Here is a 72,089-nt window from a genome sequence, read left to right as displayed (position 1 = left end):
ATCACTTTTTTTGTGTGGAAACGTGAGCAGACACCACTCTCCGAAGCTCGTAGGAGCTAGTGGGAAAGCATAACCTCTCAAAATGCCTAGTTATTCCTCTTAATGCCAGGAGAAGCCTAGACCTGAGACTTACACAGCTCTAAGGTGTCTAAAGGTAAAAGCCACAATACCACCCCAAAGGCTCGGGTTTGACTGGTGACAATATGCTCACATCCTTGTGACTGACAATTTCCAAAGAAAGATGAAAGCTACATGAAACCTTGAATTTAGTTTCAGTTCTACTCTTGTCTGCTGAGAAGATGGTGGAAGGGCGCATGTAGATGGAAATGCATGGCCCAAGGAACAGAAGTGCAACAGTGATATGGGAGGTGCAGGCAGAGAGTGCTTTGAGACGCCCTTTGGAAGAGCGTGTCCTCAAAGAGACCAAAATAATGACGTAGGACACAACAAGAACAAGCAAAGAGCCTGAGGAAATCAGACCACTATTGGCAACCACGATGCAACCAACCACGTAGGTGTCAGTGCAGGCCAGCTTCAGCAAAGCGTGTACATCACAGAAGTAGTGGTCAATCTCGTTGGGCCCACAAAACAATAGCTGAGCGGTCAGCAGGGTCTGCACCAGGGAGTGCACACAGCCTCCCACCCACGAAGCTGCCACCAGCCGGCCACACACATGCTTGTTCATAATGCTTGTGTAATGAAGCAGCTTGCATATAGCAGTGTAACGATCATACGCCATTGCTATGAGGATGAACATCTCCGTGCAGGCAAAGAGATGGACCCCAAAGAGCTGTGCTATGCAGCCCACAAAAGAGATGGTCTTCTTTTCAGCAAGAAGGTCATAAATGAGTTTGGGAACTGTGACAGTAGAGTAACTGATATCTACAAAGGACAAGTAGCTCAGGAAGAAGTACATGGGAGAGTCCAGCTGTTGACTGTTCCGTTTAGTGCTGATGATAAGCAGGTTTCCAAGAATGACAGTGGCATAGAAGACTAAGAAGAATGTGAAGCATACTTTTGCTAATGTATCATCTTGTGTGAGTCCCTGGAGAACAAACTCCGTCACATTGTTTTTGTTCTTCACATACATCACGTAGGCAGGACCTGAAGCACAGAATAAAGCCACCTGTGATGGCATTAGAAACACAGTGTTATCAGTACACATCCATGTCGATCACTGGTATGTTCAATATCAATGTATTCCCTTTTATGCCTTTTGGGGAAAGTTTCCTTTCAAAGTCAATGCTTCTCTCAAGGAGTGACAGTTGATATCTAACTCAGAATGTATTACTGAAGTGTGTAATAGCGAGCTCCACTTATTTGCTTGAGGGAGTTGGTGGAAATATCCTCCAGATTCATATTTCTGATCTTTGCCCCTTTTAAAAAGGAAGACTAGTCACTAGGTTACCTAAACATCCACTTTTGTTGTGTTGATTTGGAAACGAAAAACTGACTGAGAAGGATAGTGCATGTTACCATTTGAGTCTCAACACGTTAGACATCCCCTAAGGAATTCTGCTCAAGCAGTGAACGTACCTTCTTTTTCAACCCTCTGGAGGAATTCAACAGAACTAGTCCTTACTAGTGCTCTCTGACTCTGGTAGAATGTCCATGCATTTCTGTGCAGCCATCAATATTCACATCATGACACAAGGCAGCTGGCTAATTAACATCACTTCAACTCTCAGTGTAGATCCTTCTGGAGGAGGTAAAGTGGACACCTACCTCATGTCTGTTTAGCAGAGATGTGCCTTTAGGCACAAACTGTCTTTAAGGCGCCCTAAGTGAAATCAGACCATGTTCAAGGCATGCCAGGAAACCTGAAGCAGGAGAGTCATTGTCCTATATGTGCTGTACTGGGCTACATCTTGTGTGGATTGGTTCCAGTTATTGCTCATGAGTTTCTGGGTTGCGACCTCAGCCTCCAAAAGAGCAGGCTTGTATTTCCTCAGACCACCTTTCGTACAGTACATGGGTGAATACTGGAGATAATCTGCATTAACGATGTGTCAGTAAGGTTTTTGTACACCTCAGCCAAGTTCTGGACTAGGCATGGAAACCCCCATAAACACACCTGTGATGCCCCTGGGGTAATAAATACACCGCTGCTGAATCTCCTTTACTCACCAACACCCTTGTATTCACCTTTGCTGCACTCTAGTGTAGTACGCAAGTATCACTAGTGTTCAGTTTCTACATTGAAAAGACAGACAGCAAGAACTGCATAACAATGTCCACAATACTGGCAAGTCCTTTGGGATCTTAATCCTGTTCCACAATCACAGGTCAATCAGTTCTTTCTCACGAGATCTCTGCCTCTTCCACCCTCCAACTTCAGCAGCAGAGGAAATATTCTTTCGTGTCTCCAGCCCTATCTCCATGCCACTCTGTGGGCAGAGGGAAAGCAGTATGGGGAGGCCCAAAGCGTGTGTGTTAAGAGCATTGTTGCCACGATGTGTACAGCTAGAGGGGACAAGTTAAGACTGAGTACATAGGAAGTGCTGCAGCTACTTATTGACTCCTTGACTCTGTAACACCAGAAACTTCCTTTTGACAGATATTTCTGGAAATGGCATATAACTGAAAAATAAGCAAAGAAGACACCAATTAAAACAAAGGGTAAAAAAAATTGAGTTCTTTCTAATTCATAAAATGTACCTCACAAAAGTCACTCAACAATAATGTCTCTTTTCAAAGGCAGGATTGCCTGCTATTCTGCTCTGATGACCTTCTTGGACCACTTCAGGCAGTTTCATCAAAACCTCTCAGCTCCAAGCTGCTTCTTGTGTGTCACGAGAGCAGTCCACATCTCTGCCAGGGCTGAAAACTACAGGGGATGAAATGGACAGCCTGAATGTCTAGCTCCATTTCTCATTCTGCAAAAACAACTTCCAAGAGCATCTGCAAGAACAACTCTCTCTCTCTCTCTCTCTCTCTCTCTCTCCAGATGGGGAAGTTGCGGCAGAAATATTTCAAGTAAATTGCACAGCAGAAGCACAAGCTTACCAGAAGCAATGAGATCGCAGAGGCATGTGAAGTTTTCTTTGTCAGAAAGAATCAGTGGACGGGGAGCTAAAATATATGTTTTGGACAGCTATTAGAGTAATCTCTACAGGGTGACTCTGGAGCGTGATCACCTAGACCATGTCACATTATGTGGGGGGGTGGTTGCTTTCTTGCTTGCTTTCCAATGCTGTCCAGATAAATGGACTTCATTTAGTACTAGCTATGTGCTTCTTTTGGAAACATTTCTATTTAAAATCAATGTCATGGCTGACCATTTGCAAGAGTTTGTGTTCACATTGCCCTTGCAATCAAACATTTTTTGAGTAAAGATGTCTCCTACACGTGTCAGATATTTTTTCCCTTCCAAGCCAATATTTCACATACGCTTTCTTCTTTCTTATTAACTTGCTCTTACCATTGCACGTTTGCAGCATAAATAGATATCATAACTGTGCTATATGACTGTTGGCACTTAGACATCTGGTCTGTACACGTTTGAAACAAGAAGTAAACGAGGAAATCATTTCAAGACTTTAAAAATGTTTGTGGTCAGGCCTCACTACTTGCCAGGTATTTTTACTCAGGCAATGCAAAATATAGAAGCAGCTGGTTAGTCCTCATATTAAGTCATTATAAGAATCTGGGCCAATGTGCAGAGGAATCAAATGTTGTTGTTGTTGTTGTTGACGCCTTCCATAAACTATGGTCCCGCTGTTGCCTGCTAGCACCCGGCAGCCAGAAGAGAAATCAGAAAAATCATGGCGTTCTTCCCCAAAAGATTGAAAAAAAAAAAAACAGTTTAAAAACTATAAGCCTTAGCTTGAACTGGCCGTGTGCCCTAACCCCTCAGCAGTTTCAGTATGAAGGGGGTCAGTGGGCCCCATCTGTCTTTCTACCTGCCCCACCTAGGGTGAGACAGACCAACCTCTGAAGGCACCTGTCCCTCTCTGTTGACAATGGTGCTCAGCTAGACAACTGTCCTTCATTGCATGAAGAATTTAGACTGCTACAAATAGGTGGGGATGCTCCCACCTTTAGCTGTGTCCACAGAGTGTGAATGCTGGGTGAGGGACATGCTGGCCCAGGCCTGAGGGACACTATCCCTCTAAGCCTTGAGAATCAGGATTTATCCCAGTTCCGTCCTGCTGGCTGCCAACCACATAACCCACCACAGTGAGGAGAAGACACTGAGACGTCCACAGTGTACTGGTGCATGCCTGTGAAACGGGAACCCACTCTGCCACCCCCTGCATAGAGCAGAGGACATTTGGGGAACCAGAGCATTTCTGACATTGTCCCAGGGTTTGGTCCGTAGATGTGCCGCTCTCCTCTGCAGGGAACACCTTCTTATCTTGAATCACACTTAAGCCATGTTAAGGTGCAACACAAGTGCAAGCAAGTGTTTATAGGGAACATGAAGTGAAGGAAGAAAAAAGAAAGTGCTTTAGTTACTTTCAGAGTGCATTACACAGATGTCTTTCTCCCTCACGCAGCTGATCTGCTCTTTTCCTCCTGGCAAGGTAGGAGTCAGGGTCCCGTGGCTCCTTGTGGCTCCTTTGGCCTTGCGGAGAACCTTAGCTGCTGCAACTAACCTCCCTGTGGCAGCTGTGACTGGCTCTGAGATGATTTAATCTTCCATCTTCACATTTCTTCTCTTCCCTCCTGCAGGAGTAGCTGCTCCAGCTATTCCCTTGGAATACATGTTTCTTCCTTTGCCTGGGCCTGTAGATGTGCCCTGTTGGGCTAGGAGTTATCCTGCGTACAGGAATTATTCCCAAACAACTCTTTTTTTTCACTGACACATAAAATTGTGCCCCCCAATGCTTTCTTTGGTGGCGACAATATCCTACAGTGAGCAATTTATCTTTCACTTGGATCTTTGATTCTCTATTAGTCTAAACAGTAAAATGCAAAATCTGAGGCAGAGATGAAGGGCAGAGGGGATGGCTAGGAAGGAGGGCATTAGTGACAGGTGAGCTACTGCAGAAAGGCAGAGAGTTGCTGCACTGGAATGGGAAGGGGAGAAGCTTCTCCTCATATCATCTGCATCAGCAAGTGACCCAGCCAGCATCTAATATCAGCAGTTTAATTGCTAACCCGTGGATTGAGCATATGACAATGCAGTACTCCTAAGAAGGCATTTACTCCAAAGTAAAGGGGAAGGAAGCCTTTGGCACAGTTGCTTCCAGCAGCAGGTGACCAACAGCCTTGCAGACACCTTGGGCCATCGTTTCCTAGCTGAGTAGATTACAGAGTAGATGGAGTTTGTCTGACGGAAAGTTTACACCTGGGAGAGCTCGGACTAATGGGATGCTCTGCCTGGAACACATTTTAATATTTTTGATAGCATTCATTTATTTATTTGCTGGTGTCTCAGCAGTGCTTGGAAGCCCCAGTCCTGGGCCTGTGCTATTCAAAAAGAGAACATAAAGGGAATCCCTGCTAGTCACAGAGTTTACAATGCCATTCCAATCAAAACATGAACTTTCAGTGTCTTCCTAATTACTGCAACAGCTAAAACCAAGCTTTTCTTCAAAAGGGAGCTTTCAGTAAATTTTCCAAAATGGAATTATAGTGAGAGAGACTCGATTTTCTCAGCTCCTGAGAAAATGTTACCACAGTTCTACACCTCACCCTTTTCACTCCAGACTTTTCTATTCCACAGTTTTCTCATGGCACTTTTCATCTCCTCATTTCTCAGCGTGTAGATGAGTGGGTTCAGCAGGGGTGTGATGACAGTGTAAAACACAGCTAACCTCTTCTCCTCCGAGAGGCTGCTGGATGGGCGTACGTAGGTGAATGTGCATGGCCCAAAGAAGAGAATCACCACAGTAATGTGGGACCCACAGGTGGAGAGGGCTTTGTACCGCGCTTCGGACGTTTGCCTTTTCAAGGAAAACAAAATGACAATGTAGGATGTGACCAGGATGAAGAAAGAGACCAAACAAATCATTCCAGTATTGGCAACGACAATGATGCCCGCAACATAGGTGTCGGTACAGGCCAGTTGTAGTAGGGGACGGACATCACAGAGGTAGTGGTCAATTTTGTTGGGGCCACAAAAAGGGAGGCTAACGGTTATGAGGGTCTGCACCAGGGAGTGCACAAAGGCCACCACCCATGAACCCATCACCATCCAGCCACACACACGCCTGGTCATGAGGGTGGTGTAGTGCAGGGGTCTGCATATGGCAAAGTAGCGATCATAGGCCATCACTGTGAGGATGAAGATCTCAGCGCCGCCGGAGATATGTTCCCAAAATAGCTGTGCCATGCAACCCCCAAAGGAAATGGTTTTCTTCTCAACAAGGAAGTCAGCGATCATTTTGGGAGCTGTGGCAGAAGAGAAGCAAAGATCTGCAATGGACAGGTGGCAGAGAAAGAAATACATGGGGGAGTTCAGACTCTGACTGCTAACTACAGTGACAACGATGAGCAGATTTCCTGCCAGAGTAACAATATAGAAGAACAAAAACACCACAAAACATATTTTCTGCACCCCTTGGTTCTTTGAAAGGCCCAGAAGAATGAATTCCTTCACACTGCTTACGTTCTCCATGTTGATCAGTTGGGTGGCAGTATGCAATATACAGCTTATACCCCTGGGAAAATAAAGACAGACACATGATACATCAGCATTTTTTCATTATTTATGATGAATTCTATATCAGAAGTGGATACAAAACAAGAAAGATATAGCATTAGTATTAAGCTTATGAAGTGTTTAGTTTCTGTCATGTTTTTTTTTTTAACGGCTATTTAATTCTCCACAGTACAAAGCTTCTGCCATGGCTTTGGTGGCACGGAGATAGGTGCACTTTGTGATATGTTCCTTAATCCTGGTGCTCCAGGATTTTGAAGGACTGGCTCCATGGCTGGTAGCCTTCCATGCACTAAAGACAAGGCCAGAGTGTTCACCTTGGGCACTACAAGGCAGATAATGCAGTATGTTTGCCCTCAGGGTAGACAAAGTCCCTCACAGCAATCTTTGTAAAATGGGTGTCTTTAAGAATACCTGGAAATATTGCTCAGAATGATGATTTGCTTTATAAGTACACATGATCTTTGAATTCTTGTTTAGAAGGGAAATGTAACCACAGGCAGAGAAAAGAACTCTCTTGTGTATATACATTTTGAAACGTAAATATGAAATGTCACAGGCTGAAAAAGGAGTTCTGGGAAGGTTATCTATCATGGAGGGGAAAAAAATTGCACCTATGACTTAATGGAGTATTTCACATTGTTCTAAATCTCAGCATTGTTTCTATCAGAGGAAGGAAGAATGAAAGACTCTTGTGAGATCTTCTGTCCCAGCACTGTACTGATTTTACCTAGTATGATTTTTGATACACTCTGCGTGATGCTTTCAAGGATTAACTTAGCTTAATGAAGCTAATCTAACTAAACTCCTTCAACAGCCAGTATAAGTCTCTCTACAGGCTGATTCAGAATGACTAAATTAGGGTCCTTTGCAGAACCCTTTTTTCCTCCATTCACTATGAGGAGCTTAAGCAAAATAGCACCACCAGGTTAAAATGAATTTCAGAGAATAATCCCTTTTGGTGCCTGAAAGTAGCTCAGAACTTTTTGTAATGCCATCCACCTGTTTTAGGTTATGGCTGAGCTCCTTGTCCCTAGGCATTTCTACATCCATACAGTTTCTCATTCGAGACAAGGTCACATTCCAGCATAAATATGGAACTTCTTTGGTTCACCCTGTATTCCAGCTACAACCCATTGAGCATTACATGTCACTAATAAATGAGTAGCCTACATCTTTAAAAAGAGTGTAACATCTCTAGCTTGCCTTTATGCACCCAGACCACCAGAGTTCCTTTGGTCAAAGAAGTCTGGGAACCACCAGATGAAACTCTTCACAGAGAGTTTAAGGTCAGCCAAAAGCAGGCACTCTTTTAATAAAAATATCCACTGTGTGGGCTTCCTTCTAGGATCAAAACATTCCCCGTCAGCTGGTGTTAAAATGCACCATTTTAAGTCCTGAAGAATTATATCACAACCAGGTCTTCTCATTTGTCTTGGTGATCTGTGAGCAAATCTGCGGAATGATTCAGTTAAGCCAAGTTATCTACCAACTACTTCCATCTGCAGCATAATCAGAAATTCTCGTGCAGGCACAAAGTGATCAAGCATCCACAGGAAACACTGAAACTGAGAAAAGCCAAGATTACTTTCAAACCCACAAAGTGAAGCCGAGAGAGGAAGTGGGCAAAGTTAGGGACTTTTCCTATGCTTACGGTTGTACTTACACTAGATGAAAGTTTTTCAAGCAGAAGGGTAAAATTTACATGGATGGTTCCTTTTCAGATATTTCTACATGAAAAGCATCAGTAAGAACAACGTGAGGTCAGTTTCTCCCTCGTCTTACCAGGTCATGATCCTTTCTACCCCTCTTCCTTCTACTGAGCAACGACGTAGACTTCTCAACAAAATAAATGACAGGGATGAAATGAGCACACCTTTATGGTTGTGCAGTACCCAGTCCAAAAGAAATAGCTGGGCTCCATCCAAGCCAGAGCATGACTGGAAGCATACCACAGCAATCGCAGGGCCATATTTAGGCAGCTGGAAAGGAGTGACCAAGAGAGAAATGGTCAGGGGAAACTGTATGCCTGAATACCAGCAGATGGCCAACTCCTGAGCTAAAAACAAGGTGTGCATCTACAAAAGGACCGATTCACAATTCAGACAGCTCGACTATGTGTCTTGCTTGATAAGGTCCTTTCCATCACCACCAAACTGCATTTAACAAACTACCCATCTGTCTGATCGCATCTCATCGACTTAAGTCATGTAGGCACCTGTACCTAAGCTAGGCATATTACACCTGACCAGTCTACTTGGAGATGTGATGAATCATGTGCTGCAGGTACCCATTTCTTACTGTTGACTCCAAGAGGATTACTAGAATGACTAATTCAGTAGAGGATTGCCACCAGTTATGGCTTATCTCTTCAAGTGCCTTTGCAGGGATAGACCTGAGGTATATGACATAATGCAATCAGCTGCAAAATAAAATGAATCTCATGTGTACTCTTAACATCTCAAAAAGGGTGAGAAATTGCACCATCTCCTTACTGCATGCATTCTTCCCTAAAATCTCAGGTGGTTATGGGAAACAAAAGAATAATATTGAAGCAATCTAATCTGCGGCTGTAGAACTAGCTCTGTGTATGATTCTAGCCAAAGATAACTAGAGACAGTTGATAACTTCAGTGGAAGTTCCTTTCTGTATTTTCACATTTGTGCAAGAAGAAAGGAAAAGGAAGAGGAAAGCAAAGCAAAGCAAAGCAAAACAAAACAAAGCAAAGCGAGAAGCCAGAGAAGCTGCAAAACTTACCTCACCTGTGTTTAGAGATCTAATATTTTGTGTAAAGGGCTCTACAACTTTATTTCCTCAACTTCTGTCTTCCCTGGTATGAATGTGTTAGAGCACAGCGCCTTTAAAGAACATAGAATGGCTTCTGGAAATCTTCCAAAACTTGCTTAGGAGGTGGCTGTTAGTGTATAATCCAATCCCATCTAATTTATTACTTGCTTTCATGTGTCACAAGTGTATCTTGATGTTTCCTGCCTGTGTGAGAAGTGGTTTAATAGGCTGTGTGGATGATGTGACCTGGGTGTGCTGAATGATGCTTTCATATCCCAGGGCTGAGAAGAAAACCGTTTAAGTACCAACCTTTAACCCTCTCCCAGGAAATCTTCCACCTGAAGGGCTCTTGGGGCTGGAGGAAGGAGGGGTGGAGGCTTCGTGAAGGCAAGGCGTGAAAGAAAGGGGCAAAGGAGGAGAATGAGTTCTGTCTTGACTGAAAAGTTTAAGTAGATATATTTTAAAGAAACAGTTGTCAGTCAGTGCTTTTATAATGATATCACAAAGGCATTTCAGGGTTTCTCCATAAGAAATAACAGTCAAAGGAGTAGCTGAGTATTCAGCTGGACAAGCATATGCATGGACCTATGCAGTTAACGCTTCTCGGAGTTCTTCCTTACTCCAAGCTGATAGTTGTATGGATTTCCCATGTGTAAAGGGCCATTAGGTCCACTGCTCTGGCTTCCTAGCATTGTGAATGCTAAAACTGTCCATTTGTAATCTAGATATTTTCTCTCCTTTTTTAACTTCTGTGTATTCCAAAAAAACATGTAAAAGAGAAATCTTCATTAAAGAAAAAAAGAAAGAAACCTCAAGCTGTAGGAAGAGTCACCATCCTCCAGGGATGGTAAAGAATTCCTATCACAGGAGTCTTTTAAGGACAGGTTGGGCTCATTTCTCTCAGGAGTGGTTACGATGAAGTTTTTATAGGGACAGAAGATGTCCTGGGTGACCTCTTGATGACCCTCCAAGTCCTATCTCACCAGAAATTTCATCACTGGAAATCCAGTGAATAAAGCCTCTTTGCAAGAATTTGCATGTTTTAACAGAGGTCAGTGAATTACCAAGTCAGTCAAAAAAATCCTTCATTTACGAATTGGGAAACTGAGGGAGGACGTCACCTATTTAATGCCGATGGAAGCCAGCGAATTTAACCCTGACTTAGTCACTCTAGGCTCTTCTGCGGAAAAAAATGAATGTCTCTGGAGGCAGATGCATCTGATCTACCTCAGAACTGATTTTAGGATGCGATTAGGTGTGAAATAGACACCTAGCTTTTAAATAAAATAACTGAGGGCGGACAAATCTCACTGTCATGACGGGCCCCATCTTTCTTAACCTGAGCAGCTGCAGTCAAAGGTGAACCTATGAAATGAAACAAACGAAGCAAACAGACATGCTGATTTATATCAGCATATCATCTCAACCAAGGCCCAAGTCAAATTCATCGTTTCTCTCAACTCTACTGTGTATTTGTAGCTTATGCCTCATGGATGTCAGGAAAGACATTGTCTCAGCTACTGTCCTTTGCTTTGTTTTGCTGAAATTTCTGGAAATGCGGAATGGCCTGATAGCAACATAGTTAATGTCTCCATCTCCTCTGCACAGAATGCCAGCGATCTCCACAGTGAAAACAGAAATCCTACAGTTAATGAGAATAAATACTGGTAAAGAAATGTCTTGGTGAAAATAGTCCCCTAACTTAAATGTCCTTTTACTGCTGCCTGGAGCCTTGGGCAGCTTAATGAGGGTTAACAGTAGTCACTGCAGGAAACAAGAGTATTGGGTAAGAAGGTAAACAAAGTCTTACAGTCTTTGGGAAAGGAAGAGGACCAACAGATGACAGAAGCCAGAGATCAGGCCAATAGCATCTGGCCTGCTCACCTAGTATGAGTCAGCCTGCCACTTTCTGTACCCAGTGGCACACATGGCAGCAACTTGGCTAGCATCACATTCATGTCCTTTTGTTTCCCTAGCCAAATGGACTACCAGAGGTGACTTAATGCACAAGTCCAAATGAAGAATTGCTGCTACCTCCTGTTGCAAAATAATTCCCCACAGGGCTGTGCTTAGTGCCAGCAAAGGAGAAAGGTCTTTTCTCCATTTTCATTCCACTTACCTTGGCACCTGGCTCTGGACACCACTATGGCAGCAGGTCATGCTCAGGGGAGCTGTGATTTGGACAAGGAGGGACTGTGCATGGTGAGATGAACGAGGTTTTGCAGCTGGATAGTGAATACTGGCAAGGGGTTTGTTGACAGAGCCATGGTGAATGTGTGTTGTGAATTTGATGATGGGCACGATGGGGACAAGGCACGGTGCAGAGGGAAGTTGTGAAACTTGAAATGGGTGCTACATGGCCAGGGGATGTCTTCATGGAGTTTGTGAAATCAGAAGTGCCTGAGGTGTGGTGAGGGACTGTGCTGAAAGATCGTATGAAGTGGCAGGTAATACTGTGGGTGCTAAGCTGTGTTGAAAGACCTTGTGACATCAGAAGCGGACATCGTGTTTTGAAGGGTAACACTAGGAGAGGTTGCAGAATTGTGGCTGCTGAGGTGTCATAAGGCTGGCTACAGAGTTCAAGGAGACCCTACAGTAGAACAGGTAATGTGAAGTAGTAGGGGACAATGTATGGTGACAGCTTGTGTTGGGAGAGGTTTTGAGGTCAGAAGAGGACACTCGGTAGTGAGGAATGTGCTAGGGGAGGTTCTGCAGTGACAGTGGACCCTTGGGGAATGAGAAGCTGTGTTGAGGGAGGTTGTGAAATCAGCAGCAGGCATTAGGGAAGAGGACTGACCATTTCTCAATCTGTGTGACCCTGAGCAGCAGTAGGCCATCTTCTGCAAGGTCTATGAAACTAGAGCTGCTCATGGATGCATCTGGGAAGCAAAGCATCAGTGCAAGAGTCAAGCTATAACTTTGGACAGACAGTTCTTGTGTTCTTTATATCGCGAGACTGTCTGAAGAAGGGAGAAGTAGTGAAAAAGCATTACTATTGCCTGCCAAACATTGGTAAATTCCCATTTTTGATGGTCCCTGGCTCATCCCTCTGGGACAGCAGCACCAACCCGGTCATTTACTTCCTCTTCAGGAGCAACCGTCACCACCGGCTCCATGGCTCTGCGAAAGTCACCTTCTGACAAGTGTTTCCAGAGAAAGCAACATGCGGAGAAGGAAGCCAAGTGCCCAGAGACACTGCTGCAGAGACTGCTGTATAAATCCCTGCTGGCGAGGAGGTGTGGGAGGGTGGGGCAGCCTGCAGAGGGGACTGAGGGGAGGTGGGCAGCAGTGCTCAGCCCCCAGCGGAGCCAGGGCATCTCCACTGCGGTGGGAGCAGCTCAGCTGGTGACGTGCCCCTTCCGAGCAGGGCTGTGCTGGGGACCAGGGAGCTGGGTGAGAGCGATCCTTGTCTGCACACCATGCCAGTGCCTCTTCTCATTACGTGGTCCCCCCCTTGTGGAAGGGGACATGGTGCACAGAGCATGGCTATGCAGAGCATGCAGAGCGCGGGGAGGAAGAGTGACCCAGGATGTTGGGCATGTCTTTGGGACCCTGAACCTTACAGGGAGTCTCTTCCCTCACTTTGACTTGAGGCCAAGCCTGCAGGACTCCAGGGCATTCTGGCAGCTCCTGGGAGGCCACTCTCAGCAGGGATGAGTTTCATCCTGGCTATTTTGGGCTTGTATAGAAACATCCTTCAGGCCTGAACACCTAGGGGACCGTTCAGCTGGTGCCACGGCTGCTCTGGTCAACACACAGGGGTCCTGGAGTGATGCGTGGTGCTTCTGTGTGTGTAGAAAGAGCACCAATTCCTCACCTACACCCTGAGCCTCTCCATCGCTGTCCCCAGAGGACATCTCAACTCATCACTCCCAGCTTTCGCCCAAGATGGCCATCTCCAGATGAGTTAGTTGCCCTAGGCTGCCTGTACAGGCAGTGGAGAGAAAGGTGCTTGTAAGGAGCTTTTCCCTTCCCTATGTGGCTGCAGCACACAGCTCCTGCTGAGCCATCAGCCACCCTCCTGTGCCTGTGCCAAATCTCTTCCCCACCACCGTCTCGCCCCACACTGGGGATGCCTTGCTCCCCTTACGCAGTGCCATGCAAGGCCTCTCACCCTAGTGCTTCTGAGAAAGCTTTCAGCTCCCAGCCACAGCACCTTATCTCACTGTCTTCCCAGTAGCTGCTGTGAGGGTCACCTCTCTTCCTGGCACTGGCACTTGCCTCTTGCTGCAGGGCTGAAAGGGCATTTCTCTGCCTCTCCATCCAGCTCTCCAGACTTTCTATTTGTTTTTTGTTTTTTTTTTTTTTTTTGGCTCCTGCCCTCAATCCTTCCCTCCTTTGTGTCTCCATTACTCTCTTTCTGGGTTGGCTGGTGCGTGGATCGAATTAACACTAAAACAGTTTGTGAGCAAGTGAAGGGCTGGATTTAAAAGGAATGGATCTAAATCTGATTTTTTGAAATTAAGTTGAAGGCAGAGGAAGAAGGGAAAATGTCTGCACCAGAACATTCAACGAACTAACAGGGGTCTAAACTTTTCTCTTTTGTTCATTTTAATTCTATGGGGTAACAGTATTCCTGAAGCCATTTCACAGAATCACAGAATGGTTGAGGTTGGAAGGGACCTCTGGAGATCATCTAGTCCAACCCCCTGCCCAAGCAGGGTCACCTACAGCAGTTGCCCAAGATCGCGTCCAGGTGGATTTTTGAATATCTCCAGAGAAGGAGACTCCACAACCTCTCTGGGCAACCTGTTCCAGTGCTCTGTCACCCTCACAGCGAAGAAGTTTTTCCTCATGTTCAGATGGAAGTGTCTGTGTTTCAGTTTGTGCCCGTTGCCTCGCGTCATGTTGCTGGGCACCACTGAAAAGAGTCTGGCTCCACCTTCTTGATACCCTCCCTTCAGATACTTGTACATGTTAATAAGATCTCCTCTCAGCCTTCTCTTCTCCAAGCTAAACAGGCCCAGCTCTCTCAGCCTTTCCTCATAAGAGAGATGCTCCAATCCCCTAATCATCTTTGTAGCCCTTCGCTGCACTTGCTCCAGTAGTGCCACATCCCTCTTGTACTGGGGAGCCCAGAACTGGACGCAGTACTCCAGATGTGGCCTCAGCAGGGCTGAGTAGAGGGGGAGAATCACCTCCCTCGACCTGCTGGCAACATTCTTCCTGATGCACCCCAGGATACCATTGGCCTTCTTGGCCACAAGGGCACATTGCTGCCTCAGGCTTAACTTGGTGTCCACCAGCACTCCCAGATCCTTCTCCACAGAGCTGCTTTCCAGCAGGTCAGCCCCCAACCTGTACTGCTGCATGGGGTTATTCCTCCCTAGGTGCAGGACCCTGCACTTGCCTTTGTTGAGCTTCAGGAGGTTCCTCTCCACCCACCTCTCCAGCCTCTCCAGGTCTCTCTGAATGGCAGCACAGCCCTCTGGCGTATCTGCCACTCCTCCCAGTTTTGTATCCTCAGCAAACTTGCTGAGGGTGCACTCTGTCCCTTCATCCAGGTCATTGATGAAGAAGTTGAACAAGACTGGACCCAGTCCTGACCCCTGGGGGACACCGCTAGCTACAGGCCTCCAGCTAGACTCTGCGCCACTGATCACAACCCTCTGAGCTCTGCCATTCAGCCAGTTCTCAATCCACCTCACTGTCCACTCATCTAACCCACACTTCCTGAGCTTGTCTATGAGGATGCTATGGGAGACAGTGTCAAAAGCCTTCCTCAAGTCAAGGGAGACAACATCCACTGCTCTCCCCTCATCTACCCAGCCAGTCATTCCATCACAGAAGGCTATCAGATTGGTTAAGCATGATTTCCCCTTGGTGAAGCCATGCTGACTACTCCTGATCACTTTCTTGTCCTCCACATGCTTGGAGACGGCCTCCAGGATGAGCTGCTCCATCACCTTTCCAGGGATGCAGGTGAGGCTGACTGGCCTGTAGTTGCCTGGGTCCTCCTTCTTGCCCTTTTGGAAGACTGGGGTGACACTGGCTTTCTTCCAGTCTTCAGGCACCTCTCCTGTTCTCCATGACCTTTCAAAGAGGATGGAGAGTGGCTTAGCAATAACATCCGCCAGCTCCCTCAGCACTCGTGGGTGCATCCCATTGGGGCCCATGGATTTGTGGGTGTCAAGTTGGCTTAAATGATCTCTAACGCGGTCCTCCTCCACCAAGGGAAAGTCTTCCTTTCTCCAGACTTTCTCTCTTGCCTCCAGGGTCTGGGGTTCCTGAGGGCTGGCCTGAGCAGTAAAGACTGAAGCAAAGGCGGCATTCAGTAACTCTGCCTTCTCTGCATCCTTCCTCACCAGGGCACCCTCCCCGTTCTGCAAAGGGCCCACATTTTCCCTAGTCTTCCTCTTGCTACTGATGTCTTTGAAGAAGCCCTTCTTGTTGTCCTTGACATCTCTCGCCAGATTTAATTCCAAATGGGCCTTAGCCTTCCTCGTCGCATCCCTGCATACTCTGACAATGTTCCTATATTCCTCCCAAGTGGCCTGTCCCCCTTTCCACTCTCTGTAGACTTCCTCCTTCTGGTTGAGTTTTGCCAGGAGCTCCTTGCTCATCCATGCAGGTCTCCTACCTCCTTTGCTTGACTTCCTACTCATAGGGATGCACCGATCTTGAGCCTGGAGGAAGTGATGTTTGAATATTAACCAGCTCTCTTGAACGCCCCTTCCTTCTAGGGCCCTAACCCATGGCATTCCTCCAAGTAGGTCCCTGAAGGGGCCAAAGTTTGCTCTCCTCAAGTTCAGGGTTGCGATCCTACTCAGTGCCCTGCCTCCTCCTCGCAGCATCCTGAACTCCACCATCTCATGGTCACTGCAGCCAAGGCTGCCCCCGACCTTCACATCTTCCACCAGTCCTTCTTTGTCTGTTAGTACGAGGTCCAGCAGCACACCTCTCCTTGTTGGCTCCTCCACCACCTGTGTCAAGAAGTTGTCACCAATGCTCTGCAGGAACCTCCGGGACTGTTTGTGCCTAGCTGTGCTGTCTTTCCAGCAGATCTCAGGGTAGTTGAAGTCCCCCATGAGAACCAGGGCCTGGGATCGTGAGGCTACTTCCAGCTGTCTGTAGAAGGCCTCATAAGTTTGTAGCTTTTGAAATAAGAGTTTATTTCTGCAACAATACGGCATAAAATATCTCGCACCTTCAGGCAAGGAAGGTAGGCCTATTTCTTCATTTTAGAGATGAAAAAGATCATTTTCAATCTGCAGATAGAATCATAGAGTCATTTAGGTTGGGAAGGATTTCTGGAGGTCATCAAGTCCAACCTCCTCCTCAGAGCAGGTTCAGTCAGATCAGATTGCTCCGGCCCGATCCAGCTGAATTTTAAATGTCAGCACAGATGGAGATTCTACAAATTTGCACCTAATCCAGTGTTTGATCACTCACGTTGGGGCAGGAGAGGGAAATTTCCTCCTTCAGTTTCCCAAGTAGTCCATGGAAGAGAGCAACCTGTTGATAGCAAGCTCATTGAAGCCCTTTTCTGAGAATTAACTGGGCTACTTGCTGTGCTTTAGGGCAGAAAAGGTTGGGTAGGTTGGGGATAAACAACAGCCAGCTATGCAAAGATAACTCAGTGTGTAAAGGCAGTCTGGTCTTTTGTGCATCTAAGCAGGGTAAGCATTTTGCTCACTTAAACTGTGTACCTAACCATTATAGGCTGGTTTTAATCCTGCTGTCTGCTTCTTGAAATGGGCAAGTACTTCTGAAGATATGGCTCAAGGGGGGAATAAACTGGCGTGGTATCCACAGTATTTACTCTTGTCTTTCTGGATGAAACAGGTCAGTAAGAGAATAGTTTTGTACCTATGCAATACCTTGAAGCCTGTGCTAGAAACAGACCTCAGCAAGAACTGAAACCTCCATTCAGTCACCCACATGATAAGAACTCCGCTTTGAGAGCATCAGCCAGGTTACTGGTAACCTCCAATAGATTAACAATAATTTTTCATGTGAGGTGAAGCTGGTAGAACCTTTACAGGGATGACTGATTCCCTTCTTGTTCAGGATTCCTTCCCTTTTAGCATGAGATTTTTTCCCCCTCTAAATGGAAAGTATTTCATTTGGTGACTCTTCCCAGTTTATTCCTGAGCAGAAGATGGCCACTTTTCCTTGACAACAGGGATGCAAGCAAATGAGAAATCCTTTCTCAGCCAAACCTGGAGGATCTTGTGGTATCTCCTCCTCTTTGGGAAGATGCAAAGCTGAGTTTTCCTGCTGCTGTTGCCATTTAGTGCTTGCCGCCATTTCTTTCAAGAGAGGAAACTCTTACTTTCTTCTGCCAGGATGTGGATTTGTTATTTGTATGTTTACAAGTTGCAGTCCCAAAGGTCAGGGTGGTGGAGGTCCATGTAATGAAGGCAGGTCTTAGCAAGTTGGCACAGCTGCAGCCTAACCATTATATTCCTATTTCAGCAAGGCTGAACAGGGGCTGCTTTGCCCTGTTAATGGACTTTGTGGCCCATACTGAGCTCTAACTACCCTGCTACCAATGCCCGGGGAGTTAGCTAGTAGGCAAAAAATGTATTGGTGATTGCAATACAGGAAGAATGATGTCTGAACTAGTGTCAAGACCATGTATCTTCAGGAACAAGCGGGCCATTGCCCTTGGAGTGGGCCATTTGGATGATACTGTACACCCAACCGTGGCCACGAGTGAGGGGAGAAGAGTGCTCCATAGATGTCCTCAAGAAAAGCAGACTTTTTTCCTTAAAAAAGGAGAAAGAGGGCACACGAAAACCATTGTAGTGCCAGACTAGGACTGGTGTTTCACAGTGCTGCTGCTTCCTTTTGAATAAATTATTTTATCTTTCTGCGCTTTCTTATCTCACCTGAAAAATAGGAACAGTACTCCCTTGTATCACAAGTCATTTCAATGCGTAATTAAAGAAGTCTAGTCAGAAGCTATGAGGAAAATGCTCTGTACTTCCTTGTGGCTACTGAGACAATCCATTGTGTGTTGCCAGTTTCCCATTACTTCTAGGTGTTGAACCAGTTTCTTGTCGGGAGATAGCATGAGTGTGCTAGCAACATGCCTGAGAGGAATCACTGTGTGGCCATTGAGTTTATCCTCTCTGGACTAACAGAAAGCCAAGAGGTGAAGGTAACCCGCTTTTTTTAAGCACATTAATAGGGAATCTTGGAAGGATCATGTAGATGAATGTTGATCCCCCGGCTTCACACACTGTGTACCTTTCCCTCAGTAACTTGGCTTCTGTGGATTTCTGTTACTCCTCAGCTATCTCCCCAAGGTTGCTGGTGAACTCTTCAGCAGTGAGGAGAGCCACTTCAGTCAGTGCCTGTGTGGCACAGCTATTCACTTGTCTCCTCATGGCTAGTGCTGTGTGTCTCCTGCTGGCAGTAATGGCATATGACTGCATGTGGCTCTCTGTAACCCTCTCCTTCATGCAACTGTCATGTCCTCAAAAGCCTGTACACAGATGGTAATCATCTTCTATTTCACTCGCTTTGTCCATGCACTTACACAAACTATCTCCACCTTCACATTCTCTTTCTGTGACTTTGGTATTATCGGTCATTATTTCTGTGACATCCCCCTAGGATCCAGCTTTCATGCTCTGACACCTAGAGCAAAGAGATGGTACTTCACATTTTTGGGGTGTTTCGTGGCACCTTCTCATCTCTGGCAATTCTCATCTCCTCCATCTACCTCATCTCCACCACCCTGAGGATCCACTCCTCCAAGGGCAGATGCAAAGCCTTCTCCACCTCTGCTTCCCATCTGAGAGCTCTCTTCTTGTTTTATGGCAGCACCGTTTTTATGTGCGGTAGCCCAACATCCAGCTACTCATTGGACTGAGATAAATGGGCCTCTCTGTTCTCTACAGTGGTGACTCCAGTGCTGAATCTTATCAGCTACAGCCTAAGGAATAAGGAGGTGAAGGATGCTCTGAGGAGAGTTTTAGGTCATATTAGAGAAAATTCAGCAGACTTGTTAGAAAGAGAACTTTGTTTGGGGAGAATTTATCAAAACCTTGGTACAAAGAGTAGGACTTCCAAGGAAGATTTGATCAGCTTCCAAGGGTGAGATTCAGAAAGGTACTTAATTGTTAGAAGTGCTTTTAGGTGGACTTTTAACTGGTTGTATCTGCAACTTCTATCTTGAAAGACTGTGTTCCTCTGCTGCTGAAAGCTGGAGGAATCCTGACTTTTAACTTGCAAGTTCCAAGCACAAACAGGACTCCTGCCTGAGGAGTGCGTGGCACAGAATTGCAGTTCTCTGTTCTACTAGGAACGTTTGCTCATGTAGGAAAACCACCAGTCCGTCAAGATGAGAAAAAGCTTTCAAAGATATTCAAGAGGAGAAAAGAAATGTGATTTGAATTTACGGCCATTTCTGCTACGTCTTCAGTATTTGAAAGGAGTAGCCTCTTCCAGTGCAACACACAGAACCTGAAGTTCTGGAAAGGAAATCTTGGAGAACAGACACCCGTGTTTTTGCCCCCCAAACACTAGGGAAAGTAACTGTCCCTCTTCTGTTAAATCTCCCTCTTCTGTCACTCATTACTACCTCCTTTTTTCCCCTTCTGCCTGGAAACATGAAAAAACTACAGAAATGCAGAAAAGATTGACTTCTAATTTTGCTACCATTGTGAAGTAACAAGAACTTATTCCTGCTTTTCATCTCCACATATCAGCAATCCACTTGAGGCAACTGAGTGAATTGGTGGTTATTTCAAGGACATTGGACATAATCTGAAAGTTAATCAAGCTGCAATGTTCTTTCACTTAAAAGAATGACGGAATAAGATGGTGACTTACCAACTACATGTCTGGCATCAATGTGATTTTGAGAATAAATGACCAATCATTTCTGGGAGATGAGAAAGTTGGGAAAGGTTTTGGAATCCTTTTATCAATTCAACTAAGCTAGCTCTAAGGATAGGTGTTCTAGCGCTAAACGATGTTTCATCCCTTCTGGCTGAGTTTACAAATGCTGTCCCTCAGTTGGCAGAAAGAGTTGAAATCTTTATTGAGCTGAAAGTGACAGAATTAATCTCAGACAGGTGAGAGGTTCCTGCCTCTGCATAAGGTTTACAGTCAAAGGGGGATGGAAAGAGGTCTTGCGGATTCCCTTTGCATTTCACTGCAAGCCTGTTAGGGCTGTTATTTCCCCTGACTTCCTCTCCTTAAAGCTGTGCATAACTCTAGCAAAGATTGTGTCCCTGTGGTCATCTATGGCACCCTAAAGAAGGATTTTACAAGTCTCAGGAAAATGTAGCCCTTTGGTCCTGCTAGTTGTCATCTTTCTGTTGCTGCAGAGGCTGAAGCTCAAGGTTTATCTCTTGTTTCTGATTATTAAGTATCATCAGATATGTGAAGTTCACAGTTTTTACACGTATCAATGTTGCGTTGTCCTTATCTTGAACAGAGAAGTGAGATTTTTAAACCAGATTTCTGAGGTGTCCAAAATTGTCTCTTTCAGTGGACTCCCAGCTCAAAGGAAGGAAATAGCTTGAAAAGAAATCACAGGCATCATTTTATTTTCCTGTGTATGTTTACAGGTCTCTGGGAAGAGCAATGTACACTACTACTCTTCCAGAAAAAGACAGGTAGGTTGTCATCAAAGAGCTTCCCTGCACAGCAATGAGTCATGTCTGCACACCTCTCTCTGCGCTGATGTTTAAGATAGTCAAAGCCATCTAGAGCTAAGCATCAGCAGAACCGGCAGCATGTTTCAATCAAGAATCACAATCTCAAACCTAAATATGCTTTCTGACAAATATCATCAAAAAGAACAGATTTTCCGAAGCCCCACATTCATCTAAGCCCTGCATTCACCTATCCCTTAGTCTCCACCTCGAGAAACCCAGACAAAATTAGGGAATTTAAAAAGTTAAAGAGCTGCTGTCTCTTCAAATCTACAGTTTGCTTTTCGAAGAAAGCCTTCTGATCCACCATCCAGAATCCTGTTCCTCTTCTTCCCTTCCCCAAATCTCAGTTCCAGGAGGAGATCTGGGAAAATCCCTGCCTTGAATCACTTGTCATGACAGCAATGCTAAAGTAAGTCCATTTGTGGTAGAACAGCATTGCCCAGAGTCAGGAGGTCGTAGGGGCATTTGGGGGTTTCCCTGCTGCAAACAGTTGAGGAAAACTCGATGGATCAAGAACAGTACTGTTAAGAATTTTAGGGAAATTTTCAGTGTTCAGCTAGGAATTAGGTTATATTGTGTGGAGTATGGAGAGATATTGGATCCCCGTATTTCCACTGAGATACCTATTCCTTAGATCTTTATAGTGTAAAGCACCAGACGACTGGCCAAAGTATGAAACTTCATCCAGTCTCTAAATAAAGCGGTGAAAAATGTCCCGACAATTGAACTGGATTGTGGCTCCATCATTGACTATGGTATTTAACCGTGCTTGGATTGCTGCTCTGATAGATTATAAAGCTCAGCTATGACATAAGGTCAAGGCCTTGGAAAGGTGTTAGCAGAGCTCCTTTAAATGAAGCGTTCCCAGAGACACCAGGTTGGCACAGACTGATGAAAATCGGAGTGAATGCCTGGCATTGGGGAACGGCCTCTGTGTCCATCAGTGTTCCTGGGAGCCTTGGAAAGTCTAGTACGGTGTATGTCACCCTTCACTGTAAGGCAGACACCTAGTGCAGCATCCTGCTCCTCTCATGCTCCTATTTTACCATGCAATGAATCGCAGTCCCCTCAAAGGTCTCTTGCTGTCTTCAGCAGCTCTCTCAAGTTGAGGCACCTCATGTCAGCACACCAATATATGTGAGATGAAACCTGCTTGTGCTGTGCCATCCTGAAGGATTTGCTTTCTCTTGGAAGTTTAGCACCACCATCACTTTTTTTGTGTGGAAACGTGAGCAGACACCACTCTCTGAAGCTCGTAGGAGCTAGTGGGAAAGCATAACCTCTCAAAATACCTAGTTATTCCTCTTAATGCCAGGAGAAGCCTAGACCTGAGACTTACACAGCTCTAAGGTGTCTAAAGGTAAAAGCCACAATACCACCCCAAAGGCTCGGGTTTGACTGGTGACAATATCCTCACATCCTTGTGACTGACAATTTCCAAAGAAAGATGAAAGCTACATGAAACCTTGAATTTAGTTTCAGTTCTACTCTTGTCTGCTGAGAAGATGGTGGAAGGGCGCATAGAGATGAAAATGCATGGCCCAAGGAACAGAAGTGCAACAGTGATATGGGAGGTGCAGGTAGAGAGTGCTATCAGACGCCCTTTGGAAGAGTGTGTCCTCAAGGAGACCAAAATAATGACATAGGACACAACAAGAACAAGCAAAAGAGCCCGAGGAAATCAGACCACTATTGGCAACCACGATGCAACTAACCACGTAGGTGTCAGTGCAGGCCAGCTTCAGCAAAGCGTGTACATTACAGAAGTAGTGGTCGATCTCATTGGGCCCACAAAACACTAGCTGAGCGGTCAGCAGGGTCTGCACCAGGGAGTGCACACAGCCTCCCACCCACGAAGCTGCCACCAGCCGGCCACACACATGCTTGTTCATAATGCTTGCGTAATGAAGCGGCTGGCATATAGCAGTGTAACGATCATACGCCATTGCTGTGAGGATGAACATCTCCGTGCAGGCAAAGAGATGGACCCCAAAGAGCTGTGCTAGGCAGCCCACAAAAGAGATGGTCTTCTTTTCAGCAAGAAGGTCATAAATGAGTTTGGGAACTGTGACAGTAGAGTAACTGATATCTACAAAGGACAAGTAGCTCAGGAAGAAGCATGCGATGGGAGAGTCCAGCTGTTGACTGTTCCGTATAGTGCTGATGCTAAGCAGGTTTCCAAGAATGATAGTGGCATAGAAGACTAAGAAGAATGTGAAGCATACTTTTGCTAATGTATCATCTTGTGTGAGTCCCTGGAGGACAAACTCCGTCACATTGTTTTTGTTCTTCATATATGTCACGTAGACAGGACCTGAAGCACAGAATAAAGCCACCTGTGATGGCATTAGAAACACAGTGTTATCAGTACACATCCATATCGATCACTGGTATGTTCAATATCAATGTATTCCCTTTTATGCCTTTTGGGGAAAGTTTCCTTTCAAAGTCAATGCTTCTCTCAAGGAGTGACAGTTGATATCTGACTCAGAATGTATTACTGAAGTGTGTAACAGTGAGCTCCATTTATTTGTTTGAGGGAGTTGGTGGAAATATCCTCCAGATTCATATTTCTGATTTTTGCCCTTTTAAAAGGGAAGACTAGCTGCTAGGCTCCCTAAACATTCACTTTTGAAGTGTTGATTTGGAAATGAAAAACTGACTGAGAAGGATAGTGCATGTTTTGATTTGAGTCTCAACATGTTAGTCATGCCCTAAGGAATTCTGCTCAAGCAGTGAATGTACCTTCTTTTTCAACCCTCTGAGGGAATTCAACAGAACTAGTCCTTACTAGTGCTCTCTGACTCTGGTAGAATGTCCATGCATTTCTGTGCAGCCATCAATATTCACATCATGACACAAGGCAGCTGGCTAATTAACATCACTTCAACTCTCAGTGTAGATCCTTCTGGAGGAGGTAAAGTGGACACCTACCTCATGTCTGTTTAGCAGAGATGTGCCTTTAGGCACCAACTGTCTTTAAGGCGCCCTAAGTGAAATCAGACCATGTTCAAGGCATGCCAGGAAACCTGAAGCAGGAGAGTCATTGTCCTATATGTGCTGTACTGGGCTACATCTTGTATTCACCTTTGCTGCACTCTGTGCAGTACGCAAGTATCACTAGTGTTCAGTTTCTACATTGAAAAGATAGACAGCAAGAACTGCATAACAATGTCCACAATACTGGCAAGTCCTCTGGGATCTTAATCCCAAAGTTAAGATTGAGTACATAGGAAGTGCTGCAGCTACCTATTGACTCCTTGACTCTGTAACACCAGAAACTTCCTTTTGACAGATATTTCTGGAAATGGCATATAACTGAAAAATAAGCAAAGAAGACACCAATTAAAACAAAGGGTAAAAAAAATTGAGTTCTTTCTAATTCATAAAATGCACCTCACAATAGTCACTCAACAGTAATGCCTCTTTTCAAAGGCAGGATTTCACAGTCATGCTTGAACAAAACAAAGAAACAAGATCAGAAAACTTGCACAGTTTATATTTGCTAGTCTCCAACAGTTTGCCTGCTATTCTCTGATGACCTTCTAGGACCACTTTAGGCAGTTTCATCAAAACCTCTCAGCTCCAAGCTGCTTCTTATGTGTCACGAGAGCAGTCCACATCTCTGCCAGGGCTGAAAACTACAGGGGATGAAACGGACAGCCTGAATGTCTAGCTCCGTTTCTCATTCTGCAAAAACAACTTCCAAGAGCATCTGCAAGAAAAATCTTTCTCTCCAGATGGGGAAGTTGTGGCAGAAATATTTCAAGTAAATTGCACAGCAGAAGCACAAGCTTACCAGAAGCAATGAGATCGCAGAGGCATGTGAAGTTTTCTTTGTCAGAAAGAATCAGTGGACAGGGAGCTAAAATATATGTTTTGGACAGCTATTAGAGTAATCTCTACAGGGTGACTCTGGAGCGTGATCACCTAGACCATGTCACATTGTGTGGGGGTTTGCTTGCTTTCTTGCTTGCTTTCCAATGCTGTCCAGATAAATGGACTTCATTTAGTATTAGCTATGTGCTTCTTTTGGAAACATTTCTATTTAAAATCAATGTCACGGCTGACCATTTGCAAGAGTTTGTGTTCACATTGCCCTTGCAATCAAACATTTTTTGAGTAAAGATGTCTCTTACACGTGTCAGATATTTTTTCCCTTCCAAGACAATATTTCACATATGCTTTCTTATTTCTTATTAACTTGCTCTTACCATTGCATGTTTGCAGCATAAATAAATATCAGAACTGTGCTATATGACTGTTGGCACTTAGACATCTGGTCTGTACACGTTTGAAACAAGAAGTAAACGAGGAAATTATTTCAAGACTTTAAAAATGTTTGTGGTCAGGCCTCACTACTTGCCAGGTATTTTTACTCAGGCAATGCAAAATATAGAAGCAGCTGTTTAGTCCTCATATTAAGTCATTATAAGAATCTGGGCCAATGTGTAGAGGAATCAAATGTTGTTGTTGACGCCTTCCATAAGCTATGGTCCCGCTGTTGCCTGCTAGCATCCAGCAGCCGGAAGAGAAATCAGAAAAATCATGGCGTTCTTCCCCAAAACATTAAAAAAAAACCCAAACAGTTTTAAAATTATAAGCCTTAGCTTGAACTGGCCGTGTGCCCTAACCCCTCAGCAGTTTCAGTATGAAGGGGGTCAGTGGGCCCCATCTGTCTTTCTACCTGCCCCACCCCGGGTGAGACAGACCAGCCTCTGAAGGCGCCTGTCCCTCTCTGTTGACAAGGGAGCTGAGCTAGACAACTGTCCTTCATTGCATGAAGAATTTAGACTGCTACAAATAGGTGGGGATGGTCCCACCTTTAGCTGTGTCCACAGAGTGTGAATGCTGGGTGAGGGACATGCTGGCCCAGGCCTGAGGGACACTATCCCTCTAAGCCTTGAGAATCAGGATTTATCCCAGTTCCGTCCTGCTGGCTGCCATCCACATAACCCACCACGGTGAGGAGAAGACACTGAGATGTCCGCAGTGTACTGGTGCATGCCTGTGAAATGGGAACCCACTCTGCCACCCCCTGCATAGAGCAGAGGACATTCGGGGAAGCAGAGCATTTGCGACATTGTCCCAGGGTTTGGTCTGTAGATCTGCCGCTCTGCTGTGCAGGGAACACCTTCTTATCTTGAATCACACTTAAGCCATGTTAAGGTGCAACACAAGTGCAAGCCAGTGTTTATAGGGAACATGAAGTGAAGGAAGGAAAAAGAAAGTGCTTTAGTTACTTTCAGAGCGCATTACACAGATGTCTTTCTCCCTCACGCAGCTCATTTGCTCTTTTCCTCCTGGCAAGGTAGGAGTCAGGGTCCCGTGGCTCCTCGTGGCTCCTTTGGCCTTGTGGAGAACCTTAGCTGCTACAACTAACCTCCCTGTGGCAGCTGTGACTGGCTCTGAGATGATTTAATCTTCCATCTTCACATTTCTTCTCTTCCCTCCTGCAGGAGTAGCTGCTCCAGCTATTCCCTTGGAATACATGTTTCTTCCTTTGCCTGGGCCTGTAGATGTGCCCTGTTGGGCTAGGAGTTATCCTGCGTACAGGAATTATTCCCAAACAACTCTTTTTTTTCATTGACACATAAAATTGTGCCCCCCAATGCTTTCTTTGCCCCCAAATGCTTTCTTTGGTGGTGACAATTTCCTACAGTGAGCAATTTATCTTTCACTTGGATCTTTGATTCTCTATTAGTCTAAACAGTAAAATGCAAAATCTGAGGCAGAGATGAAGGGCAGAGGGGATGGCTAGGAAGGAGGGCATTAGTGACAGGTGAACTACTGCAGAAAGGCAGAGAGTTGCTGCACTGGAATGGGAAGGGGAGAAGCTTCTCCTCATATCATCTGCATCAGCAAATGACCCAACCAGCATCTAATATCAGCAGTTTAATTGCTAACCCATGGATTCAGCATATGACAATGCAGTACTCATAAGAAGGCATTTACTCCAAAGTAAAGGGGAAGGAAGCCTTTGGTACAATTGCTTCCAGCAGCAGGGGACCAACAGCCTTGCAGACACCTTGGGCCATCGTTTCCTAGCTGAGTAGATTACAGAGTAGATGGAGTTTGTCTGACGGAAAGTTTACACCTGGGAGAGCTCGGACTAATGGGATGCTCTGCCTGGAACACATTTTAATATTTTTGATAGCATTCATTTATTTATTTGCTGGTGTCTCAGCAGTGCTTGGAAGCCCCAGTCCTGGGCCTGTGCTATTCAAAAAGAGAACATAAAGGGAATCCCTGCTAGTCACAGAGTTTACAATGCCATTCCAATCAAAACATGAGCTTTCAGTGTCTTCCTAATTACTGCAACAGCTAAAACCAAGCTTTTCTTCAAAAGGGAGCTTTCAGTAAATTTTCCAAAATGGAATTATAGTGAGAAAGACTTGATTTTCTCAGCTCCTGAGAAAATGTTACCACAGTTCTACACCTCACCCTTTTCACTCCAAACTTTTCTATTCCACAGTTTTCTCATGGCACTTTTCATCTCCTCATTTCTCAGCGTGTAGATGAGTGGGTTCAGCATGGGCGTGATGATACTGAAAAACACAGCTAACCTCTTGTCCTCCGAGAGACTGCTGGATGGGCGTATGTAGGTGAATGTGCATGGCCCAAAGAAGAGAATCACCACAGTAATGTGGGACCCACAGGTGGAGAGGGCTTTCTTCCGCCCTTCGGACGTTCGGCTTTTCAAGGAAAACAAAATGACAATGTAGGATGTGAGCAGGATGATGAAAGAGACCAAACAAATCATTCCAGTATTGGCAACGACAATGATGCCCACAACATAGGTGTCTGTACAGGCCAGTTGTAGTAGGGGACGGACATCACAGAGGTAGTGGTCAATTTCGTTGGGGCCACAAAAAGGGAGGCTAATGGTTATGAGGGTCTGCACCAGGGAGTGCACAAAGGCCCCCACCCATGAACCCATCACCATCCAGCCACACACACGCCTGGTCATGAGGGTGGTGTAGTGCAGGGGTCTGCATATGGCAAAGTAGCGATCATAGGCCATCACTGTGAGGATGAAGACCTCAGCGCCGCCGGAGATATGTAACCCAAATAGCTGTGCCATGCAACCCCCAAAGGAAATGGTTTTCTTCTCAACAAGGAAGTCAGCAATCATTTTGGGAGCTGTGACAGAAGAGAAGCAAGTATCTGCAATGGACAGGTGGCAGAGAAAGAAATACATGGGGGAGTTCAGACTCTGACTGCTAACTACAGTGACAACAATGAGCAGATTTCCTGCCAGAGTAACAATATAGAAGAACAAAAACACCACAAAACATATTTTCTGCACCCCTTGGTTCTTTGAAAGGCCCAGAAGAATGAATTCCTTCACACTGCTTGCATTCTCCATGTTGATCAGTTGGGTGCCAATATGCAATATACAGCTTACACACCTGGGAAAACAAAGACAGACACATGATTCATCAGCATTTTTTCATTATTAATGATGAGTTCTATATCAGAAGTGGATACAAACCAAGAAAGATATAGCATTAGTATTAAGCTTATGAAGTGTTTAGTTTCTGTCATGTATTTTTTCACAGCTATTTAATTCTCCACGGTACAAAGCTTCTGCCATGGCTTTGGTGGCACGGAGATAGGTGCACTCTGTGATATGATCCTTAATCCTGGTCCTCCAGGATTTTGAAGGACTGGCTCCATGGCCGATAGCCTTCCATGCACTAAGGACAAGGCCAGAGCGTTCACCTTGGGCACTACAAGGCAGATAATGCAGTATGTTTGCCCTCAGGGGAGACAAAGTCCCTGACAGCAATCTTTGTAAAATGGGTGTCTTTAAGAATACCTGGAAATATTGCTCAGAATGATGATTTGCTTTATAAGTACACATGATCTTTGAATTCTTGTTTAGAAGGGAAATGTACTCACAGGCAGGGAAAAGCACTCTCTTGTGTATATACATTTTGAAACGTAAATATGAAATGTCACAGGCTGAAAAAGGAGTTCTGGGAAGGTTATCTATCATGGAGGGGAAAAAAATTGCACATATGACTTAATGTAGTATTTCACATTGTTCTAAATCTCAGCATTGTTTCTATCAGAGGAAGGAAGAATGAAAGACTCTTGTGAGATCTTCTGTCCCAGCGTTGTACTGATTTTACCTAGTATGATTTTTGATACACTCTGCGTGATGCTTTCAAGGGTTAACTTAGCTTAATGAAGCTAATCTAACTAAACTCCTTCAACAGCCAGTATAAGTCTCTCTGTAGGCTGATTCAGAATGACTGAATTAGGGTCCTTTGCAGAACCCTTTTTTTCTCCATTCACGATGAGGAGCTTAAGCAAATTAGCACCACCAGGTTAGAATGACCTTTAGAGAATAATCCCTTTTGGTGCCAGAAAGTAGCGCAGAGCTTTTTGCAATGCCATCCACCTTTTTCAGGTTATGGCTGAGCTCCTTGTCCCTAGGCATTTCTACATCCATACAGTTTCTCATTCGAGACAAGGTCACATTCCAGCATAAACATGGGACTTCTTTGGTTCACCCTGTATTCCAGCTACAACCCATAGAGCATTACATGTCACTAATAAATGAGTAGCCCACATCTTTAGAAAGAGTGTAACGTCTCTAGCTTGCCATTATGCACCCAGACCACCAGAATTCCCTTGCTCAAAGAAGTCTGGGAACCACCAGATGAAGCTCTTCACAGAGAGTTTAAGGTCAGCCAAAAGCAGGCACTCTTTTAATAAAAATATCCACTGTATGGGCTTCCTTCTAGGATCAAAACATTTCCCGTCAGCTGGTGTTAAAATGCACCATTTTAAGTCCTGCAGAATTACACCACAACCAGGTTTTCTCATTTGTCTTGGTGATCTGTGAGCAAATCTGTGGAATGATTCAGTTAAGCCAAGTTATCTACCAACTACTTCAATCTGCAGCATAATCAGAAATTCTCGTGCAGGCACAAAGGGATCAAGCATCCACAGGAAACACTGAAACTGAGAAAACCCAAGATTACTTTCAAACCCACAAAGTGAAGCCGAGAGAGGAAGTGGGCAAAGTTAGGGACTTTTCCTATGCTTACAGTTGTACTTACACTAGATGAAAGTTTTTCAAGCAGAAGGGTAAACTTTACATGGATGGTTCCCCTTCAGATATTTCTACAAGGAGAAGGATCAGTAAGAACAACGGGAGGTCAGTTTCTCCCTCGTCTTACCAAGTTGTGATCCTTTCTACCCCTCTTCCTTCTACTGAGCAACGACGTAGACCTCTCAACAAAATAAATGACAGGGATGAAATGAGCACACCTTTATGGCTGTGCAGTACCCAGTCGAAAAGAAATAGCTGGGCTCCATCCAAGCCAGAGCATCACTGGAAGCATACCACAGCAATCGCAGGGCCATATTTAGGCAGTCAGAAAGGAGTGACCAAGAGAGAAACGGTCAGGGGAAATTATATGTCTGAATACCAGCAGATGGCAAACTCCTGAGCTAAAAACAAGGTGTGCATCTACAAAAGTACTGATTCACAATTCAGACAGCTCGACTATGTATATTGCTTGAAAAGGTCCTTTCCATCACCACCAAACTGCATTTAACAAACTACCCATCTGTCTGATCTCATCTCATCGCCTTAAGTCATGTAGGCACCTGTACCTAAGCTAGGCATATTACACCTGACCAGTCTACTTGTAGATGTGATGAATCATGTGCTGCAGGTACCCGTTTCTTACTGTTGACTCCAAGAGGATTACTAGAATGACTAATTCAGTAGAGGATTCCCACCAGTTATGGCTTATCTCTTCAAGTGCCTTTGCAGGGGTAGACCTGAGCTATATGACATAATGCAGTCAGCTGCAAAATAAAATGAATCTCATGTGTACTCTTAACATCTCAGAAAGGGTGAGAAATTGCACCATCTCCTTACTGCATGCATTCTTCCCTGAAATCTCAGGTGGTTATGGGAAACAAAAGAATAATATCGAAGCAATCGAATCTGCGGCTGTAGAACTAGCTCTGTATATGATTCTAGCCAAAGACAACTAGAGACAGTTGATAACTTCAGTGGAAGTTCCTTTCTGTATTTTCACATTTGTGCAAGAAGAAAGGAAAAGGAAAAGGAAGAGGAAAGAAAAGCGAGCAAGGGAAAGCAAAGCGAGAAGCCAGAGAAGCTGCAAAACTTACCTCACCTGTGTTTAGAGATCTAATTTTTTGTGTAAGGGCTGTACAACTTTATCTCCTCAACTTCTGTCTCTCCTGGTATGAATGTGTTAGAGCACAGCACCTTTAAAGAACACAGAATGGCTTCTGGAAAGCTTCCAAAACTTGCTTAGGAGGTGGCTGTTAGTGTATAATCCAGTCCCATCTAATTTATTACTTGCTTTCATGTGTCACAAGTGTATCTTGATGTTTCCTGCCTATGTGAGAAGTGGTTTAATAGGCTGTGTGGATGATGTGACCTGGGTGTGTTGAATGACGCTTTCATATCCCAGCAGCTGCACAAAGGGCTGAGAAGAAAACCGTTTAAGTACCAACCTTTAACCCTCTCCCAGGAAATCTTCCACCTGAAGGGCTCTTGGGGCTGGAGGAGGGAGGGGTGGAGGCTTAGTGAAGGGAAGGCGTGAAAGAAAGGGGCAAAGGAGGAGAATGAGTTCTGTCTTGACTGAAAAGTTTAAGTAAATATATTTTAAAGAAACAGTTGTCAGTCAATGCTTTTATAATGATATCACAAAGGCATTTCAGGGTTTCTCCATAAGAAATAACACTCAAAGGAGTAGCTGAGTATTCAACTGGACAAGCATATGCATGGAACTATCCAGCTAACGCTTCTCGGAGTTCTTCCTTACTCCAAGCTGATAGTTGTATGGATTTCCCATGTGTAAAGGGCCATTAGGTCCACTGCTCTGGCTTCCTAGTATTGTGAATGCTAAAACAGTCCATTTGTAATCTAGATATTTTCTCTCCTTTTTTCACTTCTGTGTATTCCAAAAAACATGTAAAAGAGAAATCTTCATTAAAGGAAAAAAAGAAAGAAACCTCAAGCTGTAGGAAGAGTCACCATCCTCCAGGGATGGTAAAGAATTCCTATCACAGGAGTCTTTTAAGGACAGGTTGGGCTCATTTCTCTCAGGAGTGGTTACGATTAAGTTTTTATAGGGACAGAAGATGTCCTGGGTGACCTCTTGATGACCCTCCAAGTCCTATCTCACCAGAAATTTCATCACTGGAAATCCAGTGAATAAAGCCTCTTTGCAAGAATTTGCATGTTTTAACAGAGGTCAGTGAATTACCAAGTCAGTCAAAAAAGTCCTTCATTTACGCATTGGGAAACTGAGGGAGGAAGTCACCTATTTAATGCCGATGGAAGTCAGCGAGTTTAACCCTGACTTAGTCACTCTAGGCTCTTCTGCGGAAAAAAATGAATGTCTCTGGAGGCAGATGCATCTGATCTACCTCAGAACTGATTTTAGGATGCGATTAGGTCTGAAATGGACATCTAGCTTTTAAACAAAATAACTTAGGGCGGAAAAATCTCAACTGTCATGATGGGCCCCATCTTTCTTAACCCGAGCAGCTGCAGTCAAAGGTGAACCTAAGAAATGAAACAAACGAAGCAAATACACATGCTGATTTATAGCAGCATATCATCTCAACCAAGGCCCAAGTCAAATTCATCATGGCTCTGAACTCTACTGTGTATTTGTAGCTTATGCCTCACGGATGTCAGGAAAGACATTGTCTCAGCTACTGTCCTTTACTTTGTTTTGCTGAAATTTCTGGAAATGTGGAATGGCCTGATAGCAACATAGTTAATGCCTCCATCTCCTCTGCACAGAATGCCAGTGATCTCCACAGTGAAAACAGAAATCCTACAGTTAATGAGAATAAATACTGGTAAAGAAATGTCTTGGTGAAAATAGTCCCCTAACTTAAATGTCCTTTTACTGTCACCTGGAGTCTTGGGCAGCTTAATGAGGGTTATCAGCAGTCACTACAGGAAACAAGAGTATTGGGTAAGAAGGTAAACAAAGTCTTACAGTCTTTGGGAAAGGAAGAGGACCAACAGATGACAGAAGCCAGAGATCAGGCCAATAGCATCTGGTCTGCTAACCTAGTATGAATCAGCCTGCCACTTTCTGTACCCAGTGGCACACATGGCAGCAACTTGGCTAGCATCACATTCATGTCCTTTTGTTTCCCTAGCCAAATGGACTACCAGAGGTGACTTAATGCACAAGTCCAAATGAAGAATTGCTGCTGCCTCCTGCTGCAAAATAATTCCCCGTAGGGGTGTGCTTAGTGCCAGCAAAGGAGAAAGGTCTTTTCTCCATTTTCATTCCACTTACCTTGGCACCTGGCTCTGGACACCACTATGGCAGCAGGTCATGCTTGGGGAGCTGTGATTTGGACAAGGAGGGACTGTGCATGGTGAGATGAATGAGGTTTTGCAGCTGGATAGTGAATACTGGCAAGGGGTTTGTTGACAGAGCCATGGTGAATGTGTGTTGTGAATTTGATGATGGGCACGATGGGGACAAGGCACAGTGTGGAGGGAAGTTGTGAAACTTGAAATGGATGCTACATGGCCAGGGACTGTCTTCGTGGAGTTTGTGAAATCAGAAGTGCCTGAGGTGTGGTGAGGGACTGTGCTGAAAGACAGTATGAAGTGGCAGGTAATACTGTGGGTGTTAAGCTGTGTTGAAAGACCTTGTGACATCAGAAGCGGACATCGTGTTTTGAAGGGTAACACTAGGAGAGGTTGCAGAATTGTGGCTGCTGAGGTGTCATAAGGCTGGCTAGAGAGTTCAAGGAGACCCTACCGTAGAACAGGTAGTGTGAAGTAGGAGGGGACAATGTATGGTGACAGCTTGTGTTGGGAGAGGTTTTGAGGTCAGAAGAGGACACTCGGTAGTGAGGAATGTGCTAGGGGAGGTTCTGCAGTGACAGTGGACCTTGGGGAATGAGAAGCTGTGTTGAGGGAGGTTGTGAAATCAGCAGCAGGCATTAGGGAAGAGGACTGACCATTTCTCAATCTGTGTGACCCTGAGCAGCAGTAGGCCATCTTCTGCAAGGTCTATGAAACTAGAGCTGCTCATGGATGCATCTGGGAAGCAAAGCATCAGTGCAAGAGTCAAGCTATAACTTTGGACAGACAGTTCTTGTGTTCTTTATATCGCGAGACTGTCTGAAGAAGGGAGAAGTAGTGAAAAAGCATTACTATTGCCTGCCAAACATTGGTAAATTCCCATTTTTGATGGTCCCTGGCTCATCCCTCTGGGACAGCAGCACCAACCCGGTCATTTACTTCCTCTTCAGGAGCAACCGTCACCACCGGCTCCATGGCTCTGCGAAAGTCACCTTCTGACAAGTGTTTGCAGAGAAAGCAACGTGCGGAGAAGGAAGCCAAGTGCCCAGAGACACTGCTGCAGAGACTGCTGTATAAATCCCTGCTGGGGAGGAGGTGTGGGAGGGTGGGGCAGCCTGCAGAGGGGACTGAGGGGAGGTGGGCAGCAGTGCTCAGCCCCCAGCGGAGCCAGGGCATCTCCACTGCGGTGGGAGCAGCTCAGCTGGTGACGTGCCCCTTGCGAGCAGGGCTGTGCTGGGGACCAGGGAGCTGGGTGAGAGCGATCCTTCTCTGCACACCATGCCAGTGCCTCTTCTCATTACATGGTCCCCCCTTGTGGAAGGGGACATGGTGCACAGAGCATGGCTATGCAGAGCATGCAGAGCGCGGGGAGGAAGAGTGACCCAGGATGCTGGGCATGTCTTTGGGACCCTGAACCTTACAGGGAGTCTTTTCCCTCACTTTGACTTGAGGCCAAGCCTGCAGGACTCCAGTGCATTCTGGCAGCTCCTGGGAGGCCACTCTCAGCAGGGATGAGTTTCATCCTGGCTATTTTGGGCTTGTATAGAAACATCCTTCAGGCCTGAACACCTAGGGGACCGTTCAGCTGGTGCCACGGCTGCTCTGGTCAACACACAGGGGTCCTGGAGTGATGCGTGGTGCTTCTGTGTGTGTAGAGAAGAGCACCAATTCCTCACCTACACCCTGAGCCTCTCCATCGCTGTCCCCAGAGGACATCTCAACTCATCACTCCCAGCTTTCGCCCAAGATGGCCATCTCCAGATGAGTTAGTTGCCCTAGGCTGCCTGTACAGGCAGTGGAGAGAAAGGTGCTTGTAAGGAGCTTTTCCCTTCCCTATGTGGCTGCAGCACGCAGCTCCTGCTGAGCCATCAGCCACCCTCCTGTCCCTGTGCCAAATCTCTTCCCCACCACCGTCTCGCCCCACACTGGGGATGCCTCGCTCCCCTTACGCAGTGTCATGCAAGGCCTCTCACCCTAGTGCTTCTGAGAAAGCTTTCAGCTCCCAGCCACAGCACCTTATCTCACTGTCTTCCCAGTAGCTGCTGGGAGGGTCACCTCTCTTCCTGGCACTGGCACTTGCCTGTTGCTGCAGGGCTGAAAGGGCATTTCTCTGCCTCTCCATCTAGCTCTCCAGACTTTCTATTTGTTTTTTGTTTTTTTTGGCTCCTGCCCTCAATCCTTCCCTCCTTTGTGTCTCCATTACTCTCTTTCTGGGTTGGCTGGTGCGTGGATCGAATTAACACTAAAACAGTTTGTGAGCAAGTGAAGGGCTGGATTTAAAAGGAATGGATCTAAATCTGATTTTTTGAAATTAAGTTGAAGGCAGAGGAAGAAGGGAAAATGTCTGCACCAGAACATTCAAAGAACTAACAGGGGTCAAAACTTTTCTCTTTTGTTCATTTTAATTCTATGGGGTAACAGTATTCCTGAAGCCATTTCACAGAATCACAGAATGGTTGAGGTTGGAAGGGACCTCTGGAGATCATCTAGTCCAACCCCCTGCCCAAGCAGGGTCACCTAGAGCAGTTGCCCAAGATCGCGCCCAGGCGGATTTTTGAATATCTCCAGAGAAGGAGACTCCACAACCTCTCTGGGCAACCTGTTCCAGTGCTCTGTCACCCTCACAGCGAAGAAGTTTTTCCTCATGTTCAGATGGAAGTGTCTGTGTTTCAGTTTGTGCCCGTTGCCTCGCGTCATGTTGCTGGGCACCACTGAAAAGAGTCTGGCTCCATCTTCTTGATACCCTCCCTTCAGATACTTGTACACGTTAATAAGATCTCCTCTCAGCCTTCTCTTCTCCAAGCTAAACAGGCCCAGCTCTCTCAGCCTTTCCTCATAAGAGAGATGCTCCAATCCCCTAATCATCTTTGTAGCCCTTCGCTGCACTTGCTCCAGTAGTGCCACATCCCTCTTGTACTGGGGAGCCCAGAACTGGACGCAGTACTCCAGATGTGGCCTCAGCAGGGCTGAGGAGAGGGGGAGGATCACCTCCCTCGACCTGCTGGCCACACTCTTCCTGATGCACCTCAGGATACCATTGGCCTTCTTGGCCACAAGGGCACATTGCTGCCTCAGGCTTAACTTGGTGTCCACCAGCACTCCCAGATCCTTCTCCGCAGAGCTGCTTTCCAGCAGGTCAGCCCCCAACCTGTCCTGCTGCATGGGGTTATTCCTCCCCAGGTGCAGGACCGTGCACTTGCCTTTGTTGAGCTTCAGGAGGTTCCTCTCCACCCACCTCTCCAGCCTCTCCAGGTCTCTCTCAATGGCAGCACAGCCCTCTGGCGTATCTGCCACTCCTCCCAGTTTTGTATCCTCAGCAAACTTGCTGAGGGTGCACTCTGTCCCTTCATCCAGGTCACTGATGAAAAAGTTGAACAAGACTGGACCCAGTCCTGACCCCTGGGGGACACCGCTAGCTACAGGCCTCCAGCTAGACTCTGCGCCACTGATCACAACCCTCTGAGCTCTGCCATTCAGCCAGTTCTCAATCCACCTCACTGTCCACTCATCTAACCCACACTTCCTGAGCTTGTCTATGAGGATGCTATGGGAGACAGTGTCGAAAGCCTTCCTCAAGTCAAGGGAGACAACATCCACTGCTCTCCCCTCATCTACCCAGCCAGTCATTCCATCAGAGAAGGCTATCAGATTGGTTAAGCATGATTTCCCCTTGGTGAAGCCATGCTGACTACTCCTGATCACTTTCTTGTCCTCCACATGCTTGGAGATGGCCTCCAGGATGAGCTGCTCCATCACCTTTCCAGGGATGCAGGTGAGGCTGACTGGCCTGTAGTTGCCTGGGTCCTCCTTCTTGCCCTTTTGGAAGACTGGGGTGACACTGGCTTTCTTCCAGTCTTCAGGCACCTCTCCTGTTCTCCATGACCTTTCAAAGAGGATGGAGAGTGGCTTAGCAATAACATCCGCCAGCTCCCTCAGCACTCGTGGGTGCATCCCATTGGGGCCCATGGATTTGTGGGTGTCAAGTTTGCTTAAATGATCTCTAACGCGGTCCTCCTCCACCAAGGGAAAGTCTTCCTTTCTCCAGACTTTCTCTCTTGCCTCCAGGGTCTGGGGTTCCTGAGGGCTGGCCTGAGCAGGAAAGACTGAAGCAAAGGCGGCATTCAGTAACTCTGCCTTCTCTGCATCCTTTGTCACCAGGGCACCCTCCCCGTTCTGCAAAGGGCCCACATTTTCCCTAGTCTTCCTCTTGCTACTGATGTCTTTGAAGAAGCCCTTCTTGTTGTCCTTGACATCTCTCGCCAGATTTAATTCCAAATGGGCCTTAGCCTTCCTCGTCGCATCCCTGCATACTCTGACAATGTTCCTATATTCCTCCCAAGTGGCCTGTCCCCCTTTCCACTCTCTGTAGACTTCCTCCTTCTGGTTGAGTTTTGCCGGGAGCTCCTTGCTCATCCATGCAGGTCTCCTACCTCCTTTGCTTGACTTCCAACTCATAGGGATGCACCGATCTTGAGCCTGGAGGAAGTGATGTTTGAATATTAACCAGCTCTCTTGAACACCCCTTCCTTCTAGGACCCTAACCCATGGCATTCCTCCAAGTAGGTCCCTGAAGAGGCCAAAGTTTGCTCTCCTCAAGTCCAGGGTTGCGATCCTACTCAGTGCCCTGCCTCCTCCTCGCAGCATCCTGAACTCCACCATCTCATGGTCACTGCAGCCAAGGCTGCCCCCGACCTTCACATCTTCCACCAGTCCTTCTTTGTTTGTTAGTACGAAGTCCAGCAGCACACCTCTCCTTGTTGGCTCCTCCACCACCTGTGTCAAGAAGTTGTCACCAATGCTCTGCAGGAACCTCCGGGACTGTTTGTGCCTAGCTGTGCTGTCTTTCCAGCAGATCTCAGGGTAGTTGAAGTCCCCCATGAGAACCAGGGCCTGGGATCGTGAGGCTACTTCCAGCTGTCTGTAGAAGGCCTCATAAGTTTGTAGCTTTTGAAATAAGAGTTTATTTCTGCAACAATACGGCATAAAATATCTCGCACCTTCAGGCAAGGAAGGTAGGCCTATTTCTTCATTTTAGAGATGAAAAAGATCATTTTCAATCTGCAGATAGAATCATAGAGTCATTTAGGTTGGGAAGGATTTCTGGAGGTCATCAAGTCCAACCTCCTCCTCAGAGCAGGTTCAGTCAGATCAGATTGCTCCGGCCCGATCCAGCTGAATTTTAAATGTCAGCACAGATGGAGATTCTACAAATTTGCACCTAATCCAGTGTTTGATCACTCACGTTGGGGCAGGAGAGGGAAATTTCCTCCTTCAGTTTCCCAAGTAGTCCATGGAAGAGAGCAACCTGTTGATAGCAAGCTCATTGAAGCCCTTTTCTGAGAATTAACTGGGCTACTTGCTGTGCTTTAGGGCAGAAAAGGTTGGGTAGGTTGGGGATAAACAACAGCCAGCTATGCAAAGATAACTCAGTGTGTAAAGGCAGTCTGGTCTTTTGTGCATCTAAGCAGGGTAAGCATTTTGCTCACTTAAACTGTGTACCTAACCATTATAGGCTGGTTTTAATCCTGCTGTCTGCTTCTTGAAATGGGCAAGTACTTCTGAAGATATGGCTCAAGGGGGGAATAAACTGGCTTGGTATCTACAGTACAGACAGTATCTACAGTACAGAGTAGATACTCTTGTCTTTCTGGATGAAACAGGTCAGTAAGAGAATAGTTTTGTACCTATGCGATACCTTGAAGCCTATGCTAGAAACAGACCTCAGCAAGAATTGAAACCTCCATTCAGTCACCCACATGATAAGAACTCTGCTTTGAGAGTGTCAGCCAGGTTACTGGTAACCTCCAATAGATTAACAACAATTTTTCATGTGAGGTGAAGCTAGTAGAACCTTTACAGGGATGAGTGATTCCCTTCTTCTTCAGGATTCCTTCCCTTTTAGCATGAGATTTTTCCCCCTCTAAATGGAAAGTATTTCATTTAGTGACTCTTCCCAATTTATTCCTGAGCAGAAAATGGCCACTTTTCCTTGACAACAGGGATGCAAGCAAATGAGAAATCCTTTCTCAGCCAAACCTGGAGGATCTTGTGGTATCTGCTCCTCTTTGGGAAGATGCAAAGCTGAGTTTTCCTGCTGCTGTTGCCATTAAGTGCTTGGCACCTTTCATTCAAGAGAGGAAACTCTTACTTTCTTCTGCCAGGATGTGGATTTGTTATTTGTATGTTTACAAGTTGCAGTCCCAAAGGTCAGAGTGGTGGAGGTCCATGTAATTAAGGCAGGTCTTACCAAGTTGGCACAGCTGCAGCCTAACCTTTATATTCCTATTTCAGCAAGGCTGAACGGGGGCTGCTTTGTCCTGTTAATGGACTTTGTGGCCCATACTGAGCTATAACTACACTTTTACCAATGCCCAGGGGAGTTAGTTAATAGGCAAAAATATATTGGTGATTGCAATACAGAAAGCATGATGTCTGAACTAATGTCAAGACCATGTATCTTCAGGAACAAGCGGGCCATTGCCCTTGGAGTGGGCCATTTGGATGATACTGTACACCCAACCGTGGCCACGAGTGAGGGGAGAAGAGTGCTCCATAGATGTCCTCAAGAAAAGCAGACTTTTTTCCTTAAATAAGGAGAAAGAGGGCACACAAAAACCATTGCAGTGCCAAACTCGGACTTGTGTTTCACAGTGCTGCTGCTGCCTTTTGAATAAATTATTTTATCTTTCTGCGCTTTCTTATCTCACCTGAAAAATAGGAACAGTACTCCCTTGTATCACAAGTCATTTCAATGCGTAATTAAAGAAGTCTAGTCAGAAGCTATGATGAAAATGCTCCGTACTTCCTTGTGGCTACTGAGACAATCCATTGTGTGTTGCCAGTTTCCCATCACTTCTAGGTGTTGAACCAGTTTCTTGTCGGAAGATAACATGAGTGTGCTAGCAACATGCCTGAGAGGAATCACTGTGTGGCCATTGAGTTTATCCTCTCTGGACTAACAGAAAGCCAAGAGGTGAAGGTAACCTGCTTTTTTTAAGCACATTAATAGGGAATCTTGGAAGGATCATGTAGATGAAGGTTGATCCCCCGGCTTCATGCACTGTGTACCTTTCCCTCAGTAACTTGGCTTCTGTGGATTTCTGTTACTCCTCAGCTATCTCCCCAAGGTTGCTGGTGAACTCTTCAGCAGTGAGGCGAGCCACTTCAGTCAGTGCCTGTGTGGCACAGCTATTCACTTGTCTCCTCATGGCTAGTGTTGTGTGTCTCCTGCTGGCAGTAATGGCTTATGACTGCATGTGGCTCTCTGTAACCCTCTTCTTTATGCAACTGTCATGTCCTCAAAAGCCTGTACAGAGACGGTTATCATCTCCTGTTTCATTGGCTTTGTGCATGCACTTGCGCAAACTATCTCCACCTTCACATTCTCTTTCTGTGACTTTGGTGTTATCGGTCATTATTTCTGCGACATCCCCCTAGGATCCAGCTTTCATGCTCTGACACCTAGAGCAAAGAGACGGTACTTCACATTTTTGGTGTGTTTCGTGGCACCTTCACATCTCTGGCAATTCTCATCTCCTCCATCTACCTCATCTCCACCACCCTGAGGATCCACTCCTCCAAGGGCAGATGCAAAGCCTTCTCCACCTCTGCTTCCCATCTGAGAGCTCTCTTCTTGTTTTATGGCAGCACCGTTTTTATGTGCGGTAGCCCAACATCCAGCTACTCATTGGCCTGAGATAAATGGGCCTCTCTGTTCTCTACAGTGGTGACTCCAGTGCTGAATCTTATCAGCTACAGCCTAAGGAATAAGGAGGTGAAGGATGCTCTGAGGAGAGTTTTAGGTCATATCAGAGAAACTTCAGCAGACTTGTTAGAAAGAGAACTTTGTTTGGGGAAAATTTATCAAAACCTTGGTACAAAGAGTAGGACTTCCAAGGAAGGTTTGATCAGCTTCCAAGGGTGAGATTCAGAAAGGTACTTAATTGCTAGAAGTGATTTTAGGTGGACTTTTAACTGGTTGTATCTGCAACTTCTATCTTGAAAGACTGTGTTCCTCTGCTGCTGAAAGCTGGAGGAATCCTGACTCTTAACTTGCAAGTTCCAAGCACAAACAGGACTCCTGCCTGAGGAGTGCGTGGCACAGAATTGCAGTTCTCTGTTCTATTAGGAACGTTTGCTCATGTAGGAAAATCACCAGTCCGTCAAGATGAGAAAAAGCTTTCAAGGATATTCAAGAGGAGAAAAGAAATATGATTTGAATTTATGGCCATTTCTGCTACGTCTTCAGTATTTGAAAGGAGTAGCCTCTTCCAGTGCAACACACAGAACCTGAAGTTCTGGAAAGGAAATCTTGGAGAACAGACACCCGTGTTTTTGCCCCCCAAACACTAGGGAAAGTAACTGTCCCTCTTCTGTTAAATCTCCCTCTTCTGTCACTCATTACTACCTCCTTTTTCCCCTTCTGCCTGGAAACATGAAAAAACTACAGAAATGCAGAAAAGATTGACTTCTAATTTTGCTACCATTGTGAAGTAACAAGAACTTATTCCTGCTTTTCATCTCCACATATCAGCAATCCACTTGAGGCAACTGAGTGAACTGGTAGTTATTTTAAGGACATTGGACATAATCTGAAAGTTAATCAAGCTGCAGTGTTCTTTCACTTAAAAGAATGCCGAAATAAGATGGTGACTTACCAACAACGTGTCTGCCATCAATGTGATTTTGAGAATAAACGACCAATCATTTCTGGGAGATGAGGAAGCTGGGAAAGGCTTTGGAATCCTTTTATCAATTCAACTAAGCTAGCTCTAAGGATAGGTGTTCTAGCGCTAAACGATGTTTCATCCCTTCTGGCTGAGTTTACAAATGCTGTCCCTCAGTTGGCAGAAGGAGTTGAAATCTTTATTGAGCTGAAAGTGACAGAATTAATCTCAGACAGGTGAGAGGTTCCTGCCTCTGCATAAGGTTTACAGTCAAAGGGGGATGGAAAGAGGTCTTGCGGATTCCCTTTGCATTTCACTGCAAGCCTGTTAGGGCTGTTATTTCCCCTGACTTCCTCTCCTTAAAGCTGTGCATAACTATAGCAAAGATTGTGTCCCTGTGATCATCTATGGCACCCTAAAGAAGGATTTTACAAGTCTCTTTCTTTCAAACTGCTGCCAGCATATTTTACAGAGAGCTGATATGACTGCGAAACATCATTATTTTTGCCCAAAGACACACAGCTGGGGAGAAAACTTATCTTCATATGTTATAGTCTGAATTTTGATCAAGTAGTGATGATTAAAGGCCATCACTATCTCAGAAGCGTTTATCTCAGTAACGCTAAAATTAGAATACGCACGGGGTAGTAAAATCATTTGGACTATATGCACTGTTATCCCACTGGCCTGACGGTCCCAAAATGCAGGAAAAAGAATGTGAAAATGTAGCCTTTTGGTCCTGCTAGTTGTCATCTTTCTGTTGCTGCAGAGCCTGAAGCTCAAGGTTTATCTCTTGTTTCTCATTATTAAGTATCATCAGATATGTGAAGTTCACCGTTTTTGCACATATCAATGTTGTGCTGTCCTTATCTTGAACAGAGAAGTGAGATTTTTAAACCAGATTTCTGAGGTGTCCAAAATTGTCTCTTTCAGTGGACTCCCAGCTCACAGGAAGGAAATAGCTTGAGAAGAAATCACAGGCATCATTTTATTTTCCTGTGTATGTTTACAGGTCTCTGGGAAGAGCAATGTACACTACTACTCTTCCAGAAAAAGACAGGTAGATCGCCATCAAAGAGCTTCCCTGCACAGCAATGAGTCATGTCTGCACACCTCTCTCTGCGCTGATGTTTAAGATAGTCAAAGCCATCTAGAGCTAAGCATCAGCAGAACCGGCAGCATGTTTCAATCAAGAATCACAATCTCAAACCTAAATATGCTTTCTGACAAATATCATCAAAAAGAACAGATTTTCCGAAGCCCCACATTCATCTAAGCCCTGCATTCACCTATCCCTTAGCCTCCACCTCGAGAAACCCAGACAAAATTAGGGAATTTAAAATGTTAAAGAGCTGCTGTCTCTTCAAATCTACAGTTTGCTTTTCTAAGAAAGCCTTCTGATCCACCATCCAGAATCCTGTTCCTCTTCTTCCCTTCCCCAAATCTCAGTTCCAGGAGGAGATTTGGGAAAATCCCGGCCTTGAATCACTTGTCATGACGGCAATGCTAAAGTAAGTCCATTTGCAGTAGAACAGCATTGCCCAGAGTCAGGAGGTCCTAGGGGCATTTGGGGGTTTCCCTGCTGCAAACAGTTGAGGAAAACTCAATGAATCAAGAACAGTACTGTTAAGAATTTTAGGGAAATTTTCAGTGTTCAGCTAGGAATTAGGTTATATCTTATGGAGTATGGAGAGATATTGGATCCCCATATTTCCACTGAGATACCTATTCCTTAGCCTTTTATAGTGTAAAGCACCAGACGACTGGCCAAAGTATGAAACTTCATCCAGTCTCTAAATAAAGCGGTGAAAAATGTCCTGATAACTGAACTGGATTGTGGCTCCAACATTGACTATGGTATTTAACCATGCTTGGATTGCTGCTCTGATAGATTATAAAGCTCAGCTATGACATAAGGTCAAGGCCTTGGAAAGGTGTTAGCAGAGCTCCTTTAAATGAAGCGTTCCCAGAGATACCAGGCTGGCACAGACTGATGAAAATCGGAGTGAATGCCTGGCATTGGGGAACGGCCTCTGTGTCCATCAGTGTTCCTGGGAGCCTTGGAAAGCCTAGTACAGTGTATGTCACCCTTCACTGTAAGGCAGACACCTAGTGCAGCATCCTGCTCCTCTCATGCTCCTGTTTTACCATGCAATGAATCTCGGTCCCCTCAAAGGTCTCTTGCTGTCTTCAGCAGCTCTCTCAAGTTGAGGCACCTCATGTCAGCACACCAATATATGTGAGATGAAACCTGCTTGTGCTGTGCCATCCTGAAGGATTTGCTTTCTCTTGGAAGCTTAGCACCACCATCACTTTTTTTGTGTAGAAACGTGAGCAGACACCACTCTCCGAAGCTCGTAGGAGCTAGTGGGAAAGCATAACCTCTCAAAATGCCTAGTTATTCCTCTTAATGCCAGGAGAAGCCTAGACCTGAGACTTACACAGCTCTAAGGTGTCTAAAGGTAAAAGCCACAATACCACCCCAAAGACTCGGGTTTGACTGGTGACAATATCCTCACATCCTTTTGACCGACAATTTCCAAAGAAAGATGAGAGCTACATATAACTTTGAATTTATTTTCAGTTCTATTCTGAACAGCCATGCTAAAAATAGAACAACATTCCTGAAAAGTCCCTCCTGAACACTTCTCTTTGCCTCCCCATGGTTTCTTGAGCTACAGTCATCCTAGAAACACTCACCCTGTCGTTTCATGTCTCACTCCTCTTTGATTTTCTGCTTCATAGCTTTTTCAAGGCTTTTTTCATGTCTTCATTTCAGAGGGTGTAAATCAAGAGATTGAGCATAGGCATGATGATGGTGTAAACCACAGAGATTATCTTGTCTGCTGAGAAGATGGTGGAAGGGCATATATAGATGAAAATGCATGGCCCAAAGAACAGAAGTGCAACAGTGATATGGGAGGTGCAGGTAGAGAGTGCTTTGAGACACCCTTTGGAAGAGGGTGTCCTCAAAGAGACCAAAATAATGACGTAGGACACAACAAGAACAAGCAAAGAGCCTGAGGAAATCAGACCACTATTGGCAACCACGATGCAACCAACCATGTAGGTGTCAGTGCAGGCCAGCTTCAGCAAAGCGTGTACATCACAGAAGTAGTGGTCGATCTCATTGGGCCCACAAAACAATAGCTGAGCGGTCAGCAGGGTCTGCACCAGGGAGTGCACACAGCCTCCCACCCACGAAGCTGCCACCAGCCGGCCACACACATGCTTGTTCATAATGCTTGCGTAATGAAGCGGCTTGCATATAGCAGTGTAACGATCATACGCCATTGCTATGAGGATGAACATCTCCGTGCAGGCAAAGAGATGGACACCAAAGAGCTGTGCTATGCAGCCCACAAAAGAGATGGTCTTCTTTTCAGCAAGAAGGTCATAAATGAGTTTGGGAACTGTGACAGTAGAGTAACTGATATCTACAAAGGACAAGCAGCTCAGGAAGAAGCATGGGGTGGGAGAGTCCAGCTGTTGACTGTTCTGCATAGTGCTGATGCTAAGCAGGTTTCCAAGAATAACAGTGGCATAGAAGACTAAGAAGAATGTGAAGCATACTTTTGCTAATGTATCATCTTGTGTGAGTCCCTGGAAGACAAACTCCGTCACATTGTTTTTGTTCTTCATATATGTCACGTAGACAGGACCTGAAGCACAGAATAAAGCCACCTGTGATGGCATTAGAAACACAGTGTTATCAGTACACATCCATATCGATCACCGGTATGTTCAATATCAATATATTCCCTTTTATGTCTTTTGGGGAAAGTTTCCTTTCAAAGTCAATGCTTCTCTCAAGGAGTGACAGTTGATATCTAACTCAGAATGTATTACTGAAGTGTGTAATAGGGAGGTCCGTTTATTTGCTTGAGGGAGTTGGTGGAAATATCCTCCAGATTCTTATTTCTGACCTTTGCCCCTTTTAAAAAGGAAGGCTAGTCACTAGGTTCCCTAAACATCCACTTTTGAAGTGTTGATTTGGAAACGAAAAACTGACTGAGAAGGATAGTGCATGTTTTGATTTGAGTCTCAACATGTTAGTCATGCCCTAAGGAATTCTGCTCAAGCAGTGAACGTACCTTCTGTTTCAACCCTCTGAAGGAATTCAACAGAACTTTCCTTGCTATTGCTCTCTGACTCTGGTAGAATGTCCATGCATTTTTGTGCAACCATCAGTGTTCACATCATGACACAAGGCAGCTGGCTAATTAACATCACTTCAACTCTCAGTGTAGATCCTTCTGGAGGAGGTAAAGTGGACACCTACCTCATGTCTGTTTAGCAGAGATGTGCCTTTAGGCACAAACTGTCTTTAAGGCGCCCTAAGTGAAATCAGACCATGTTCAAGGCATGCCAGGAAACCTGAAGCAGGAGAGTCATTGTCCTATATGTGCTGTACTGGGCTACATCTTGTGTGGATGGGTTCCAGTTATTGCTCATGAGTTTCTGGGTTGCGACCTCAGTCTCCAAAAGAGCAGGCTTGTATTTCCTCAGACCACCTTTCCTACAGTACGTGGGTGAATACTGGAGATAATCTGCATTAACGATGTGTCAGTAAGGTTTTTGTACACCTCAGCCAAGTTCTGGACTGGGCATGGAAACCCTCATTGAGCTCAAAGTGACAGAATTAATCTCAGACAGGCGAGAGGTTCCTGCCTCTGCATAAGGTTTACAATCAAAGGGGGATGGAAAGAGGTCTTGCGGATTCCCTTTGCATTTCACTGCAAGCCTGTTAGGGCTTTTATTTCCCCTGACTTTCTCTCCTTAAAGCTGTGCATAACTATAGCAAAGATTGTGTCCCTGTGATCATCTATGGCACCCTAAAGAAGGATTTTACACGTCTCAGGAAAATGTAGCCTTTTGGTCCTGCTAGTTGTCATCTTTCTGTTGCTGCAGAGGCTGAAGCTCATGGGCCAATGTGTAGAGGAATCGAATGTTGTTGTTGTTGTTGACGCCTTCCATAAGCTATGGTCCAGCTGTTGCCTGCTAGCATCCAGCAGCCGGAAGAGAAATCAGAAAAATCATGGCGTTCTTCCCCAAAACATTAAAAAACAAAACAAAAACAGTTTTTAAATTATAAGCCTTAGCTTGAACTGGTCGTGTGCCCTAACCCCTCAGCAGTTTCAGTATGAAGGGGGTCAGTGGGCCCCATCTGTCTTTCTACCTGCCCCACCTACGGTGAGACAGACCAACCTCTGAAGGCACGTGTCCCTCTCTGTTGACAGTGGTGCTCAGCTAGACAACTGTCCTTCATTGCATGAAGAATTTAGACTGCTACAAATAGGTGGGGATGGTCCCACCTTTAGCTGTGTCCACAGAGTGTGAATGCTGGGTGAGGGACATGCTGGCCCAGGCCTGAGGGACACTATCCCTCTAAGCCTTGAGAATCAGGATTTATCCCAGTTCCGTCCTGCTGGCTGCCAACCACATAACCCACCACGGTGAGGAGAAGACACTGAGACGTCCGCAGTGTACTGGTGCATGCCTGTGAAACGGGAACCCACTCTGCCACCCCCTGCATAGAGCAGAGGACATTCGGGGAACCAGAGCATTTCTGACATTGTCCCACCATTTGGTCCGTAGATCTGCCGCTCTCCTGTGCAGGGAACACCTTCTTATCTTGAATCACACTTAAGCCATGTTAAGGTGCAACACAAGTGCAAGCCAGTGTTTATAGGGAACATGAAGTGAAGGAAGAAAAAGGAAAATGCTTTAGTTACTTTCAGAGTGCATTACACAGATGTCTTTCTCCCTCACGCAGCTCATTTGCTCTTTTCCTCCTGGCAAGGTAGGAGTCAGGGTCCCGTGGCTCCTCGTGGCTCCTTTGGCCTTGTGGAGAACCTTAGCTGCTACAACTAACCTCCCTGTGGCAGCTTTGGCTGGCTCTGAGATGATTTAATCTTCCATCTTCACATTTCTTCTCTTCCCTCCTGCAGGAGTAGCTGCTCCAGCTATTCCCTTGGAATACTTTTTTCTTCCTTTGCCTGGGCCTGTAGATGTGCCCTGTTGGGCTAGGAGTTATCCTGCATACAGGAATTATTCCCAAAGAACTCTTTATTTTCACTGACACATAAAACTGTGCCCCCCAATGCTTTCTTTGTCCTCAAATGCTTTCTTTGGTGGCGACAATTTCCTACGGTGAGCAATTTATCTTTCACTTGGATCTTTGATTCTCTATTAGTCTAAACATTAAAATGCAAAATCTGAGGCAGAGATGAAGGGCAGAGGGGATGGCTAGGAAGGAGGGCATTAGTGACAGGTGAACTACTGCAGAAAGGCAGAGAGTTGCTGCACTGGAATGGGAAGGGGAGAAGCTTCTCCTCATATCATCTGCATCAGCAAATGACCGAGCCAGCATCTAATATCAGCAGTTTAATTGCTAACCCGTGGATTCAGCATATGACAATGCAGTACTCCTAAGAAGGCATTTACTCCAAAGTAAAGGGGAAGGAAGCCTTTGGCACAGTTGCTTCCAGCAGCAGGTGACCAACAGCCTTGCAGACACCTTGGGCCATCATTTCCTAGCTGAGTAGATTACAGAGTAGATGGAGTTTGTCTGACGGAAAGTTTACACCCGGGAGAGCTCGGACTAATGGGATGCTCTGCCTGGAACACATTTTAATATTTTTGATAGCATTCATTTATTTATTTGCTGGTGTCTCAGCAGTGCTTGGAAGCCCCAGTCCTGGGCCTGTGCTATTCAGAAAGAGAACATAAAGGGAATCCCTGCTAGTCACAGAGTTTACAATGCCATTCCAATCAAAACATGAACTTTCAGCGTCTTCCTAATTACTGCAACAGCTAAAACCAAGCTTTTCTTCAAAAGGGAGCTTTCAGTAAATTTTCCAAAATGGAATTATAGTGAGAGAGACTCGATTTTCTCAGCTCCTGAGAAAATGTTACCACAGTTCTACACCTCACCCTTTTCACTCCAGACTTTTCTATTCCACAGTTTTCTCATGGCACTTTTCATCTCCTCATTTCTCAGTGTGTAGATGAGTGGGTTCAGCATGGGCGTGATGACATTGTAAAACACAGCTACGCTCTCGTCCTCCGAGAGACTGCTGGATGGGCGTATGTAGATGAATGTGCATGGCCCAAAGAAGAGAATCACCACAGTAATGTGGGACCCACAGGTGGAGAGGGCTTTGTACCGCCCTTCGGACGTTTGCCTTTTCAAGGAAAACAAAATGACAATGTAGGACGTGACCAGGATGATGAAAGAGACCAAACAAATCATTCCACCATTGGCAATGACAATGATGCCCGCAACATAGGTGTCGGCACAGGCCAGTTGTAGTAGGGGATGGACATCACAGAAGTAGAGGTCAATTTTGTTGGGACCGCAAAAAGGGAGGCTAACGGTTACGAGGGTCTGCACCAGGGAGTGCACAAAGCCCCCCACCCATGAACCCATCACCATCCAGCCACACACACGCCTGGTCATGAGGGTGGTGTAGTGCAGGGGTCTGCATATGGCAAAGTAGCGATCATAGGCCATCGCTGTGAGGATGAAGACCTCAGCGCCGCCGAAGAAATGTACGCCAAAAAGCTGTGCCATGCAACCCCCAAAGGAAATGGTTTTCTTCTCAACAAGGAAGTCAGCAATCATTTTGGGAGCTGTGACAGAAGAGAGGCAAAGATCTGCAATGGACAGTTGGCAGAGAAAGAAATACATGGGGGAGTTCAGACGTTGACTGCTAACTACAGTGACAACGATGAGCAGATTTCCTGCCACAGTAACAATATAGAAGAACAAAAACACCACAAAACATATTTTCTGCACCCCTTGGTTCTTTGAAAGGCCCAGAAGAATGAATTCCTTCACACTGCTTGCATTCTCCATGTTGATCAGTTGGGTGCCAATATGAAATATACAGCTTATACACCTGGGAAAATAAAGACAGACACATGATTCATCAGCATTTTTTCATTATTAATAATGAGTTCTATATCAGAAGTGGATACAAACCAAGAAAGATATAGCATTAGTATTAAGCTTATGAAGTGTTTAGTTTCTGTCATGTATTTTTTTTTTCACAGCTATTTAATTCTCCACAGTACAAAGCTTCTGCCATGGCTTTGGTGGCATGGAGATAGGTGCACTCTGTGATATGTTCCTTAATCCTGGTCTTCCAGGATTTTGAAGGACTGGCTCCATGGCTGGTAGCCTTCCATGCACTAAGGACACGGCCAGAGTGTTCACCTTGGGCACTACAAGGCAGATAATGCAGCATGTTTGCCCTCAGGGGAGACAAAGTCCCTGACAGCAATCTTTGTAAAATGGGTGTCTTTAAGAATACCCGGAAATATTGCTCAGAATGATGATTTGCTTTATAAGTACACATGATCTTTGAATTCTTGTTTAGAAGGGAAATGTACCCACATGCAGAGAAAAGAACTCTCTTGTGTATAGACATTTTGAAACGTAAATATGAAATGTCACAGGCTGAAAAAGGAGTTCTGGGAAGGTTATCTATCATGGAGGGGAAAAAAATTGCACATATGACTTAATGGAGTATTTCACATTGTTCTAAATCTCAGCATTGTTTCTATCAGAGGAAGGAAGAATGAAAGACTCTTGTGAGATCTTCTGTCCCAGCACTGTACTGATTTTACCTAGTGTGATTTTTGATACACTCTGCGTGATGCTTTCAAGGGTTAACTTAGCTTAATGAAGCTAATCTAACTAAACTCCTTCAACAGCCAGTATAAGTCTGATTCATAGGCTGATTCAGAATGACTGAATTAGGGTCCTTTGCAGAACCCTTTTTTCCTCCACTCACTATGAGGAGCTTAAGAAAATTAGCACCACCAGGTTAGAATGACCCTCAGAGAATAATCCCTTTTGGTGCCTGAAAGTAGCTCAGAGCTTTTTGTAATGCCATCCACCTTTTTTAGGTTATGGCTGAGCTCCTTGTCCCTAGGCATTTCTACATCCATACAGTTTCTCATTCGAGACAAGGTCACATTCCAGCATAAACATGGGACTTCTTTGGTTCACCCTGTACTCCAGCTACAACCCATCGAGCATTACATGTCACTAATAAATGAATAGCCCACATCTTTAGAAAGAGTGTAACGTCTCTAGCTTGCCATTATGCACCCAGACCACCAGAATTCCCTTGCTCAAAGAAGTCTGGGAACCACCAGATTAAACTCTTCACAGAGAGTTTAAGGTCAGCCAAAAGCAGGCACTCTTTTAATAAAAATATCCACTGTATGGGCTTCCTTCTAGGATCAAAACATTCCCAGTCAACTGGTGTTAAAATGCACCATTTTAAGTCCTGCAGAATTACACCACAACCAGGTTTTCTCATTTGTCTTGGTGATCTGTGAGCAAATCTGTGGAATGATTCTGTTAAGCCAAGTTATCTACCAACTACTTCAATCTGCAGCATAATCAGAAACTCTCGTGCAGGCACAAAGTGATCAAGCATCCACAGGAAACACTGAAACTGAGAAAACCCAAGATTACTTTCAAACCCACAAAGTGAAGCCGAGAGAGGAAGTGGGCAAAGGTAGGGACTTTTCCTATGCTTACAGTTGTACTTACACTAGATGAAAGTTTTTCAAGCAGAAGGGTAAAATTTACATGGATGGTTCCCCTTCAGATATTTCTACAAGGAAAAGGATCAGTAAGAACAACGGGAGGTCAGTTTCTCCCTCGTCTTACCAAGTCATGATCCTTTCTACCCCTCTTCCTTCTACTGAGCAACGACGTAGACTTCTCAACAAAATAAATGACAGGGATGAAATGAGCACACCTTTATGGCTGTGCAGTACCCAGTCGAAAAGAAATAGCTGGGCTCCATCCAAGCCAGAGCATCACTGGAAGCATACCACAGCAATCGCAGGGCCATATTTAGGCAGTCAGAAAGGAGTGACCAAGAGAGAAATGGTCAGGGGAAACTACATGCCTGAATACCAGCAGGTGGCAAACTCCTGAGCTAGAAACAAGGTGTGCATCTACAAAAGGACCGATTCACAATTCAGACAGCTCGGCTATGTGTCTTTCTTGACAAGGTCCTTTCCATCACCACCAAACTGCATTTAACAAACTACCCATCTGTCTGATCTCATCTCATCACCTTAAGTCATGTAGGCACCTGTACCTAAGCTAGGCATATTACACCTGACCAGTCTACTTGTAGATGTGATGAATCATGAGCTGCAGGTACCCGTTTCTTACTGTTGACTCCAAGAGGATTACTAGAATGACTAATTCAGTAGAGGATTCCCACCAGTTATGGCTTATCTCTTCAAGTGCCTTTGCAGGGGTAGACCTGAGCTATATGACATAATGCAATCAGCTGCAAAATAAAATGAATCTCATGTGTACTCTTAACATCTCAGAAAGGGTGAGAAATTGCACCATCTCCTTACTGCATGCATTCTTCCCTAAAATCTCCGGTGGTTATGGGAAACAAAAGAATAATATCGAAGCAATCTAATCTGTGGCTGCAGAACTAGCTCTGTATATGATTCTAGCCAAAGATAACTAGAGACAGTTGATAACTTCAGTGGAAGTTCCTTCCTGTATTTTCACATTTGTGCAAGAAGAAAGGAAAAGGAAGAGGAAAGCAAAGCAAAACAAAGCAAAGCAAAGCAAAGCAAGAAGCCAGAGAAGCTGCAAAACTTACCTCACCTGTGTTTAGAGATCTAATTTTTTGTGTAAGGGCTGTACAGCTTTATCTCCTCAACTTCTGTCTCTCCTGGTATGAATGTGTTAGAGCACAGCGCCTTTAAAGAACATAGAATGGCTTCTGGAAAGCTTCCAAAACTTGCTTAGGAGGTGGCTGTTAGTGTATAATCCAATCCCACCTAATGTATTACTTGCTTTCGTGTGTCACAAGTGTATCTTGATGTTTCCTGCCTGTGTGAGAAGTGGTTTAATAGGCTGTGTGGATGATGTGACCTGGGTGTGTTGAATGATGCTTTCATATCCCAGCAGCTGCAAAAAGGGCTGAGAAGAAAACCGTTTAAGTACCAATCTTTAACCCTCTCGCAGGAAATCTTCCACCTGAAGGGCTCTTGGGGCTGCAGGAGGGAGGGGTGGAGGCTTAGTGAAGGGAAGGCGTGAAAGAAAGGGGCAAAGGAGGAGAATGAGTTCTGTCTTGACTGAAAAGTTTAAGTAAATGTATTTTAAAGAAACAGTTGTCAGTCAATGCTTTTATAATGATATCACAAAGGCATTTCAGGGTTTCTCCATAAGAAACAACAGTCAAAGGAGTAGCTGAGTATTCAAGTGGACAAGCATATGCATGGGCCTATCCAGCTAACGCTTCTCGGAGTTCTTCCTTACTCCAAGCTGATAGTTGTATGGATTTCCCATGTGTAAAGGGCCATTAGGTCCACTGCTCTGGCTTCCTAGCGTTGTGAAGGCTAAAACACTCCATATGTAATCTAGATATTTTCTCTCCTTTTTTAACTTCTGTGTATTCCAAAAAACATGTAAAAGAGAAATCTTCATTAAAGGAAAAAAAGAAAGAAACCTCAAGCTGTAAGAAGAGTCACGATCCTCCAGGGATGGTAAAGAATTCCTATCGCAGGAGTCTTCTAAGGACAGGTTGGGCTCATTTCTCTCAGGAGTGGTTACGATTAAGTTTTTATAGGGACAGAAGATGTCCTGGGTGACCTCTTGTTGACCCTCCAAGTCCTATCTCACCAGAAATTTCATCACTGGAAATCCAGTGAATAAAGCCTCTTTGCAAGAATTTGCATGTTTTAACAGAGGTCAGTGAATTACCAAGTCAGTCAAAAAAGTCCTTCATTTACGAATTGGGAAACTGAGGGAGGACGTCACCTATTTAATACCAATGGAAGTCAGCGAGTTTAACCCTGACTTAGTCACTCTAGGCTCTTCTGCGGAAAAAAATGAATGTCTCTGGAGGCAGATGCATCTGATCTACCTCAGAACTGATTTTAGGATGCGATTAGGTCTGAAATAGGCATCTAGCTTTTAAATAAAATAACTGAGGGCGGACAAATCTCACTGTCATGATGGGCCCCATCTTTCTTAACCTGAGCAGCTGCAGTCAAAGGTGAACCTAAGAAATGAAACAAACGAAGCAAATAGACATGCTGATTTATAGCAGCATATCATCTCAACCAAGGCCCAAGTCAAATTCATCGTTTCTCTCAACTCTACTGTGTATTTGTAGCTTATGCCTCACGGATGTCAGGAAAGACATTGTCTCAGCTACTGTCCTTTCCTTTGTTTTGCTGAAATTTCTGGAAATGTGGAATGGCCTGATAGCAACATAGTTAATGTCTCCATCTCCTCTGCACAGAATGCCAGCGATCTCCACAGTGAAAACAGAAATCCTACAGTTAATGAGAATAAATACTGGTAAAGAAATGTCTTGGTGAAAATAGTCCCCTAACTTAAATGTCCTTTTACTGCTGCCTGGAGCCTTGGGCAGCTTAATGAGGGTTAACAGTAGTCACTACAGGAAACAAGAGTATTGGGTAAGAAGGTAAACAAAGTCTTACAGTCTTTGGGAAAGGAAGAGGACCAACAGATGACAGAAGCCAGAGATCAGGCCAATAGCGTCTGGCCTGCTAACCTAGTATGAGTCGGCCTGCCACTTTCTGTACCCAGTGGCACACATGGCAGCAACTTGGCTAGCATCACATTCATGTCCTTTTGTTTCCCTAGCCAAATGGACTACCAGAGGTGACTTAATGCACAAGTCCAAATGAAGAATTGCTGCTGCCTCCTGCTGCAAAATAATTCCCCGTAGGGGTGTGCTTAGTGCCAGCAAAGGAGAAAGGTCTTTTCTCCATTTTCATTCCACTTACCTCGGCACCTGGCTCTGGACACCACTATGGCAGCAGGTCATGCTCAGGGGAGCTGTGATTTGGACAAGGAGGGACTGTGCATGGTGAGATGAATGAGGTTTTGCAGCTGGATAGTGAATACTGGCAAGGGGTTTGTTGACAGAGCCATGGTGAATGTGTGTTGTGAATTTGATGATGGGCAGGATGGGGACAAGGCACGGTGTGGAGGGAAGTTGTGAAGCTTGAAATGAATGCTACATGGCCAGGGGCTGTCTTCATGGAGTTTGTGAAATCAGAAGTGCCTGAGGTGTGGTGAGGGACTGTGCTGAAAGATCGTATGAAGTGGCAGGTAATACTGTGGGTGCTAAGCTGTGTTGAAAGACCTTGTGACATCAGAAGCGGACATCGTGTTTTGAAGGGTAACACTAGGAGAGGTTGCAAAATTGTGGCTGCTGAGGTGTCATAAGGCTGGCTAGAGAGTTCAAGGAGACCCTACCGTAGAACAGGTAGTGTGAATAGTAGGGGACAATGTATGGTGACAACTTGTGTTGGGAGAGATTTTGTGGTCAGAAGAGGACACTCGGTAGTGATGAGTGTGCTAAGGGAGGTTCTGCAGTGACAGTGGACCCTTGGGGAATGAGAAGCTGTGTTGAGGGAGGTTGTGAAATCAGCAGCAGGCATTATGGAAGAGGACTGACAACTTCTCAATCTGTGTGACCCTGAGCAGCAGTAGAGTATCTTCTGCAAGGTCTGTGAAACTAGATCTATGCTGCTGCTATTTGATGCAGGCTTTCATTAATTAGTTTCATTAAGGAAGTAGACTCAGGTTTTGAATATGCTTTGGAGACAAGAGACCAATCTTACCAAAGCCTTATAATAGATATACGAGAAATGTGAGTGACTTTTACAGCTTGCTTTTGCACGGTCTATGGAAGTCATAGGATGGTTACTTGACTTGCATTATATGGAATGCAAAGTTTTTGATGATTCGGCATATCTCCACAGGGCGTCCATTACAACCAGTATGACAGTACATGGCAGTACATATCAATGGCCCAGGCTGATGCTATTTAACATTATGAAATCTGATCGAAATGCCTTAGATAGAAAGCTAATCACCTGACATTCCCTGAATGCCCAATGGAGAGAGAGGCGCCTCCAGAGGATATAAACCACCATCGTAGACCCTCTCAATCACTGACAGTAAGAGACAAGCATTCTCAGAGGTGCCATCTGCCACATGTTTGCAATATATTTCTTGTGGTCCAAAAGAAGTCGGTGATAGGATGACTGCAAGGAATAGGGATCATGTGCAGAATTTTCTGCCCTGAACTAACATTAAGATAGCCAGCCCAGCCTACCATGGAGCATGCCCTCAGCATGTGAGCTATGTTTGTCCTCTGACTTGCTCAGTATCTCTCTGGGAAGATGCCAGGACACAGAGCACTCTAGAAGGTCAGTGGTCATGGCTAAGAAGAATGCGTTCCTCGGGGGCCACCAGCACCCTGTAAAAAAAACACATTTCTGCTTCCCTGGGGACGGTTGAAAGGAGACAGGCAGCCAAGGATGTTAGTGCTGAGTGTGTTCCTCAACATAGTCCCTGTACCAGTGGCATGAGGTGCCTGCAAGGGACACCTGCCGCCCTGAGGGCAGCAAACCTGACTCCACTCATCACAAGAGCTCCTAGACACCAGAGTTTGAAATAGTCTTTATTTTCTCATTGATTGCAACATAAGGCACTCAGGGTACTGTTGGTATTTCTGCAATGTGGTTGAGGTCTGGACGAAGGAATCTGTAGGTGCATATGCGTGTTTCAGAGCAGTCCAATTTTCACCACATGCAGAAGGGTCAGAGAAAAACTAAAAAGACTTGATTTGCTTCCCTTTCCCAAGCCTCTGCCCTCAGTCGTTATCTCCACCCTTCCTTTCCCACAGCTACCCCCTTCTCAACTCCAAGAGCTCCTACTGCAGTCAACCCTCTTCTCTCCCTCACCTCAGCCTACCTCAAACATCAAACAAAAGTAGCAAACAAAAGTCACAATATCACAAAATAGGTCTAATTTGTCTAATCAAAGACAATTCCTGACTGGAGAGGCAGAGAGAGAGACCTTTGCTTCTTCACCACGTGATACCCAAAGTCTGAGTGAGATTTGTCCCTCTGGAGCCAACACCTACCCATTTTGAAGCTTGCACAATCACACTGTTAAAACTCTTTTCTTCCTCTTCATTTTGTAAGTAAGTGGCACACAACAAGCACACTTCTTGCCTGCAGGGTTTCTGTTGCATTACTGCGAATAAATCGCTGTGTTTACTCTTTTTCTAAAGTCCCTTTCAGGTCAAGCTGCTAAAATACTTTAATTCTCTGGGGCCAGAGGTGAACGACGAGTCATCAAATGCTGTTAGAGCCCTGTGCAGTTTGGGGAGACTCCTCCTATCTGCAGGAGAAAGAAATAGGCACCTTTTTACACATGTTGTCAAAGGGAGGCCCAGAAGCGTTCAGGGGAGGCAGGCAAAGGCTGATAATGCCCAAAGAGGATAATCGATGCCTAGCACCCAGGCTGTGAAGGCCTCAATGTCTGATCTCCCTTTCCCACCCCACGCGCAGCAGACAAGCCGTTTCTCTTTTGGGGGTCTTGGCAGGATTTGGGGCGAGACATTGCACAGGAAGTGATTTTTGAAGGAAACATTGGAAGAAGGGACATCCTCCTCTGGAATAATCCCATTCCAGCTGACTCTCATATTCCAAGAAAGAAAAAACAAAACAGAATACAGTTACTCTGACATCTTCCCGCAATCTCTACTGACTGCTCATTTGTACATCTCCTTTATAACAGCATTTGGCCAGAGTACGAACGCACCAAGAGCCTTTCACAGATGCATGCAAAATCCCACAGCATCCCTGGGAATGGAATCCCTGGCAGGTAATTTTCTCCCCACCTACTGTAAAAGCAACCAGAGAAGTAGAGCAGAAATAGGAAACTGCCTCACAACATGAGAGAGCCCCATTCTCATCTGCCGCTGACTTCGTCCCAGCCTCCTCAGTACAGTGAAAACACTCCTTCCTGACAACGCCCGCTTCATTACGCCACAGGAGACAGAAACTGAATCTGCAGGCTGAAAGAACTTCCTTGTCTTTTTCACAGAAAATGTTTCCCAGAAGATCCATGGGATGAATCAGAAACCAAGAGAAAGACACTAGAGCTGATGCCAGGTCCCAGCTTCTCTGAGCAGTCAATTCCGATGCACTGGGGCAGGAAGGTAAGCATTTCTGAGATAGATTCAGCATTTCCTAGCTATCATTAATGCTTTGGGATGTTCTCTGTTTCTGCTGTTCCATCTTCATGTCCTCTCACAGACATCCACACACACACGATCACTGCGTAGAGTTACCCCCTCCCCATCTCCTGCTCCTCCCTCTCTATAAGCAGCAATGTTTTCTTCTGCTTCTTTTTTTTACTCTGTTGAACTGCCTCACCCTGTCTTCCTGCTTCAGCCTCTCCAAATTTCTGCATGATTTTGCCTTCTCCTCAATATGTAGCACCTTGCTGTTACCTTCCCAGACATCAGCCATGCATACTCCGTGAGCGATAGCTGTCCCAGGCCACAAGGCTGTAAGTATAAAAGCAGTGTATCAGTCACTAAATTCCCCTCTGTCTCTTGCAGAAACAGAGAGAAGAAGAAACTTTCTCCATTTTGGTTATTTCATAGTGACTGATCAGTTCATAATGCTCTCCTTTCAAAGCAGTTCAAGCCTGGCTGAAGGGACTAATTACAGTGGGACTGTGCAAAAGGCAGAGCCGTCATATGCTCTCCTCAAGTTCATGGAGAGCTTCTGCCTCATCAGCTCTGCCTCTGGCATGGTGGGAAATGGCATGGTTCTGTGGTACCTCGGCTTCCACATCCGGAGGAACTGTAGACAGTGAAAGTCTACATCCTGAACCTGGCTGCCGCTGACTTTGGCTACCTGCTCTGCATTGCCATCGAAACAGTTCAGTGCCTGATGCACTGCAATGTGGGAGTGCAGTTTGGGATATTCCTCTTCCTGGATCTTTTCACGTACGGGACTGGCTTGTATCTCCTGACAGCCATCAGCATTGAGAGGTGCCTGTCTGTCCTCTGTCCCATCTGGTGCCGAAGCCATCGCCCAAAGCACTTGTCCGGCATCATCTCCGGCCTGCTCTGGAGCCTCTCGCTGCTGCTGAACATGCTGGGGTACGTTTCTTGCACTGTTTGCCCCTCTAGCAACTGCCACATACTCCTCATCACCACTGGAGTCCTGGACTTCCTCTTCTGCACGCCCCTCATGCTGGTATTCAGCCTCACCCTCTTCCTCAAAGGCAAGTGCAGCTTCCAGCACCTCCAAACAGGCAGGCTCTTCACCCTGATTATGCTCACCGTCCTCTTCTTCTGCTTGTTCCGAAGGGGAAGGAAACACACAGCCACACCACCAAGTCCATACTTGTCAGTTCCCAGCACACTCTCCTCCCTAAGATGCAGGTGCAAATCCCAGGCTAAGAGGTTTCGGAACCTCTTGAAGCCAAAGAGGGCTGCACTGATGCTCCCGTCGTCTGGGGCAAGTGCACTGCATTGGGTAGCGCTGCCCTGCCAGGGAGTGCTGGGCAAGCACCTAGGCAAGCAGCAGCCCTACTCGGAGCACTACCATTTGACACCAGTGCTAGCAGCAAGGAGAGGGAGAAGGAGGGAGGGCTTTTCAAGTGAAAGGGTAGAGGAGGTGGAGGAGCAGGAGCACCTGGGCAGCAGCCCTCTCTGAGGGGACACAGTGAGTCAAATGTAAAACCAGATCAGCAAAGGCTGTGTCCCTTGAGGGAGGGATGCTCACAGTTTTACAGCTCGGGTGGTTGTTTCCTTCGTAAGCGCTTAGCTGCCTTGGAGTTTCTCCAAAGTCTGGGGTAAAGTGTGTGTGGCGCCCTCAGCTGTTCGCTCTCGGCTCTTCCTGCTGCATCGCACAGCACTGCACTGCACAAAGGGGAAGGGCAGGAGCGCTCTCTCCTCCTGATTTTCTTGCCTGCTCTTTGCTTGATTTCTGTTTGCAGCGGGCAGAAGCAGGAAAAGAAAGACGACGCTCCCATGGCTGCTTGCTCTGCGATGGACGTCTGCCAGCGGCCATCTGCCAGGGCAGCTTTTGGATCTGCGCTCAGAAGGGCAGGCTGTGACCAGCCTCTGGCAGCTCTCCGTTGGGAAGAAGGCCCATTACCGCTGCCGATCCAGGTAAGCAAGCCTGACAAGGGTGTTGGGGCCCTTGCAGTGCTTCAGAACAATAATCTATATGAGAGAATATTGAACTGAAGCTGTTTAGAATTAATTGCTTAGCATAACTTGCTTAGCATTAGTTGCTAAATTTGCTGAACCCTTAGGCCTCAGGCTGTGAACTTGCTGTGAACTTTTACATAGATAAGTAAAAGGGGGCCCCAGAGCCGGTTCAAGCTAGAGAGATAAAGAAGTTGCATGGACAGCAGGAATAGCCAACCTTGAAGATAAGAAGCAAGTTCCCCATAGGTAGCCAATCATATTATAGCCACTGCTGCGTGCTTTAAAGTAGCCAACCAATCAGATTGTAGAAGTGCCGCGTGCTTCAATGCAGCAAACCAATCAGAATAACCGAAGTGCCGCGTGCTTGCATGCCATGACTGCACAAACATATATAAGATAGGCAAATTGCTGAATAAAGTTGGAATTGAATCTGCATTCTGTGACTGCGTCTGATTCATTCTCGCTACTCCCGCGGACTGCGACACAGGGAAGTTACCATTGCCCCAACCCGATTTCTTGTGTTACAATGCCAGACGCGAGCCTTTAAAGCAGTGCAATGAACACGCTGGTCGCATCTGTGGCGAGGGCGCTGAGCCTCGGCGGGGCGAGCAGGAGAGCGCTGGGGAAGAGCAGCGCGCTGGGCTGGAGCGCCGCGGCTGCGGGGCGCGCTAGCACAGGCTGCGGCCGGGCGAGGCGGGCCGGGGCAGCGGCGGGGCAGAGCGCGGGCGCCGGGCGGCGAGGCGTCGGGGCGCGGGGCCGCTGCGTGGAGCCGAGAGCGCGACAGGCGCGGCAGGGGCGAGGGTGCGGGGGCAGCCGGCGCCGTGGGCGCTGCAGCCCCGGGCAGGCTCGCAGCCTCGGCGGGGCTCGGGGGCGCTTCCCGCCGCGAGGGCGGCTCCCGGCGCGGAGCGCGGCTGCCGGCGGCGCTGGGGGTCGCGGCGGGTGGCGGCGGGTGGGGGCCGGGTGGGCGCTGCGGGCGGGGGTGGGCGCCGGGGGAGCCGGGAGCTGGCGCGGCTCGGCTCGGCTCGGCTCGGCTCGGCTCGGCGCGGCGCGGCGCGGCTCGGCCGCCCGGGCGGAGAGCTGTGCCGGGAGAGCCGTGCCCGGCGGCGGAGCGGCTGCCGGGGGCACTGGCGGGCCGAGAAGGGGGGCCGGGGCCGAGGCGAGGGACCGAGAGAGCGCGAGCGCCCCTTGCCGCCGAGCGGGCGGAGGAGAGCTGCTGGGGGGGCGGCGGGCAGCAGGCAGCGCTGCGGGCTGAGACGTGCCCGGGCGCGGGGCGCCCCGAGCACAGCAAAGTGCCGCTGCCTGGGGAAGAGTTTTCCTCCCCGACGCTTGCTGCAGCTTTGTTTTCCTTCTCTGAGAAGCCCTGGGGGCGCGAGCATGTCCGAAGAAGAATGACCTCTGCGCTGCCTTGCAACGTTGCCTAAATGACAACGGCATAGGCAGTAGCCCAGGCGACGCCAGAAAAACCGCCTGTCACCGTTTGGGCAAAGATGGTCGAGTTTTCCGTTGCTTTCTTTTGAGAGAGGCACTGAGATTACTTGGAAGACGTCCAGATGTGTGTAGGTCAAAGGCACTGACGACCATTGGTCTCCTAAAAATGCCAGGCACGAGACTTTCAGGCAATGCACATGCGAAAGGAAGGCCAAACACCTCGATGTCAACAGATCATGTATGTATACGCAATAGGTATGGAACACCAACAGCAACAAACAGCCAGTAAGAAAGCTTAAAAGGATTGATATGAGCTTTATTGGTATAGCCTCGCTATATTTGGATATATATACAAACAGATGTCTTTATATGATAACTACAGGCTCTCTTCACTGAATTGTGCACTGAGGACTAAACAGCAAATAATGAAAAAGAATGGCAGAGTAGAAGCATGTTTCCTGTTACTGAGCATGGGAGAAGTTTTCAATTTCTTCCTTCATTTCCTAAAAAAAGATTAAAAAAAAGATAAAAAAGGAATAATAATTGCCACCTAAACACAGGCAAACTTGCTATAAACTGGAATAGAAATGTAAGATCCTGTAGCTAGCTGCTTTGTATAAAATGAAAGTCTGAGTAGATGCCTTCCAGGTGGAAGTCAGCAACTCGTATGTAACACGGACTGCTAAGCAGGAAAGAGGAATAGCGAATAAGCAGGATATCCACTGTGCACAAGGAAGAAGTGCAGAACAGTGACAGTAAGTGCTGTGTAACCAAAGTACCTCTATCAACTGCGTTTTGTCATCGTCTTGCCGATGGCGGTAAACACACTGGCTGAGCACCAGATGTAGTTTTTCGAGGTGGCGGATGTTGCAGTGCTTTGTTGCGTCGCCAACGACATTCAGCAGTTGCTGAAGAAAAAAGGGAGACAGTACGAGTTTGCGTTAGCACGAGATCATTTGAATAGGCTCTCGATGTGTTCAGACACAAAAGAAAATGGTCCCCCACAACTCGCATCCTCCTTCCTTGTATGGCTAAATAAAGAAGGAGTGAAACGTCCAAGACCAGACTAAATATCGCAGCAGATTTCCATGGAGGAAATGAGCTGCTGTGTCCGACTTGCGAGAAAAAGCAAGGCTCCAGTTTCAGCTAGCATCGTGCTGCTCCTCAGGCTATCGCCTCCATGATCCTAACTGCAAGTGAACTTCTCTGAGAACAGCGGGAACTGCCATGGCCCGTTTTGTAGTAAAGGACAGCGGCTGCCACAGCAAAGGCCCTCTTGCCTCAAGGGTCGTCAGCAGAGCGGGAAGCAAAGGTGGATCAGTGAGCTCCAACCTACCCTGAGAGAGATGCTGGTTTCCTTCTCAGCAGGGGGTGAGCATTTCCTCCTCTTCTCTGCTAGGCTCTCTGAGGGCGATGCGTTCCTCCTTCGCTTTTGTCTGCAGGCAGCTGCACAGAGATAGGAGAAAAAGCAAGCCAAAGCATTAGCTAAGCAGTTCTGTCTGCAAAATCTAGCACCGTCATCTTACTTGGTGCACAAGGGAAATGGTGAGAGGGACTGAAGTACCATTGTGCTGGCTCACTACATGCATGTGTTGAGGGAGAGAGGGCAGCAAGCGAAGGGGGTCCAATTGTTATTAGAATTAAAAAGCGCAAGAACTATTAATTATATCATGCATAAAAGAATGCCCTTGAAGATTTTGTGCACAGAGCAGACTGTAGACCGAAGGCATGAGCACAAAGCAGGGTAATAAGCTCAGGTGGCTTCGTCTCTCATCACAGGAAGTAAAAGAGGTGAGAAGCAGAAAAGTCTTTGGAGACAAGCTCTCCTTCCCCTGTGTTCCAAAAGCAGAGGTTGCCTAGGCCTCACAGACAGACGGCCATGACTTGGTGCGGGGGTGGCGGGCAGGAAGGCAAGAGGGAGAGGAAGAGAAAAAGGAAGCAAAAGCAAAGGAAAAATCCTCACTGTTTCCTATTACCATAAGAACTTGTGGAGTGTTCAGCAACTGCTCTAAACAACATGTTACATTTGAGGAGTTAGCCGTTGCGGGGCCATCGAGGCCAGTGTTTTACAGTGTGAGCCAAGCTCTGTGGCTGGGCTTTATTTCATAAGCACATTGAGTGACTGTCCTGGGGACTGACCTCACATGCTGCACCTGATTTGGAAATGGAATGCCTTTGGCATAAAGCCACCAGCATCAGCAAAAGCAGCTATGCCATGACAAGAGGGAAGATATCAATGTCATTGGCACCTTATCCAAAAAAGGAAAAAAGAAAAAAAGAAAAAAGGAAGAAAGGCCTTGCCAGTAGAGAGGGGTGTACTGGACTCTGCAGGCACCGCTGGCCATGTCTCATCCCCTTGCTCCTCGAGCTGCCTCTCTTCCTCCTCTGTCAGCAGTCGAGGCTCAGGTGGTGATGCCACAGGCAGGAGGACTTCCCGTGCCTGACAAGCTTCAGTCAACCAGAAAAGGTTAGCCAAGTGATGATGCGCGGACACAAGCAGAGTAAACCTTCGTGCCAGGAAATCTATTACCAAAGCAAATGCCGAATGGCTGCTAAGCTAGAGATAGCAACGCTGTGTTTGTAGAATAGGCTCACCTGCTTTCTTTTGTGGTGCAGCAGGCTTAGCAGCTTGCTGGACAAGCAAGTCCTCGAAAAACTTTCTCCCTTCCTCCTCGCTAGGTGACTGGACATTGAAAACTTCTCCGTAAAGCTCAGAAAATAAAGCTCGTACCTGAGGTGGGAGGAGAAAAGACAGCGCAGCCGTAAGCCCCCCCCCCCCAAATTTGTGTTCTGCTCCACAAAGATGAATTCCTTTTCCAGTGAAGCTGAGGAATGCTTTGAATAAGGGAGAGACTAGAACAAGTTTGCTTCTTGGCCTTAAAGGCGAGATTGTAGTGGGTCAGCAGGGCAATGTAGGGCATCTTCTTTAAGGAACACCTCTAGGATTAAAGCTCTGTGAAGCGACCCGAGGTTCCAGTGCTCCAAGGGAGGACACTGAGCATCTCCTAGGTTGCCTGTTTTGGATTTACTTGCCTTGCTGCCCTTCAGGTTGAAGCCTTGTGGCAACTGCAGAGGGAAGAGATGCCAGCAGGGTGCCCTAGTAATGCCGGTGTTGAATGGCTTAGGAGAGCACAGTATTTGGGTGCTTAATGGAGTGATAAATTAACATGAGACTGAAAGAAGCCGGGAAGGCAGTGAGAGAAATACCTCGGCGGGAGATCTGCATGGCAAACATCCAATGTAGCGAGCAACAGCACTGGAGCATATGCTGGAATGCCCTCTAGTAATGTTGTGAGCGTAGCTGTCAAGGTGAGTCCAGCAGCCTCCCCCCAGGCATGGATATGTGGAATAGAAAGGATGCTCGGTGCTGTCCTCTGGGCTTCTCGGATCAAGTAGTCAAAAGGAAGTTTGGAGAAGACTGTTGAAGCGGGTAGCAGAGGCTGCTGCTGAACAACAATGGATCAATCAAAATTGCCTGCAAAACGGGAGTGCACAAAGACAAAGCGTCCAAACAAGCCACCAAGAATAAGGTAACATTGCTGCTTGGACCCAACTCCTTGGACATAGCTACACAGCGAGAGGCAGGCCTGAATCTCTGCCTGATTTCCAAACTGCTTAGATGTCAGGTAACTCGCCCAGAGCCTCACGCCCGGTGCGAGTGGCAGTGTGCTTGAAAAAACAGGCCCAGCCCTTCAGCAGGGTCCACATCAGCCTGGGGCCACTGCTACACCGCTCGAATCCAGCAAGTGTGTTCTTGCCTCTTCCCTGCGGTGTGATGAGAGAAAAGAAACCCTTTTCTTCCCCCCTCCCAAGCCTGGGTTGCATTTCAGTGTTATAAAGAGGGAGGCTAGAGAAAGGGCAGGACGTGCAGTCAGGCTGAGGCAGAGGCGCCTCCTGGGAGCTACAGAGCCTGAAGAGGCAAGGGAAACAGCTCTGGAGAGCCCACTGTCATGAGCAGCAGCTCTTGCCATGCAGAGGGCTTTATCAAGAGCATCTTGGAGCTCCCTGAGCTGCTAGCAACATCCTTACTGTTTAGCCTGGAATGGAAAAGATGCTCATGCACAACGTCCTTCTTCTGCATTGTTCAGCGTACAAGAAAAGTGTTCTTTCAGCGCGAAATAAACACCACAGGAAGCAGAGGAAAGCCAGGCCACCACCATTAACCGCGGGAGGTCTGCTTGCTTCCCCTGAGTCTATTCATCCTGTGAGATTGCAGAGAGAAGAGGTACCTGTGCGCATCTTTCTTCGGGTGAGGTGCTGCTAGCAAAGAGAGCCGGCAGGTCCAGCACGTGAACCGCAAACCTCTCCAGCGCGTGTATTAGTGCAGGCGCCAAGTGGGAACTTTGCCCGTACCCGGGCTCTCCAGCGATTAAGAACCTGGGCCTGTGACATGCTGGCTGGCAACAAGCATTGCTAGGAGCGTAACTGCAAAACAAGAAGTTTGCAAAGGAAGTGATCAGTCAAGACACAGATGTTCAAGGTGTCGTTCTTTGTCCAGCACACACTGGTCTGGATCTCTTCCCCCCGGCTGTGAGGCTCTTATGTTCAGGATGTCTTGACTGAGCAGCCTTGAGGCCTCTGCCTTGGTCAAGTTTAGGTGCAGGGGGTCCACTGGAAATGGAGAAGGTGGTCAGGAAGGAGCAGAAGAACCCTCCTGGGAAAAGAAATGCCGTGAGCTCTGAAAGGCCTTAGCTGTATCTAACAAAGTGCAAAACACATAGAACTGGAGGATATTTATTAGATTCCTTCATTCAGATGGTTTCATCTTTCCTTGTGTGCTCTCTCCTAGATTGCAAATACAACTTTCTCGTGGTTTTTGCTCTGTTATCATGGAACACGTCTGTGAATAGCACCTTTTTTTTCTTTTTTTTTGCCATCCCAGTACTGCAGGACCTTTTGTGGCTCAGGCCAAGGAGCCTAGAGACTGGACCAAGTTCTGTGGGTCAGAAGCCTTCCTGAGCAGCACGGTAAGAGAGAGTGAGAAAAACTACTGACGCAGCTGGGACCCCATAAGCTAACTTCTCCATTGTGGGATTGAATTAATTTCCCATTGCAATATCAAAATATGAATGTAAGCATAGTGGCTTAAAGATCGCAAATGAAGCCTTTTTTGCAGGGTTTTTATTATGCCCTTTTAGCCGGCCATTCCTCAATTTTCTTCCTACGAAGTGAGTCACTCCTGCATTCCCAATCTGGGAAGCTAGGTGACTCCACAAACCCACGTTGCATTTCTTTAGCTAAGAGGAGAGACAACATATTTCTTTGGCCTAATTGTCTGTGGATGTCTTTGGTGGAGGAAAGGAGGCTGTCTCCTTCCAGATGATCGGCTGGAGGTACTTGCTGTCCTACAACTCTAGCACCTAGTTATATCTCCGTGCTTCCTGCTTGCAGTTTTTGATACCAAAGCACCCTGGACTAACTCTTCTGTCCTCCCTCATCTAACGCCCCTCCCACTTGCAACGGCCACGACAGCTTGGAAAGTCCCAGCAATCAGAAGAATTTCAATGAAAGGACACGGGCAGTTACCCGTTACAGTTAAGGAAGGTTTGCTTTTGCTGGCCAGGCCTTAGAGGAAACGGCTCATCTTCAGGACCAGAAGGTGACTCCTCATCACTGTCCATGCAGTCATTTTCTAAGAAATGAGTGGTACCATGAGAAGGCAAGAGAGGCTTGTTAACTTTCCCGAAGAGTCTGCAACCTTCTCCTGTGCTAAGACAGCTTCTAAATGTGAGCTGAAACCCGGGGCCTTGTATTTCTTCGTCTGAGGGGCATACGCTGAATGCCATTTTCCAAAGCCTTCAGTCTCTACAGAGCTCTCCTAGGCGTCTGGATTTGCGCAAGCTATGTTTTGCTAGCGGTGAAAGCTCCTTTTCTCCTTGCAAACAGGACAGATGATGCTGACAGCCTTCGGAAACTGGATGCTTGAGTGGAGAACATAGAGTTCTGTAGTGTGAAGTGGGAGGAGTTCCCGGCTCTGCCCTCTCTACCATTCAATTTCACCTCATCCTGACTGAAAGGTTTGTTTCTGTTGCTTGCACAAACTAGCAAGCAGTGTTTGCTTTGGGAGAGTTTTACGGCGGTGAAGGCAGTGAAGCCCTACCTGGCTGTTGGTCCTGCTGGAGTGCAAGTGCTGCATGGGGAAATACCCTCTGCAGGCCTTTTAGGAGTCTCTGTAGCGTGTTCTGAAGCAGTGGCTTGGAAAGGGGTGGCAGTGGCTGTCCAGGGGAAGCCACAGCCCTCTGTGAAGCTGGTGCAGTCTTCTGCATAGCCACAAGAAAATCTGTTGCTGTGATTTCAATGGCAGCAACATCGATGTGCAGCTTGTGACTGCTTGTGTAGATCTGCGGATAGTGTCGATGCAAAGCACAGAGGGCAGCTTCAGCGCAGAGGGCTTGAATATCGGCCCCGCAGTATCCTGAGCAACAAGAGCAGAATCCAAAGGGATGTCAGTCTCAGGCAGCAGAAAGCAGTCAAGGACAGGCTTTGCAGAGGGACACTCTCAAAGTCTTTGCATGTGGCCCAAAGGGGAAGAGTTTCATGGGCAATGGCAAAAGAGTTCCTGCGCTGCAGAGCAGTGCCCTGATGGGGAGCTTGCATTACGGGAGGCCCAGCGCCCTACAGCCTGTGCTTCAGAAGTAGGCCTCTGAGCCAACCTTAGCTCCTGAGGAAGATGCCCCCCAGAGCCTTCCATGTTCTAAGAGGCAAGGGAAGGCAAGGAGACAGAAGCAGCTTGGGTACTGCCTGGCACAAGCTCAGACACTGTCAGGAGCCAGGCACAGGCAGGAACTCGGTGCGTTTTTTCATCTTACCGACGCATTTTTCAGCAAGCTCCTCAAGCAGTGCGTCCAGGGCCTTAGGGCTCCAGTCTCTGGTGTGGATCTTGAAAATCTCTTTTCGAGCCTACAAACCAGGTGGTCACACTGTGGTTTGTCTTAAGCCTCTTTCTCAAAAACAAAATAAGCAATGCGCAGTCCCCCTCCCCCCGTCACATCCCCGTAATTGCTTGTCTTCCTCTGCTAAAATTAAGAAATGTTTACATTCTAGTAACACACTGCCTGCTTTTCAAAGCTCAGTACTTTTCAAGTAGATAGGAAGAGTAAGTACAGTAGTAGGAGCAAGAATTCTGACTCCAGCTGCTATCCTTGAACGAGCAAATGTCAAGCTGTGCCTATGTTCATCGCTGCTCTTTGCCAGAGCTTCAGTGAAGTGTTTCCTGTTTCTGTCCAGTATAGCGTGTTGTGCATTTTTCCTAGCCTTCAATCCAATAACCTTTTTGCCCTTTTCCCCACAAAATGCGAACTAAAGACAAAAGAATCTGGGGTAGCCAGAAAAAAAAAAGAGAGAAAGAAAAAGAAAAAGAGCCCGAGCTCCCTGCTAATACCAGTAACAATGTCAGCTCCCTAAATGCTTATGGGTGGCTCCGAGGATTCCCAGCCCGGCCACGCTCAATCCCAAGTTTTCCCCCGAGGCTTTCCCAACTGGAGAACTGAAAACAAGGCGGCAACCTCAGAAGGCAAGAGCCTAGGTGGACTCACTAACTAAGCAAAGAGCAAGCCCTTGGGCAAGGAAGAATGTCCGTGTGCTCCAGGCAGAGTGAAACTCCTGTTTGCAGCCTTCCTGCCAGTTCTGTGTGGGGAACCGGGAGGTGTGCAGCACGTATGCCACTTGTTTCCTTGCTCGCTCTCGGAGATGCTGTGGGGTAAGCCGGTTTTCTTGTCGAGCAAGGCTTTGTGCCAGTAGCAGGAAGGTTGCCAAAACAGCCTTACCTCTTTGTTTGGCAAGGTGAAAAGGAACTCCCTGTCAAAGCGTCCAGGCTTTCGTAAAGCAGGATCCAGGGAGTCTGGCCTGTTGGTGGCTCCAATGACCACGCTCTCTCCTCTGCTGTCTAAGCCATCCATAAGCGCCAGGAGCGTTGTGACAATAGAACTACCAAAAAAATGTTGTTTGGATTCCCTGGGTTAGTAGCTGTTGTTACCTTTGGCATGCCTTTCTCCAAAGTCACGTCGCTCAGAAGGGAGAAGCTTTTCTGGATGAGCTGTTGTTAGCGAAAGGACTCATGGTAAGACAGAAAAAGCGAGGCAAGGTCTCGAGAGAGACCTTGTCCGGACACCAAGCTTAGTGACCTGATTTCAACTCCTGCCTTTAAACTGCTATGAAGCTCTGTGTCATTGTACTCGAGGAGTTCAGAGAGTGGGTGTGTGGGTGTGTCCTATAAAGGGAAGCAGGTGGGTCTTCTTTTCCTAGAGATGAAGCAGATGACATGGAGATGGAAGCGAAAGGAAGTACCTGTGAATGTGGTCTTGGCGACTGGAGCGCACAGGAGCGAGACCGTCGATCTCATCAAAGAAAATAATCGAAGGCCGCATCTCATAGGCCTGGAAGGGAAGTACAGGTGCAGGCATACTGACACATGTGAAACAGAGCACCACGCAGCGAGAACATGCAGGATAAACATTATGGCTGCAAAGGCACTGGCACTGTGCTGGACCCAACATCTGCAAGATTTCCAGCCCCTCAGGCAAAGCAGCACGGCACGGGAAAAGGAAACACTGATGTTCCCTTCTCAACAGGAGACACTGCCAAACTGCCCAAGAGGCCAAGTCCTCCTGGAAGACGTCCAACCCGGAAAAGTAGAGGTCCAACTCTGACCCAACCTACGGCGCATTTCCTCCTTACCTGCCGAAATAATGAGCGCAGCTGTCGCTCGGATTCTCCCACCCATTGACGGAGGCAGTCGGCACCTTTTCTCATGAAGAATGCTATTCTCTTGTCTCCCTGCCTACATTCATTTGCGAGCGCTCGAGCCACCAGTGTCTTTCCAGTGCCTGGTGGGCCATAGAACAGACAGCCTCTGCAACATGAAAAAAAGAGATTTACGTAGCTACAACAAAAACATGGAAAAGTGCCCATGACAGCCCCCGTTGTGAAAGCAAAGCGGCCTTCCCTCCTAACCAGAACACTTCCCGTCTTAGACAGATTTGAGAGCAAAGCCTGTCTTTCTCCCTGCCACAGTTGGAGTCTCTTGGACTGTGCCTCCCAGAATTTGTTGGAAGCACTGGGGAGGAAGCCTTCAGCTGGGAGGCCAAAAAAGGTCTTCTGTGTTTCCACACCCTACTTAAAACATCAGCCAGAAAAGGGAATTCCTGTGACCAAAGCAGCAAAGCATCTGAAGATTTGCACACTTTTAAAGGTATGGAAAGGGAAGGATTTCAAGTCATATTTCAACATCCAGTGAGTCAAGCTTTGTTGGCCAAGAATATATAAAGCTAACCATTACGTCTTGAGATATTGCCCCTCCAAAAAAAAAAAAAAGGAAGAAAACAAAAGGAGAATACTTTTCATGTTGAAAAGCATATTGCAGCAGTTAGCTCTGTAGTTCGAATGCACTGCCCGTTACCTGGGGGGTCAGATTTGGAATCTCTGAAAGAATTCTGGGTAAAGCAGTGGGAACAGCACCATCTCCTTTAAGGCTGAAATGTGGTGAGAGAGACCACCCACACCATCAAAGCATACCTAAAGAGACATGCAACAGAAGACATGTCAGAGGCCAGAGAAAGCTGCCACCTGGAAAAAAAAGGCTTCCTCCAAATTTATCCTGTGGAAAGGCTCAGGACGATCTTGAAGTTCCCTGAGAGGAAAGTGTAAAGCCTGGGAGCTGTCGGCAGCACAGTAGGGAAGGTTTTCATGACCCCTGGAAAAGTCCCCACTGATACAATGAGTTACCACTGCTTACCGAACTCTGGATTTGCACTGGATCAGCTTCCGGCAGGGTGGTTCCGGTTTTCCTTCCATCCACGTGCTTTGCCTTGAATTTGTCTTTCCCAGAGCTTTGGGGAAGACACCAGATGTGAATGAAGGAGAAAGGGAAAGGGGCTTTCTAACTGAACATGCGGTTAGCGGGATTGCTGTGGTTTTCATGTTGGCAAGTGAGTGCAGAAGCACTTATGCACTGGCATAAACTTCCCAAACCATGAAATATTCCCTAGACGTGATTGGCGTTCACTATGCAAGCGTGAAGAAAGGCAGGTGGACATTTTTATACTGCACGATGAAATCGTCTAATGACAATTTGTGGAAGGGGATTCTGGCTTCAAGTGCAGAACAGAAGAATTGCAGATCCCCAATCTCAGCCAGGACAATCCGCAATCATCTCATCGCTGACCCCCAAATCCTGCCTTTTTAAAGGCTGTGGGCTAATGAAAGTTATCTTCTCTCCCAAAGGAAAAGCCTTGCTTCCTCTAGACCCTCCAGCTGTGCCAGCTACAATGCTGCGATGTTCCCATCATGGCCATCAATCGGAAAATCTTTTCAAGCATTACTGAGTGATGGGAGTGGCACCGCTATGGATTCCTGAGAACTATCACTATCTGTACACCAACCTGTTTGTTCTTCTGCAGCATGGGCTTTGCGACGGAGCAGCCCTTTGCCTGTCAGGAGAAGATGGCCCTGAAGAAATGAAAAGCAGCAGTGAGCCTGCACACTGGCCAAGAACTGCAGTGTGCGCAGGATACAGGCATCTCGATCCCAAAGGGAGAGTTTTACCTGCAGAATGAAGGCAAGGAATTTAAATGA

The sequence above is a fragment of the Apteryx mantelli genome, chromosome 4 (assembly GCF_036417845.1).
Source record: "Apteryx mantelli isolate bAptMan1 chromosome 4, bAptMan1.hap1, whole genome shotgun sequence".
NCBI classification, from domain to species: domain Eukaryota; kingdom Metazoa; phylum Chordata; class Aves; order Apterygiformes; family Apterygidae; genus Apteryx; species Apteryx mantelli.
The sequence above is the reverse complement of the archived record's forward strand: the minus strand, read 5'-3'. Positions refer to the sequence as shown.